Source organism: Ambystoma mexicanum, chromosome 8, assembly GCF_040938575.1.
Source record: "Ambystoma mexicanum isolate Mex_15411 chromosome 8, UKY_AmexF1_1, whole genome shotgun sequence".
Classification (NCBI taxonomy): Eukaryota; Metazoa; Chordata; class Amphibia; order Caudata; family Ambystomatidae; genus Ambystoma; species Ambystoma mexicanum.
In genome coordinates this window covers 107,298,225-107,370,313 of record NC_090929.1, presented here as the reverse complement: position 1 = coordinate 107,370,313, position 72,089 = coordinate 107,298,225, and positions in this window count along the sequence as shown.

The following is a 72,089-nucleotide window of genomic DNA, read 5'->3' as shown; positions in this document are numbered from 1 at the left end:
TGGAGTTTCAGTAAGTGGACTGCTAGAATTGTTTTACTTTGTACATTCAGCATCCTGGCAGCTGGCGATTGGGGCTAGCAGAATAAAATCTATGTATTGGAGTTGAGTAGGGGGCTTTTGATCCCAGGTTTACCACTCATCAAGAATGTTGTGAACCAGAAAGGTGGAATGTGGTTTTCAGAATTTACTTTTACATTGTGCATGCTTGGGTCCCCTCCTAAAGTCATTGAAAGGAAGTTCCAGATTCTCATGGTGGCAGTAGTCACTTATTACATATGTCAACTGCGGGTTAATTATGTAAGCGGGATGCGAGTATGATGGAAGCAAACAATGACACTTTTGGAGAAAAAAAGTATATATATATATACATAAACAAAAAAAGAAGGCAAATGATGCCACAGCTCTAACAAGAAAGATACATATGATATGATATTTTATTTATATCGCGCCCATACACAAGTGTTTCTAGGTGCGACAAGGCAAGTGAGGGGTGAACTGGATTATCTCCAAACAGCCCTTTAAGATGAGTAGCAGTACCCTTGAGATAGATGGGGATGCAGATTCATACTCCTGCATCAAAATAATTAAGACAACTCAATAGTTTGGCAAAGGGAGTCCGTTTAATGACAAGTTCATAAAACGGGGAGTACAACGAACATCAGCAACCGCTCGATCTTCTTGCTCTCTTTACTTTTAGAAAAAACACAATTTTTATGGCAAAAACACGTCATTGCTGACATACAACTTGCGCAGGTACTACCGTCATTCTATGTGGCAATCTTAAACACCTAACATGCAATGTGATTGGTTATAGGAAGGTAACTTAACATAGGTACTATATCTGTGTATGGTAACGGGGAGAGGGGATTGGGTAATAAATGTCAGGTGGGGCAACTAAGCCCTCTGTAAAAAATGGCCACTATGAACATCACTAAAAGTATGACGTCCCATTGGCTCTACTCTCTATAGGACCCTAGATTACATGGTCCACTATCATTGGGTTGGCATCAACCCCACTCATACTTTTCCACCTACGTCTAGCAGCACGCAGAATGAACATCCAGGTGCAGAGAAGCTCATCTGCACCCCAGCTTCCCACCAATTATGCTACAATCAATCATCACCTCAGTGGTCATGTGTTAATTACTGCCTTGTAGTTTGGCCTTGTGTCTGTTCTGTACTCTGAGAACTTTCAAAGAGTATGGGCATGCCAGGGATCCATGCGTAGGTGTGAAAGTTTTGCCCTTCCAGCCTGCCTTTGTCACGTGACTGGACACCGTGAAATCGGCTTTTCTCTGTGTCGTTTCGTATATTTGATTTAATTCTACCAGTCTTCTGACATCTGTGGCTTATCTTGACATTTCTGAGCAGGATCCTCTCCTTAATTGTATCTAATGTCGGCCTATACCAGTCAGACAAGACCTTGGTTTCTTGGCATAGTCATACTTTAGCTTTCTGTCTTGATTCTCAATTTTCTTGCTGCAACACACTCCATCTGAGGCCTTTAGTAACCTTTCTTCTCAAATGCGTATTGGACTTACATCTATACCTAAAGTGCTTCTTGAGGTATATACCTGTAAACGTTGGCGCTTGCCGCAATCTATTAACTATAAAACATAAGCAAGCTTCATGATATCTTTTCCTCTTGCAGTTACTTGCACCTGTACACGTTTAAACTAACTAAATATCTTCATCATAGATGTGGCATAAGTTTCTTCATCTTGACATCAACTTCTTCACCTTAGGCTTAAGATGTCACTTATCCATGGTATTTCATCTCTTGTCAGTATTCTCAGGTCATTATTTCTTCAATATGTGCGTCATTCCGATTTTTTATGATGTCACCATTCATCTTCCTTCATCGTCTTCTTTGCTTCTTCAGGTATTTTATTCAACCAACCGCCATATTGTTTAGAATTTAGGTATGGCTTTTTTAATGATACCTTACTGTCCAAGTTTTCTTAGGTGTTGGTATATTAACAGGTGCTGTCATCCTGATAGGTACTGGGCAAAGTTCATGTGCTGCTCTCTGCTGATTTAACTGTTCTTCATACGTCACATACTTTGGTGTGAACTCAACAGGTAATGGGAGGGGGCAACTGGAGTGGGGACGATACTTGACACTTCCTCTTCAGGGGGTACAAAGGAGGACAACGATCTTACTAGGCATAGTGACATTGAGAACGCACAAGTGCAGGCGAGAGGGAAGGGGAAAGTGAAAGAGGTAGAGGAGGAGTGGAAAGTGCATAAAACAGGATCAAAACAACAAAAAGTAGTGCGGCCATCGGGTGGCAAGTGCATGACTTAAGCGCAGACAATAGGTGGCAAATGAGTGCAGGTGAGGGGACTGTAGGCTTGCAGATACAGGCCCAAGTGCAAGGATTGCCAGTGCGGGTACGTCGCAGAGTGGGCAAGGGATTTGGGCCCAAAATCAGAGGGTAGCCAGATGGCCAATGCAGGAACAGACAGAGATCAGCAGGGTAGAGGAAGAGAGAAGGCGGAAGCAAAGAGGAACGTTTTGAGGTGCTTCCGAAACCGGAGATGGTTCTCAAGTTTCAGAGAGGCAGGGAGGCTGTTCCAGAGAGATGTTCTGGAAGCACCTTAGAACCTTCCTCTTTGTTTCTGCCTTCGCTCTTCCTCTCCCCTGCTGATCTGTCTGCTTCGGCACCGAGCACCTGGTTACCCTCTGATTTTCGGGCCCTGGTACCTTCCCACCCAGCCACACACCCGCACTTCCTCCTGGCAACCCTTGCACTTGGGTCGGTATCTGTAACCCTACAGTCCCCTTACCTGAACTTACCAGACACCCCTTGTCTGCGCTTTAACCTTGCACTTGCCAACTTGCTGGCTGCACTACCATTTGTTGTTTTGTTATCCCTTGCTCAGCACTTTCCACTCCTCACCTCAACCTTGCACTATCCCCCTTCCCAATCCCCTGCCCTTGCGCGTTTTCAATGTCACTGGGCCTAGCAAGATTTTTGTTTTGTCCTCCCTTGTTCCCCTCCCTTGAAACATGTCGTTCTAAAACACTTGTGTATGAGTGCGATACAAATAAAATATCATATCATATCATAGATCTGTCTTGTCTAGAAACCTTGTCAGGGGAGAACAGCAGAAAGACAGAGAAAGAGTGAGAAGGGGTGGCAACAGAGGGGGCGGATGTAAAGGAGAGAGTAGAGGGACGAGGAGGAGAGAACGAGAGGGTGGACAGGATGTCCTGAGCTTTAGAAATGAAATGAGAAGCCATGGCCGTGCAGAGGTCCTGGGAGGGGACAGAAGAGGTAGATACTGCAGCAAGATCTCCTTGCAGATTTATTTTTCCACATTGATTTTTATTGAGCATTTTCCATACAACAAAACATTGTATTACAATTTATTTTAAACACCAATTTACTCAGAAACTGTATACCCCCATACCCCCACACTTTCCCTCCCCCCGCACTATAACTACCAAGCCCAACCGACAGTTGGGGAGCTGTGGAATAATATTATTGAGTCCAAGTCTATAGGTCTTGACTGGCGCTACGGGTTATATGCACGGTGTTTGAGCATTGAGTTGGATCAGGCTAATTTCTACAGCCCAGAGCAACCCAGGCCTTACGGGGACCACCTGCTACAGTCTAAGGGCATCACAACCTTCATTTAACAAGACCACATTCCAATCCAACAAAAGCGAGTCCATCTTATCATTAACAATCACTGAGAGTATTTCATGCGTAAACATGCCTCACAATTTTATGAGCCACTCCTTTTTGGTCGGAGCAGACGTTTGTTTCCATTTCTGGGCCAAGGTTATTCTTCCGGCCCTTAGCATGGCCTCAACCACTTTCGGGAAGCTACTTAATTCAGAATTGGGAGAGGTGATTCCAAGGAGACATTCAATGGGGTGCAACTCTGGGGAGACACCCACCATGTCCCTGAGACAGCTCAAGAGTTCGGCCCAGGTTTGGATGGACAGAAACACTCCCACCACATATGGTACCACGTTCCCAGTTGGCCACACTCCCTGGGGCAAAGAGGGGAGACACCCACAAACATTTTGGACAGTCTAACCGGGGGAAGGTGCCAAGCGTGAAGAATCTTCAAATTGTGCTCCAAAGCTGCTGTGTAGAGAGAGACAGAAAGCATTACCTTATAAACTGAACCCCAGGTTTCCTCATCCATTACCACCCCCAGCTTTTCCTCCCTGAAGTGCCTGAAGTGTTGTCTCCACTCTAGGTCCCCCGTAATCAACAGTCTGTAGATTCTTGACAGAGCCCACTTCCTTGTGGTAAACTCAGCAATTATTTTTTCAAAGGGTTTGAGGGGGCGGGAGAGGCCCTTACACCAGCTAAGGTTAGTTAGGTACCCCTTAACGCGCAAGTATTCAAAGATTGACAGAGGTTTCGCACCCATGGCTTCCGCTACTGTTTCATACTCAATGAAGCTATTCTGCCTAAACAATTGGGCAGCCCTCTCAAGGCCCATATCAGACCACTGCTGTGTGTTACGCAGACCCTTGTTACCCAGGTCAATAGGGGCACCCCACAGGGAGTTCAGGGGGGAAGGCCAGGTGGATAGGGGCGCATTTGCATTGTTGCATTTCCTTGACCCCGAGAGGACTGACAATGTAGGATGGGATCTAACATGCCACGGGATTTTCTTGAGAGGTGACCATAGAAGGTCTTTTACTTTCCTAGGGTGTGTGTGGGTATCCTCTGTGTATGTCCAGTAAGTGCCCATCTCGTCCCTCAGGTGTTCCACCATTAGCCGGAGCTGGGCAGCTTTGTGATATAGCATAACGTCTGGGAGGCCAAAACCCCCAAAGTCTCTAGGGAGGGTCAAGTTTGCATGTTTAACCCTCAGCCTTTTCCCTTTCCAAATAAACTGTTGGACCATGGCCATGTAGGGTTGAAAAGAAGGAGTCTGGTATAGAGGTTGGGAGAGCTGAAAAGAGATACAAGAGACAAGGGAGGACATTCATTTTAACCAATACCATTCAGCCGATCCATGAGAGGGTAAGCGGGGTCCAGCATAGTAGGTCTGCTTTTATTTTGTCGAGGATCGGTGTGTAGTTGAGATCAAACAAGGTTCCCAAGGGAGGTGAATTCCCAGGTACTGGGTGGATTTTCGCTCGATTCTCATTCCCTCCACTGTTTTCCTTCCTGAAATTCCCTGGTCTTTTCCTCCGATGGGCATTACACATGACTTGGAGAGGTTTATTTTCAATCCTGAGAATCTGCTGAACGTTTGTATCTGGTTCAGGAGACATGGGAGAGAGTCAGGTCATGTAGCAAAGGATGTCATCGGCAAATTGTGAGAGTTTGAAGTCATGATCTTCTACCCCCACATGCGAGGCTAAGAACCTCGGGGTCATCTTTGACTCCACCCTTTCCTTCTCCGCCCACATCTCTGAGGTCTCTAAAAAGTCAAATTTCCGACTCCACCTCCTCAGAGGTACTCTGCCTTTCCTCTCCTTTCCTCTCCTTCCCCCAGAAGGTTAAGGTAGCCTAAGCTCTGGTTCTCTCAAGCTTGGACTATTGTAACAGCCTCTTTCTAAATCTACCTGCCTCTACTCTCTGCCCTCTGCAACTAATCCAGAACAGGACTGCAAGACTTGTCCTTGGCCTCAAGCCTTGGGATCATATCTCTCTAGCCCTGAAATCTCTCCATTGGCTCCCAGTGGATGCAAGGATTAAATTCAAAACCCTCTGCATTGTCCACAAGGCCTTCTGGGACCTGGGTCCAAAATACCTTCAGCTATCCCTCCGCAAATACCTCCCCTCTTGAGCTCTTCGCTCTTCAAAGAAACGAGCTGGGGGTAGATCTCAGTTTTCGGCTGGGGCCTCCCTCTGGAACAGCCTCCCTGCCACTCTAAAACTTGAGGAGAACCATCTCTGGTTCTGGAAGCACCTCAAGATCTTCCTCTTTTCTTCTGCCTTCACTCCCCTTCTCCCCTGCTGATCTGTTCTCTCTTGGCACCGTGCACCTGGCCACCCTCTGTCCTCCGGGCCCAGGTACCTGCTCACCTTGCCACCCTCCCGCTCTGCCTCTGGGCCACCCATTGCACTTGGGTCTGTATCTGTACCCATTCAGCCCCTCCTTTTTCTTCCTGCACTTAGCAGACCTACCCTGCCTGCTGCCCTAAACCTAGCACTTGCAAATTGCTGGCTGCACTAAAACTGTTTGTTGCCTTTATTATTTATTTATTGTTATTTATCTGTTTCTCCTCTGCTTTGCACTTTCCACTTCTCCCCCTTCCGTGCACTTTTCCCCTCCCCCTCTCCCATGCACTTGCGCGTTCTCAATGTCACTGGGCCTGGTAAGATCGCTGTTTTGTTCTCCCCTGTTCCCCTCCCTTGCCTTGTCGCGCTCTGAAACACTTGTGTACGAGTACAATAGAAATAAAACATCATATCATATCATATCTCCACATTGGATTCCCGTGATCTCCGGCTTTAACCTGATGGCAATGGCTAGGGTCTCCACCGCCAGGGCATACAAAAGGGAGGAGATGGGGCAGCCCTGTCTAGTCCCTTTAGAGAAGTGGAGGGGGGAGGAGATAGAGCCGTTGGCTGCTACTCTTGCAGAGGGGCCATTGTAAAGAGTTGCGATCCACCCACAAAATGTATCGCCTAGCCCCATCCTTTGCAGGACCTTGCCCATATAGCACCACTCGACCTGGTCGAAAGCCTTTTCTGAGTCTAAGGATACAATATACACCTCTAGTCCCTTGGTTGTGGATTCATGCATTAAGTCTAAGATCATTCTTATATTACCTGCCCCCTGTCTGCCCAGGATGAACCCTACCTGGTCCCCATGGACCAGAGAGGGGAGTTGTTGGGCCAATCTATTGGCCAGGAGCTTTGCCAAGATTTTCACATCAATGTTCCCTTGGGAGATGGGTCTGTAGGACTGGCACTGCGTGGGGTCTTTTCCCCCTTCGGGTATAACTACGATGAGAGCCGATAGCATGGATTGGGGCAGGATTCCCCTCTCCAGGACCCCATTGAATAACTTGGCCATGAATGGGGCTAGGGTGGAGCAGAAGGATTTGTAAAAGGATACGGTAAACCTATCATCTCCCGGTGTGGTGCTCCCTTTCATTCAACTGATGTTATCTATCACCTCCAGGGTAGAGATAGGCACTTCCAGGGGGTCAGCTTTCTCTGGTGGGAGGCGTGGGATTGGGAGGAAATCAAACAATCGGTCAGCGTGGCCCGTCCCCCTCGTATTCTGACTTGCACAGCCCCCCATAGTACTGGCGGAATTCCTCCGTTATCAGGGAATCATCAAGGAGTTTGTTGTCCTCAGGGGAGAGCAATGTGTCTACTCTTCGACTGTTCCTAAGCTCCCTCAACCTCAAAGCCAAGATCTTGTCAGCCTTTTCCCCTTTCTCCATATAGCTTTGTTTCAGGAAGGCCAGCTTCCATTCCGTTTGGCCGACCAGGAGAGCCTCCAATTTTGCTTTATATTGCTGGAGTTCTGCCCACCTACCCAGGAACATTTGGGATTTCAATTTGCCACCCCCCACCCCGGCTGGATAGCCTACATTTATTCTCTAAGGAGTTTTTATTCTTTCTCCCTTTCTCTCTTTCTCCTTGCTCCCATGACAATGAGAACTCCCACCTACCCATTGTCAATGATTGCAAAATACTCCTTTTTGGCAGGGAGGAGGATCTGGGACAGCTCTTTATCTCACAACAAGAAATCATTGCACTACCACCGTGGACTATCTGAGGGTTTTGGGGGCACCCATTTTCAGATCTTAACCACGTCGTGATCTGACCACAGAATAACCTCCACCTTAGCTATTCGTTCTCCGCAAGGAGGAATCGACCAGGATATAGTCGATTCTCAAGAACATGGCGTGAGATTTAGAAAAGGATGTAAATACAGGGTCGTGGCCCTGCTGTGTTGTGTCAGTGTCCGAGAGCCCCAATTCCTCGTTGACCCTTTGGAAGCGGATGGCCATCCGTCGCTGTGCCTGCGTATCTGAGTAGGTACCCTCAGTCTTCCTGTCACTTTTGGGATGCAAGACCATATTAAAATCCCCACCTACAATTAAAGCCCCCACCGTAAATGACAGAGTTTTAGCCTTCATCCCTTCCCAATAGTGGTCCTTGCCCTCATTCGGACAATAAATAGCGATCACCGTAACCGTGGTTCACCTAATCTCCCCTTGATCATCAAGTAGCGGCCCTCCGGGTCTTTACGTAGTGCTTTCGGTATTAAGGTGCACCCTGGGAGACACCAAGTGCGTGACTCCCCTTTTTTTAACTGAGCTCGATGCATGGAATACTTCCTTTATGGATCTGGCTCTCAGGGAAGGTTCACACCCCCTCACCCAGTGGGTCTCCTGTAGAAATAAAAAATGCAATTTTAACCTGTTGAATTTCCTCACCACTAGAGCTCTTCTATGGGGAGAATTCAGACCGCATACATTTAGCTAACCCAACGCCAGAGCTTGTTTTGCGTCATCCATCGGTGGGACGCAACATTCTCATGATCCCTCCCGGGTCACCTGTATTAGATTTGTCCCCGCCCTGGCATGGAAGGCTCAGACTCAGCGCAAATACACAGGGCCCTGTGTAGTCCAGAATACGGCCTGGTAGGGGTCCCAGGGTCACCCTTCTGAATTTTCTGTTGCCGCAGACTCTGCGTCTTTCAGTGAATCTTTCTGGGACTCAGTCAACTCTCTCCTTCGGCTCTCAGGGTTGCCTTCCGGGATGGCCTCACCCAAGAGTTCCTGGGTTACCGTCTGAATATCTTCTTCCATGACTAAAGAGTATTGGTATCCTTCATATTCAAAAGAGAAGGAAAACGGGAATCCCCATGTGTATCTCACAGCTTTGGTCTGGAGCCATTTTGTTCGGGGACTACATAGCCGTAATCTTGTCAGAGTAAATGCTGAGAGATCTTGATAAACCATGATTTATGTGTTTTCCCACTCTATCGGGCACTTCTTCCGTGCCAGTTTCAAAATTTCCTTCTTCTCTGAAAAATAATGGAATCTCATCAGTACCGACCGCAGACCCCTGGTGCTTGCTCCTGCCCTGTGAGCTCTATCAATCGTTGGCTCGTTGGTGTTGCCTTCATCAAAGAGTTTTCTAACCACTGCGTTGACTGCTCTTATGATGTCAGATTTTGTCTCGCCTTCCCGCTCCGGTTATTGCGGCGCTCTGTATTTTCTAAGTCGTCCAACTTGAGGGCACACTTCTCCTCCTCTCCAGCTCGAGAGGCGCATATCGATCTGGGTCTCCAGTAGGTCGACAGAGGTTCTGTTTGCTTCCAGGGCTCGGACACGGTTGTCCATGTATCCACTTTTTTATCCAGGCTATCCAGTCTTTTGCCAATGTCTGCCCAAAAGGCCCTAATTTCGTCTAGAAGGGCAGCCATGACTTTACTCACTGATTGGGCTTCTTCTGCTTCGGGCTCCGAGGAAGAGGGCATAATGGCATTATTCAGTGGGGGAGTTGAGGCGTGGCTAAATTTGTTCAGTGACTCAGCCCAGTCCATTAGTGGTTGTCGGAAAGGCAGACTTCCCGAGCAAACTTGTGAGCCCCGCCCGGGCGGCGACCTAGTAGCCCGCTGAGGGGAGAACAGGAGCATCTCGAAAGGCTCAGGAGGGGTTCACCAGAGCAACCAAAGTGCTGGGGGCGCCGTTAGCACCGTGAAAGTCTCCTTCAGTGACAGGCGGCTCAGCTTTTGGGGAGCCGTTGCATGCTGATGTCCCTGAGGCAATCTGCAGTTATCTCCTCCCCTTCCGGGAGGGAGGACTGTGGCGATTGTACCTGGTGGTTTATGTTAGGCCGGTCTCCATCTTGTCGTCTGCTACAGGGGCACGGATTTCCAAATGGGGGTAACCAATTGCCTTCCTGATGTGGATCTGCAGCAGTGTCTTCACTGGAACCCTCGCTGGGACCGACTATGGTTTCGGGCAGATTTTAAATGTTTGACTATCTTTTTAACCTTCTTGAATTTGAGTTGTGGGCTTTTAGTGGTTCCATGGTCTTGTGGAGATTAGCATCATCTCTCCGCACTTCCTGCGCCAATCCTGAGGTCAGAGCAATGACCCAACCCTGGGGAACCACGAGTGCTGGAGAGGAGCATATGTCTATGGCATGCACTGTGATCCACAGGCGAGTTGTGTTGAGGTCAGCTATTTGTGGCGTGCTCTATTTAGGTAAATATTTCTACTGCACTTTCGGGGGTTGGTTGGTTACTGTGCGCTGCCGTGGTCTGGATTGCCAGCACGTGTGATTTGTATGCTTGTTTTCGCTTTGTAACTGCTATATGTTGTCTGAATCTTTCTTGTTAGCACGTAGCAAGTGCAGTGGGTGGTTACCTGCGTTGGTTGTATTAATGTTGTCTCTCTCTCTCTCCCTTCTCTCAGGGGATGCAGGGCTGGGGTGGAGTGGGGGTACAGAGGGTCCTCAGTTACGGGTTGTTCCGGTGCTGCGGGGAAGAGGTGGGCTGAGCTGGTGGAAGACCCGGAGGCGAAGTTGGAGCAGTCCACTGATGAGAAGCCAGGCCCCTCAGAGGAGGGTGTCCAGTGTATGCGAGGGAATGCCAGCTATGAGTAAATTCTAATTAATCTTTGTTCTTCTTTGCAGATTGGAGATCCACTACCGGCTTTGAGTTGGGTAAAGCAGGGCCCTGCACCCCCAATGAGGGACGGCGGGGTCGGTGTTGAACTTACTGGTCGGTAATACACTTGACGGTCGATGCGGGGTAGGCCTGTTACACCCCCTGGACTCGGGTAGGGAGTCATGGGGCCCGGTAGGTGTTGAAGAGGGTCATTAAGTTAAGACTCTGGGGGGGGGGGTGGAAGCCCTGCTAACCCCAGTAGATGTCTGGTGGGGGAGGGCCTTCTGCCTCCCACTGAAATAGCGCCCTAGTGCCAGGCCTGTGGCGCACCAGTGGGGGGGTCTCCTGGGCAGAGGGAGTTCTGTCTTTGCTCCGATCCCTCTGCCTCCCTGCGGTCCCCAAGTACCTTTAAAATCTTGATGGAAGGGTGCAGGGGTGTCGGCACACCCAATCCGTAGCAGGATCAGGCCCTGCAACACCGGCGCCTCCCGCTCTCAGTTCCACGGTGAGGGGAGAATGTGTTGGTGTAAGCAGAAAGCTGCGAGGGATAGACGGGGGAGTCGGGGCACCGACCTCCCCAGAACGATGCTCCTCTGTGTCTGTCCTCTGGAATGTGCCCTCTAAGTGGTGGGGTGTAATGGTCTTTAGGCCCAGCAAGGAGGGGGCAGCAAGATGGCTACCGGGACTGGTGAAATCCTACTCCTCTTTGCGCCACTGGCCACTCGGGATTATGCACCTTCCCAGATGGCCAAATAGGTATGTGGAAGGTGGGGGAATCACTAGACCCCTCACGGATTTCAGCAATCAGGCCTCGATGCCCCCGCAGTTTGCACTGGTTTGGCATGGAGCCAAGGAGGGGCTTTGGCATCTGTGAGCTCTGCCTCTTCTGAGCAAGTGTGTATCTCCGTCTGTATGGGGCCTAGAGACTCCGGAGCTGTCCTTGTTCGCTGCTCTGGGGGTTTAGATAGCTTGTGGGGGGGGGTCAGATGGTCACTCCAGGGTGCTAAAGGGGAGGCTCAATTCCCTTTTATGGCTGCGGAGGAGGAGACCGATGGAGACGCTTCAACACATCTCTTCAGCCCCTGGTGGCTCACCTCCTTGCAGATCTTAAGAGTTTGGCTGAGTTGTTCGATGCCGCAGAGATGCAGGCTTGAATGTGTGCTCTCTTCTTGGTTTAGACAGCGAGTCGATACTGCCTTTGGATCAGGCGACAGGCCAGTTTGCCAGAGGATGCACAAGAAGCTAGCCATTTCCTCCCAGAGGTCAGAGTCGTACCAAGAGTTGCACTTGGCTTTGAGCTTCAAGCGGATCCTCATGACAGGGGCAAGAACATCAAGAGTATCAGAGATAGAAGAGTAGAGCATGGAAAGGGCTGTGTCTGGATGTGAGTGAGCCTGAGGAGGAGGAGATGGAGAGAAAGTGGTGGAGAAGGCCTCTACTGGCACACGCTTCATGGGTCAGATGACCGAGAAGGTAGGTGGCAGTGCTGGAGTGATCACTCCAGGAGAGAGGAGTGGTGAGAGGAATAGAGAGGGGGAGGTCAGAGGAAATTAGAACATCCTTGGTGTTTCCTGCAGAATGAGTTGGGCTGGAGGTAAGAATATAGAGAGAGGGAATCAGAGAGGTCGCAAAAGAGTCCAGTGGAGGGACAGGAAGCATCCAGGTGGATGTTGAGGTCACCAAGGAGGAGTTGAGTGGTTAAGTCCAGGAGGGAGGAGGAGAGGTCTGCCCAATCGGAGAGGAAAGTAGTCTGATCAGGTTGCCGATAGAGAGTTGCAATGGTGAGAGAGTGACCAGGAGAGAGGGAAAGCCTACAGACAAGGCATTTGACGGAGGAGTAAGCCTGCACAGGAATCACAGAGGTAGGAATCCCCCCAGGGAAGATCAAGGCTACGCCACCACCCAGAAGGTTAGGTCTGGGTACAGAGAGAATCTTGTAGCCATCAGGGAAGAGAGTGTCAAAGCTCGTGACAGAGCTGGCCATGAACCATGTCTTGGTGAGACCGAGAACATCGAGATCAAGTTCTTCCTGGAGGCGGCAGATGTCTGAGGAGTGTTTGATAGCCGAGCAGGAATTGAGAGTGGCAACATGGAGAAGGTTGCCACCCTTGAAAGACTTCCAGGGAGGGGTACAAATCAGAGGTACGCCCTGCACAGGTGTAGAAGGATCCTGGGGGGGCAGCAGAGGAAGGAGGAGAGGGCAAGGTAGCTGAGGAGGAGGCAGAGGTGGAGGGCAAGGAAGTCAGAGAGGAGAGAGAGGGCAAAGCAGGAGCAGGAAGGAAGTTGATGAGGCGTGGGAAGCCTCTATCAAAGAGAGGAAGTTTGGCCTGAGGGCCTTGGACCAGGAAATTGCCATTTCGGTAGACATTAATGATTACCTTAGAAGAGTGGAAGGGGTCCAGGAGGGCCTGCAACCTGGTGCAACCATTAATGGGTGAAAAAGAGAACGCAGCGAGCACAAAGACCATATGAAGAGTCCAAAAGACCGGCGAAGGAATGACAAAGAGGATGTCGGTGAGGGTCTGTCTGGAGGAAGCGCTGGTGTAAGTGTCAGCGATAGGGAGACCAGGATATCCTTTTGGAACTTCTTCCTGCCAGTGAGAAGGGTAGGATAGTCAATGGAAAAACAGTTAGAGAAGACAGGAGAAACAGAGAGCGTCATAGGTAAAGTGGAGGAGGGAGAAGAGGAGAGAGAGGAGTGGAGGGGTGGGGGGTTCAAACAGGGGCAGCAGAACAGGGTAGCACAATGTAGTCACTGTGCGCAGGCAAGATAAAAAAACAGTGCAGGCAGAGGACACAGCAGGATGCAAATTATAAGCAGATGGTGAAAACACAGCTAGATGCAAAATATTAGCAGATGGCGAAAACACAGCTAGATGCAAAATATTAGCAGATGGTGAAAACACAGCTAGATGCAAAATATTAGCAGATGGTGAAAACACAGCTAGATTCAAAATATTAGCAAATGGTGAAAAACACAGCTAGATGCAAAATATTAGCAGATGGAGAAAAAAACTACTAGATGCAAAATATTAGCAGATGGTGAAAACACAGGTCAGCCACATGCAATAAGAGTGGGAGTCCAGGAGAAGTTAAAAAGAGGTTTGGAAAGTCAGAGGGGTAGGAGTATGTCTAGGCAGAAGCCACTCAACTATGGTCAATGAAGTGAGAGTGTCACAGGAGTTTATGCTTCACTGAAGAGTGAGGGAGTGCCATAATCAATGCGCTTGTGAGGAGTGCAGGAAGGCCTCACGCAATGAACCGGCAGCTGGCAGGGAGCAGACAGGGGCCTTAGAGGCAGGCCTTGGAAGGGGTGGGCTGGCTACAGCCTGCCGGTCCACCATAGGCCAATTTGACTTCTGCGATGCCCAACAGGCATGCAGGGTGCCAGGGAGGCAGGTGCAAAGAAGTTCAGACAGCCTTTAAAAGTCAGGAAGAGGCGGCGGCCATCATGGAAATGCGGCGAGTCAGCAAGGAAAGCATCAAGAAGGATACCCAAAGGCCCCACGTTGAATGGGCACAAGGAAATGGTGCACGAAGCACGGTGAAAACACTCAGTGATTAAGGTATATTTCTTTCCTTTTAAAGCAAAAGAAAGTTTTAATTATTTTTGTTTTCTCCTTAACTTTTTTTCCTTTTTTTTTCTTTTACCCAAAAGAATGATGAATGCACTAAATCATTCTGAGGCAAGGAAGTTCCTACCTGTGTGCAGGGTATTGTGGCGCAGGCACTGTCTCCAGGAGTGAGTGTGACCAGCTGGCAGGAGCCGACATTCTCATGCTCAAACTGGTGGGAGTGCACATGGACCACGAGTGTAGGCTAGGATGTAGGCCTGGGAAGGGGTGGGCCGGCTACAGCCTGCCGGTCCACCATAGGCCAATTTGATTTCCATGATGCCCAATAGGCATGCAGGGAGGCAGGTGCAAAGAAGTTCAGGCAGCCTTTAGAAGTCAGGAAGAAGCAGCAGCCATCATGGAAATGCCACGAGTCGCCCAGGAAAGCATCAAGCAGGATATCAAAAGGCCCCACGTTGAATGGGCACAAGGAAATGGTGCACGGAAGCACAGTGAAAACACGCAGTGATTAACAAACATTTCTTTCATTTTTTAGCAAAATAAAGTTTAGATTTTTTAGTTTTCTCCTTAACTTTTTTTTTCTTTTACCAAAAAAACTGATGAATGCGTTAAATTCTTCTCAGGCAAGGAAGTTCCTACCTGTGTGCAGGGTGTTGTGGCGCAGGCACTGTCTCCAGGAGTGTGATCAGCTGGTAGGAGCCAACATTCTCATGCTCAAACTGGTGGGGAGTGCACAGGGACCATGAGTGTAGGCCAGGAAGTAGGCCTTGGAAGGGGTGAGCTGGCTACATCCTACCGGTCCACCAAAGGCCAATTTGACTTCCCTGATGACCAATGCAGGGAGGCAGGTGCAATCAGGCAGCCTTTAGAAGTCCGAAAGAGGTGGCAGCCATCATGAGTCACCCAGGAAAGCATCAAGTAGGATATCAAAAGGCCCAAGTTTGATGGGCACAAGGAAATGGTGCACGGAAGCATGGCGAAAAAGCGCAATGATTAAGAGAGATGTCTTCCCTTTTTAAGCAAAATAAATGTTTGTTTTTTTTCACCTTAACTTTTTGTTCTTTTTTTTTCTTTTTCCCAAAAAAATGATGAATGTGCTAAATTCTTCTCAGGCAAGGAAGTTCCTACCTCTGTGCACGGTGTTGTGGCGCAATAAAACACCCGAACACAACATGGTTGGAGATGCGACTGGTATTCTAGGAGTGATCTACATGTCACCTCCTAGGTTAGAAAGGGCACTGGATTGAGGGGGGCGGTATGCATCGGGTATTATAGATATGGATTGTGAAAAAAGGGGTAACTAGGGGCTACATTGAAGTTTTGAACACTTTTGTGATCAGGGGGGAAATTCTAAGAGGAAGATGAACACATCACCCATTGCTTCTAGCCCTCGCCAGCTCAACACTGCACAGGTGGGAAATGCTACTCACTAAGACACCCATACCACCCTTATCCCAGGCAGGTACAGCAGAAAATTGAGACAATCTAAGTTGAAGATGAGTAACCAAACAAACATTAGGATAAACATGTGCATGCATCCACTACCCGTGAAGCACAAATGCACTAGCCATGACATAAAACACACTAGGTTAAATATGCTTTTATACACAAAGAATATCGATTACATCCATGTATACATGAAGAACATAGCATAAGCAATATACATGCTAAATGCAACACTAATGGCACGCGAGTATAGTTCACTAACATAGAAATTAGATAGTAATGGGCAGCCATCTTTTCCAAAGTGGAAGTTGCAGTAACCTTTTTTTCTGTTGAAAATTCGTTTTTTATTAGGGTTTTTATGGTTATGACATAAATAAAGCAATAATACAACCATTAAAATATATGGAAAAATAAAAACAACTTTCCCCCCCTTCCTCCCGCTCCCACACCATGGTTTGTCGGATGATAATAACAGCAGGGTCCAACACATTATCTTACAGAGACATGTCGCGAGTCCAAGGTAGTCCTAAAAAGAAGGGGCGTTCAAAACGTAAGGTCCAACATTTAGGGACAGCCTCTCCCGTTCTAACAGATCTCTCCATGCTCGGGATGGGGGTGTCCAGACGGCAATGTTCAGATCTAGGAGTGTGTCCAAGGTGTTTTTTGTGTCTTACGCTGTTCTCCCATATTTATCAAAGAAGGGAAGCCATAGGCCCTCAATATTAGACTTAGGGCCTCATTACGACCCAGGCGGTAATCTGCCGTCATTACCGCCATGGCATAATGAGCGTTTACGCCGTGGGCCGATGGCGTAAAGAGCGCCATATTACGACCCATCGCGCACGAGCATTACGCCATGGCGGTAATGCAATTAACGCCATGGCGGAAAAGGCCCCTACCGGCATCGTAGGGCGTGCAAGGTGCACTTCCGCCACCGTAAGTAGCGGCCACCGTAAGTAGCGGCCACCGTAATTAGCGGTGGCCGCAATTAGCGGTGGCCGCAATTAGCGGTCACCGTAAAAAGCAGAACCGGAAATAGCGTCATCGCGGCGGAACGGGAAACAGCACGTCGGCCATCTTTAAAAACACAATCCATTGCCATCCTACCGAACAACACCAGATCAAACCCTGACACCTGTCCCAACCAATCACCCACCCATCCAACTACCCAAAAATGCCTAAAGCTGTTAAGAAGGCATGTGACCGCCAGCGCCAGGAAAGATTTAGCCGGGAGGAACTCTGCATGCTTGCGGAGACCCTGCAAGACAACGCAGCTGTCGTTTTCTCCCCGGAAATGACCAGGACAGCGATAGTGAAAAAGAAGGCCATCTGGGCCCTGGTGGCCGAGCGCGTCAGCACGGTGGGGACCGTACCCCGCACCCCACAGCAGTGCAGGAAGCGCTGGGATGACCTTCGCATACGGGTCAGAGCCGTCATCTCTGCGAACCGCAACCTTGCCCTGGGTACCGGTGGAGGTTCGGAATCCCCACTAAAACTCCAACCGTGGGAGGAGATTTGTGCAACCACGATTGGCATGGAAGGCATTGAAGGCGTCGGAGGGATGGAAAGGGGAGCTCCGACATCAGGCGATGAAGGTAGGTGCCTCAAACAAGACATGCCATAGTCACTGCAGTCCATTCATGTGTAGCACAAGGTTGCCATAGAGTGTAAATGCAACACATTAGCTCCACACTGCCCATAGCCACATGCGAGCTCCACCCTGTATACACTCCTGGCACCCACATACCTGCATCCACATTCCACACAAAAAGGAGACAACCTGCATGGCCCTGCCTGAAATCTGCCTCATCTACTGACCAGAATCATGTCAATCATTGTCATTCCAAAGTCCGCAGACCCATCAATAACGCCCTCCCTCCTTTGCTCCACCACAGGCACAGATTCACACCCCAAGGACCAGGACACCCCTGCGACGAAGAGAGCCAAGAAGGCCAATAATACCATCCCCGCACCCTCAACCTCAGCTGCAGTGAGGCAGACCCCACAACAAGCAGAATCCACTGCAAGCAAACCGGACGGCCCACTGGCAAGCACCCCTGTAGGCAGCAGGCCAGCAGCAGCAGCTCCACCTGTACCAACATTGCCTGCCACAGAAGGTACCGGGTCTGCGGCCAGCAGCAACATGGGTGAAACAGCTGCAATTGCTGCTTGTTCAGACTCTGACATTGAGGAGCACGAAGTCAGAAGCCCCACTGACCTTCTACATTCCCCCTGTTTGTCAAACGCCAGCCCCCATGAGGATCACACACAGGGGCACACAGAGGAAGAGGAGTGGCCTTCTACCCCATGCCCAGTCCTCAGTCCACAGGAGGGGAGCAGCCCCTCCATCACACCACCAGCACTGGGCATGGCCCAGCAGGGGCAGCAGTCCCTCGAGGACATCATAGAACGGCAGCAACAACTGTCCTCGATGCTGACTGAGCATGCCATGGAATGTGTGGGGGCTAGGGCAACCATTGAACAGGCCACGGAGACCCTAAGGGCCGAAGTAGCGCAGAGCACTGCCACCCTGAGGGATGCCATGCAGGCCATGTCTAGGGACATCTGTGGTGAACTTGCCGGGTTGCGTCGTGCGCTCACTGAGCTCACCCACACCCTACAGGACGTGCATGCACGGGGGCAGGCAGGGACATCCTCCGCTGCCAGTTCTGCACAGAGCAGCCCCGTCCGACGTTCCAGACGTAACCTGCGCTCTACAGCCAGGGGTGCCCCGGGGACCGGGAGAGGGGGCTTGTAACAGCCTGTGGCCACTGTCACAGGCATCTGTTGACACCTACATGGGGTGTGTTGGGGTGTGCAGGGGGGAGGTGGGAGGGGGTGTGTTGGGGTGTGCAGGGGGGAGGTGGGAGGGGGTGTGTTGGGGTGTGCAGGGGGGAGGGGGGAGGGGGTGTGTTGGGGTGTGCAGGGGGGAGGTGGGAGGGGGGAGTGGTTGTGTCACGACGTTTTATGATTGAAATACACTTTTTGCTTTCCCGAAATGAAATGTGTGGACATTTTCATTGCATATGTGTGCTTTATTGGTGTACAGTCCACAGTGTGCATGTCCCAGAGACACGCAGTGCCCCAAGTGCAGTCTCCATGTGATACACACCAGCCATGTGTGCTAGAAGCAGTGGTCGATGATAGTTTGGCGCATTGCACGCCCCTCCTGTGCATCGCCTCCTCCATGGGGTGCCGCCCCATCTGCACCCTCCTCATCCTCATCGTCAGGTGGTTGCAGTCCTGCGTCAGGGGGCAGGGGCACATTCCGTCTGACGCACATATTGTGTAGCATGACACATGCCATGACGATCTTTGCCACCTTCTCATGGCGGTACAGGAGTGCCCCACCAGACCTGCTGAGGCATCGGAACCGTGCCTTCAATAGGCCGAATGTCTGCTCTATGACCACACGAGTACGTGTATGTGCACGGTTGAAGTCCTCCTCGTGCTGGTTCTGCGGGTTCCGGACTGGTGTAAGGAGCCACCTCTTCAGGGGATAGCCTGCATCACCTGTATGTAGGCGAGAATGTATGTGTCAGTCATGTCGTCTGATCAAGAACATGATGTGCCACCATGGCTTGCATCCAACTGTTACTTTGGCTCACTTCTACATGCACTAATTGATTCACGCAATGCAACCAGTATATGCTCATGGCTCCCATGGCCTGTTTTGCATGCCATCACCCAATGTATGCAGAGGGGTTGAGTGCATTGTGAGTGCCCATCCACTGTGTCCGTTCATGCCGTTTGGTTAGTTGGCCTGGCACATGTCCTGTGATGGCAATGCGCACATCATTACAACATTGCTGTGGGCCTCATCATGACCCCAGTGAGCAATGCTAATGTAGACAGGGACATTGTGGGGGCCCTGCTGTCTGTGTAATGGTGTGTTGATGTTTCTGTCCGTCATGTGCCTCCTTCGTGGGCTGTTATGGGGGACAGGCCTATCGGTTGATGGTGTTTGGTGACGTGCATGTAGGTGCTTTTCATTGTTGACAATGTGGTCTGATTTGGTAGAATGCACTTGCAGATGGTTGGGACACAACCTCATTCACATGGTAGGGCTGCATACATTGGCTATTGGCTCTACTTGTGTTGGGTGGAGTATGGGTTGCTTCAGGGTATCCTCTGTCTCAGTTCTCTCTGCTACTCACAGCCAGGTGGAGTATGCATCATTCCCCCCCCTTTCAGCCAGGTGGAGTATGCATCACCCCCCCCCCCCCTTTCAGCCAGGTGGAGTATGCATCATTCCCCCCCCCCTTTAAGCCAGGTGGAGTATGCATCATTCCCCCCCCTTTCAGCCAGGTGGAGTATATATCATTCCCCCCCCCTTTCAGCCAGGTGGAGTATGCATCATTCCCCCCCCTTTCAGCCAGGTGGAGTATGCATCATTCCCCCCCCCTTTCAGCCAGGTGGAGTATGCATCGGTACGTCATTCACCTGCCCACTTCCATGACATTGGACTCACCGAGTAGCCAGGATCTTGGGCCTGCATGTCGCTCCATGTAGCGTGGTATTGTGGAGTTCCTCAGGACCATAGAATCATGGGTTGATCCAGGGAATCGGGCACAACAATGTGTGATGATCTTGTTGGAGTCACAGACCATTTGCACGTTGATTGAGTGGAACTGTTTCCGGTTGCGGTACGGTACCTCCATGGCACGTGGAACCACCAATTCCACATGGGTGCAGTCGATGGCACCAATGCAACCGGGTATGCCGGCTAGTGCATGGAAACCCACTTTGGTGTTTGCAATCTCCTGGGCAGTCCGTGGTAATGAGATGTGGTCGTCTGTGTGCTTGAGGAGGGCATCGAGCACTTGGATGAGTGTTCGTGAGAATAATGGTTGTGAAATGCCATGCAAGTGCCCCACTGTGTGCTGGTAGGTGCCTGTGGCCAGGAAGTGGAGTACAGACACTACCTTCAGTAGGGGTGTGATGGCGGTTGGAGTTTCTATCATGCTGACAATGTCGTTGTGTGTCATGTCTACCATGGCGGTGATGGTGTCCCGGTCCAAACGGTACAGGGTGTGGATCTGCTCAGCAGTGAGGTTGAATGGATTGGCTCTGATGCGTGGGATTGGGGGCTGCCTGCGTGGTGGCACTGGCTGTGCTGGTGGGGCTTGCTGGGCCTGCCTTGCCCTCCTTCTCCTCCTGCGTCTCCTCTGTGCTGCCTGTTGTTGTTGTTGCTGTTGTAGCACTTGCATTGCTATCAGGTCCTCCAGCCCCAACATTGCTAGTCGTATTGGTATCATTGTGGAGTGTGACTGGGTGTGGGAAGGGGTGGGGTGTGCTCTTTTTGTGCTTCCTGAGTCTGTATTGCCTTCACCTGTGCTGTTTCTGTGCACGTGTGGCAGCTGCATTCACTTTACATGGCCCTTTACGGTTGGTTCGCGATGGCGTAATTAGCACCATGGCGGTAAGGTACTTAACGGGCTGGGTGATGGCGTTAGGTGCATGTCCGCTTGGGTCGGCATTCGCGTACCTTTCTGCCATGGCGCTAAGTAAGGTGTGGGAGGTCGCGTGCGCGCGCCCTTGGCGCAGTTAGCGGCAGCGTTAACTACGATGCCGCTAATGGCATCGTAGTTAACGGTCATGGGTCATGATCAGACCTGGCGGAAAACGATGGTGGTAACCATGTACCGCCATCGTTTTTCACTTAGCGCCAGGGTCGTAATGAGGCCCTTAGATTCGTTGATCAGGTGGGTCAAGAATTCCATATCGTATATTGCCCGTATTTTAGAAACCCACTCTCCCTCCCCCGGGGATCGGGGTGATTTCCATTTTTGGGCCCAACAGCATCTAACCGCAACTAGCATAACATGCAACATGTGGTCGTGTTTCACCTTCGGACACCCCTCCACCTCAATGCCAAACAACATTAGCCAAGGGGATAGAGTTCTTTCAGTTCCATCTACCTATTTTATCCATGACAAGACCTCACTCCAGTAGGTTTGTACCACATGACACTTCCACCACATATGTATGTAGTCCCCTTTTTCAGTGTGACACTTCCAGCAGTGTGGATCATAGCCCTTTCTCATTCTGGCTATCCTCTGTGGGGGGTAGTGCCACCTGTGGATCAGCTTTAGGGTCTGGTGGCGATATTGGGGTGCAGCTGTGGAGCGATTGGCCTGTCTGCATATCTTGGTCCATCTTTTTTCGGTTATGGGTGTGTCTAGATCCTTTTCCCATTGTACCTGGGAGGATGGGGGTTCCCTTGGGGTGGAGAACAGCAAAAAGCCATAGAGCCATGATATCACCCCTTTGGTCCCTTTGTATGTGATGAGGAATTTCTCGAAGTCTGTGAGATCTAAGAGTATCTCCCCATTTGCTCTCAGTGAGGGCACCCTTGAGCTGTAAGTATCGAAAGGGAGAAAGTTTGGGGAGGCCCAGGGCGTCCTTCAGATCTCCCAGGGATATAAGCACCCCCTCCATCCAGAGTTGCCCAGCTCTACAAAGACCTGCCTCATACCATTGTTGGAAGGCTAATAGCTTGTTGATCCCCTCCCAGAGTGGGGGAGCCTAGATGCAGCTCAGGGGCGAGGGCCTTGTTGTGAGCCACCTGAGATAGCCCCACTCCTTCCATATGGACCATAGCACCCCCAAAACTGGATGTTTCAAAACTCTTCTCGGGATACTTGCCTTGGGGACCCATAACCACTCATCTAATGTAACGAGGGAGAAAAGCAAGTTGTCTAAGCCTACCCATTGTTTCTTCGGACCCATCACCAAGTGGTCTACCAGAATTCGCAACTGTGCTGCCTTATAGTATGTATCCAAGTCTGGGAAATTAACTCCACCCTCGTCTTTGGGCCTTATCAGAGTGTCGTAGGCAATTCTATGAGATTTTCCCGCCCAAAGGTAGTGGACAAGGGACCGCTTGATCTCTAGGAGGAACGGTTTTGGTATCTGGGTCGGCAGCATTTGAAACAGATATAAGAATTGAGGGAGAATCACGATCTTAATGGAGTTAAGGTGCGCCATTCAAGTGAGACCAGCGCTTCAGGTCTCGTTTGATCGTCGACCAGAGTGGAGGGTAATTTGCCTTAAAAAGATCAGCTAGATCTGATGGTATCTGGATCCCCAGGTGGCAAAACCCCTCAGTTTGTTTACAAAACGGGAGATTCTCTATATATGCCTCTCTATGTCATTAAGTTGGCCTGCTGGAAATGCCACTGATTTGTCTAAGTATACCTTGTAGCCTGCAATGGTCCCGTATCGTTCTAAGCTATTGAGCACCTCGGGGACTGATTGGGACGGGTTAGAGAGATATAATAGGATGTCATCGGCAAACAGGGTTATTTTATAGGCAGTTTCCTGCATTTTGATGCCATGGATTTTGTCGTTTCCCCTGATTGCTATGGCCCAGGGCTCCATCACTAATGCGTATATGAGGGGGGATAATGGACACCCCTGTCTTCTTCCCCTTTCCAGTGGAAGGGCTTCAGATTCGCCCCCGTTCACTACCACTTTAGCTGAGGGGTGAGAGTAGAGAGCTGTCATCCACCCCCGCCATTTAGGTCCCATCCCCAAAGACGATAGAACACCCTCCGTGAAGGGCCAGCTTACCCTGTTGAACGCCTTCTCTGTGTTTAGGGACAGGAGAAGTGCACCCTCCGTTCTCACTCCTTTTGAACTCAGTATATGTAGGGTTTTGCGCATACTGTCAGCCCCCTGTCTGTTCATTACAAAGCCAACTTGATCAGGGTTGATCAGTCGGGGAAGACATTTTTCTAGGCATGTTGTCAGGATCCTGGTGAAGATCTTCATGTCCGTGTTCAGAAGCGAGATGGGCCTATACGAACTGCACTCCACCGGGTCTTTGCCAGGCTTAGCAATGACTGTGATCATGGCCTGTAGGAATGTCAGTGGAATGGTTTCCGAGGTTTTAATTTGATTAAAGAGTTTGGCCAGTGGTTGTATCAGCACCGATTGGTATTGTTTGTAAAAGTTAGCTGTGTATCCATCCCCCCCGGGGTCTTACCTACTTTCAGCCTTTTAATGGCCCCCTCTACCTCTTCCTCCGTTATTTCCCTCTCCAATGCTTCCCTCTCTGAGTCTGTGAGCTTGGGTAGGGGGTGTGTCATGATCTCTGCTTCCAAAAGGTCAGGGTTTTCCCAACTCCCTTGGAAGCAGATCCATAACCCAGGTTCCGAGTGCCAACCAGTCCCAATTGGGACCTTTTGGACCCAGTCCTGGCGTCAGTGGCACCAGGCTCATAAATATGCCCAGTCCCAGCGCTGGAAGCGCCGGGCTCATAATGCTTGGGTGGACTTACCTGCAGCAGACCATGCTGCTTACTTGCCTGCCAGTTGAGCCTCTGATCCTCTTCTGTTTGGAACTACTTTTCCTGTTGGGTGGGGCTATAGCCACTCCCTAGATTCAGAACACTGGAACTCTTCTGGAAGGCAGGAACTCTTTTCTTACCAGGAACTCTTTTCTTACTTAGGCGTGGCTGTGGAAGGAGACACCTAAGCACTACAGGAGGCTATTTAAACCACACCCGGTGGATGAATCTTGCTTTGCGTTATTCTGCACCCTCTGCAGCAGAACGCTCATCGTGTCTTCTGCATCCGGTCCTGGGCCTAAGGAAAAAGGCTTACCATCCTGAATCCAGTCTTCAGCAACACCTATAAAGACAAGAGAGAACAGGTTAGCATTCCGGCATCTGAAAGGCAAAGGCTTACCTACTCTTCGTGCGCTCCGGAGGTCTTCACACTGCATTCCGGCATCTGAAAGACAAAAGCTTACCAACTCTTCGCACGCTCCGGAGGCCGTCGGCGCTGCATCCCGCATCTGAAAGACAAAACAAGGTGCGTTTAAAGACATTGGGGAACTTTAATACTCACGTGCCATTACCCCTTTCCACATCTAACCCAGTGGGTATCCCGGCACCCTGCAGCCGCTCCGAACTTGTACCTGCAAAATAAAAAGACAGTTAGAGCGCATCGTGAAGCTGGCAACAAGCGCTTACTTACGTGCTTCCAGGCGCTTCTATCCATCACACGGGCTCCATCTTCAACTCACTTCAGCCCGTCATCCGCCATCGCCAGAACCCTGCAAAACAAGAGACATCATTATTAAAGACTTTAAAGACATTTGAGTTACTCGAAACTTACCGTTCGTGCAGTAAACGACAGACAGCAGTCCTCTGAAGTCAAGAGGCCTGCGCTACCTATCCAGTGAAGAAACTGGTTACAGCACCCTGCCCCGAGGCAGATGGAGAGCTCGGCATTCACTTACCTAAGGTGAGAGCGTTAACCTGTGGGGGTCTACAGGAGAGGAGAAGGGGAAAGAGATAGGGACACCCCAATAACCCCAGTTCATTAACCCCGTATTTTCTATCTGCAGACATCTTACTCTGCACGTCAGGCATACAGGGCACAGAGGTCCAGCCCAAAGAGCCAACCGGGTGCTGCACATCACCTTTGAAGATACGGTAGTCGCCCAGTCAAGACCGGCGCCTCTGCGAGAATCAGGTGAGCGTTACAGGGTGGTCCTCGAGATACCTCTGAATATCGTCTAACAATTCGCCCTTTTGTTTAGTATAGAGTGCCTTATAGTGTGAAAACAAAATCAAAATATCGAGGCTGAGTACCCCAAAAGGAAACACACCAAACACGGGTTACAAAGGAACATACAAAGTACTTTATTTTATACTGAATCCAGTTACTACAAACAGAGCAAAAATCAGATAGCTATTGGCCCTCAGTGCAACACAATGAACTCCAGTGTGGTTCAATGTGTTCAGTGAGAGACGCTGTACATTAGAATGCATTGGCTTTTTATACTTTTGTGAGCACGATGTCCAGCCCCACTTCGGGTTAATATTCCACTAATACATCACCAATCTAGGGTTCATGCCAAGTCTCGCACATCCGCATATAACTGGTTTGCTTTTAATAGATATATCAACAAGCCTGTACGGCAACTGTGTATTCTGGGATTTCCCATGCAGGTCTTCTGAAACATTAGTACAATGTAGTTAAACAAGTGTTCTAAGCTCAGTATTTGAATACATTGTTTTCAACGTATGCTCGTGGATTAGTTTCATTGCACGAGTAATCCCTTACACACAGGTCAACGAAGGACAAGGTCTCAGTTCACGACCTCAACAAGTGGCCTGCAGGCAAGTTAAATATTAGCTACGTACAGAGGTCAAGACGGCCATGTTGTATTTTTTGGAATAACATGGTCCACCATTTTAACTCACAGGGTGACTTTTACAAAGCAAACCTAAAATGGCAGATTGACCTAAAATGGCGGCTTACATTGATTCTAAGGTCAGGACCTTGCATCACGGATTCCTTCGCAAGCGACTTGTGAGCAGCTTCCCGTAGGCCAATATACACATATTTATTGCATTAGGAGGCACAATATAATTTCTCTTTTGACAAACCCTCCTTTTGGCCTATGACAAGTGCTAAAACTACTTTGGATCTCCTTGCAAATAACTCCATGCATCATCGTCCATGCACCCTGAATCGCTGTCGGAAATATCTATTGCCATTAGGTCATTCACTAAAATTTCTTTCAACACTCTTTGGAAGTTTTATCTGGGGCATAGACTTTATGTCTTATCGAACCTATCGCTTGTGCGCAACATCCCCCTAGCATCGAACATATACTAGGTGTACACTGAATACAGCAACAAAGAAACAACAGGATTCCCAAAATAATCAGCAAGACCGAAAGTACCTTCCAACCCCAAGATCGCAAGAAGTCCCAGAACCAAGCGCTAAGATCCCAGTTTCCCTCGGGAACATGCACTTCTGAACTAAGGACATGCAGATTTTGTATTGCCTTGATGATGGTTGGGGAGGAATCTGCTACGAAAACACAGCAAACGGACCCCACTACTTTACACACTCCACCACGTTCAGCCAGAATGACATCTAATGCCATCCGGTTTTGAAGTGCTACTAGTCTTATCGCCTTCTGTTCTAACGTCATATTATAGAGTATGTCCGTGGTCCGGTTGATGGTTCTCTCCAGTACTCTCGCTAGTTTTCTGATATCTTCTGAATTCGCTATCTGCCCCCAAAATGGCACAACTGATTTTGCTATATCTCTCAAGATTTGTGCTGGGGTGTCACCATTCTCGTCCCGCCGTGGACGAGCCTTTCAAACTTCTTTTGTACTAGCTATAAACACCCCAGGTAACAGGATCCCTAAATAACAGGTTCCCTGCCAATCCCTGGGCAACCATGGGAATGCTACATTACCGCAGACAAAGTAGACAGGTTCGCCTACATACAAAGGTCTGTTTTCCCCAGTCAAATTTGCAACGTTGGCACAACCTAGAAAATCTCCCATTGGCTGAGTGTCATTCCTCTGTATGCAAAAAGAATGTGAATCGGGGCTATGATTTACAGTATAAGAAGGAGGCATAACATCCTTATTGCCTATCAGAGCCATTTTAAAGGAAATCAAAGATTGGAAATCACGAGACAGTCTGTCAGAAGGCCTAATAGAAGCAACGTTAGGTTTACTCCTGTTTGCGAAAAGCGAGCATCCCAGGGGAGTCAAAACACGTTTCTCAAAACTATTCAAATCGGTGCCATCAAAGTTCCCTGAAATGCTATCATTCCAACGGCCAAAGAACAGTGCTCTAAGAGAGGCATAGCAAGCAGTTGTCAAAGTTAAAGGATGAATATACCAACCTAGCCCTTTATCCCCGTGTTGCGGTAAATGTGAGCAGACCCAACAGTTAGACTTATTAAAAATGCATGCGTAGTAGAGTATTATTGAGGTACCTTTGTCTATGCTGAGAGTCCCTAGGGGACTGAGTATGCAAATGTACAAAGGGAGTAGGAACAGTAGGTATACTTTCAGTGGGCAACAAGGATTCTAAAATTCTAAAAGATGCATTTCCTCAAGGTACCACAATCCTAAGACAGTGACTATTATAAACCCAAATATCATTATAAAAACACAGCAATACGTTTTCGGGGCACAGGCGTTTTGTCCATTGTCCCGGTTGGTCACCCCCTCATTGACAAGTCCCATACGAGCGGTAGCAGGCAATGTAGTCTTCAGACGGATACCCCAATGTTCGTTGCTGGCGACCTCCCGGCCGCGCAACTTCTTAGTCCTTCCACAACCCTAGCCAACAGAATCACTTTTCTCAAATTTCTGGGCAAAAACAAGCCCTCGATGATCCTTTTCATCTTCGAATGCACAGCCGAACCGTGCCGTAAGTCTATCAGATGCACAGCAAAACCGTGCCGTAAGTCTATTTTCTTGGACGCAGATTGTACCTTACTTTTCCCGGTACTGATTGATCCGGAAACAATATGTCGTCACTTCCCGTTAGAAGCAAAGTGTCGGAAACAAGTGAAGATGCCGAATTTTAAACAGCAGTTTCCGGATGCAAAACTTTTGGAGAGTGTGGAGACAAAATGGCGACTTCCCCAAGCCTCACAGGCTCAGAGAGATTCTATGACACACTCTCAGTACTACTTACTGCTTTGGGATCGTTGGTTGCAGCATTAGCGAGGGGTTCTGTTTCTTCTGTAACGTGTGGCACTGGGTGAGGAAGTTTCTTGACGTGGGACGCGTGGATCCAGTTCTTTCTTCCAGAGACCCGCACCGCTGTTTGGGTGACCAACAGGACTTGGAACGGGCAACGCCAGCGAGGTGCAAGGCAGGAAGAGCGCTCAAATGCCTTGATGAGCACCCAACTCCCAGGCCGTATACTGTTGCCCGGGCCCTCGTATCGCACAGGTAAAGCTTCTCGTAACTGGTGATAAATCAAATACAGGTTTTTAGTCAACTGGCTGCGATAATCTGAAAGTAATACATTTTCAACATTTCTCAATGAATTGCATTTAGGAAGGTTCCAAATATTGGCAGGCCTCCCCATTACCACCTCAAATGGAGAGAGCCCAGTCTTAGTTTGAGGGGTTGTACGCATAGATAATAACACGATCGGTGAGGCGTCCTGCCATTTTAATTTGGTGCCGGCATACGTCTTAGCGAGCTTGTTCTTGATGATACTGTTGTGTCTTTCTACTAGTCCGGCGCTCTGAGCATGACTGGCCAAATGGAACCATTTGTCAACTTGTAATGCCGCACATATCTGCAGAATTACAGCAGCGACAAAATGTGGACCTTTGTCCGAACAGATAACTCTTGGTAGCCCGAACCGCGGGAAGTATTCCCTTAACACGGTTTTTGCAGTAGTCATGGCTGTAGCATCCTTAACGGGGAAAGCCTCAACCCCTTTACGAAAAGCACAGATGACCACCAGCACATATTTTTTATTGTCACATCGTTCCATTTCAATAAAGTCAAAGTGGATAACTTCAAAGGGGACAGAGGGTGGGCCAAAACTTCCCCTTGGAGTTACTGTCCCCTTTCCCACATTGTGTTGTAGGCAAATCATGCAATCCTGGACGTAGCGCTGGGCAATTTTCGGAATTTTGTCATTTACCCAAACTTTATCTAACATTTTTGTCATCTTCTGGGCACATACATGCGTAGGACCATAGGCCATGACGGCCATCATCATTATATACGCGTCAGGGAGTAGCCATTTCCCTTCCGCTATATCCACCCAACTCCCGTCATCATCAAGTTTGCCCAAGCCTTCAGCCCACCTTTTGGATTCTTCTAACGTGGCATCAGCTTGGATATCCCTCACAGACCCAACACCCTCATCCATTGCATAAGCATTTACAGTCTCCCTCGAAACATACATCTCCGTAAGGGGATCGGTAGCAGTTTGTCTAGCTATCTGATCAGCGAAAGCATTCCCTTTCCCTATGTCATCTGTAATTTTTCGATGTGCCGCACATTTCATAACTGCTAACTGAGTAGGGAGCGCAAGCGCTGAGAGTAGTTGTACTATTAGGGAGCCATGTTGGGTTTTGGTGCCATGTGAAGTTAGGAACCCTCTCTCTGACCAAAGTCTCCCAAAGTTGTGAACCACCCCAAAGGCATACTGTCTATCAGTATATATATTTACTGCAAGCCCTTCGGAAAGTTCACAAGCTCGGGTCAATGCTATAATCTCTGCGTCCTGCGCAGAATTATGTGTGATTCTCTAGTTTCCACAACCCTGCTTAATGTGGTGATTGCATAAGCAGCTGTGGATGTACCATCTGGAAGTTTGAAGCAGGAGCCATCACAAAACAGTTCTCCTTGCGGATTATCCAAAGGAATGTCTTTCAAATCAATTCTACCCTTTGTCTCTTGTTCGGTAGTATGCAGACAGTCATGTGACTCTTCATCGCTGCAAGTAGTATCTTGCGGGAAAGGTAGGAGTTCAGCCGGATTAAGAACACAACACCTCTTAATTTGAATGTGAGGAGCAAACAAGATCAATTCATATCTTTCAACAGTGCAGAAGTGAGGTGTTGCATTTGGGTTCGGTTCAGTAGAACATCTACAGAGTGAGGCACCATCAGGGTTAGATCATAGCCTAGGACCATTCCCTCACTCTGTTTTACAGACGCAGCAGCAGCGACAGCTCGCAAACATCTTGGCAAAGCGCATGCTACAGGATCAAGGGCGGAAGAAAAGTAACCGCGGCCTATTCTTCCCTCCATGTTCCTGCGTTAATACAGCCAAAGCACATCCATCACATTCATGCACAAACAACACAAAGGCCTTTTCATAGTTTGGTGTGCCCAAAACTGGTGCCGAGCATAATGCAGTCTTAAGGAAGTCAAACGATTGCTGGTGTTCCGCGTTCCATGGCAATGGCGAAGAAATGCCCTTCTTCGTCAAAGACAACATCAGTTTGATCACTAGTGAAAAATTTAGGATCCACAACCTACAGTAAGAAGCCATACCTATCAAGGCTCTAACTTCCTTCTGTGTACTTGGGACAGACATGCCAGAAATGTGTTTTATTCTTTCAGGTGTCAATCCTCTTCCCTCCTTTGACAGGAGATAGTCTAAATAGGCAACCTCCTGGCAACAATATTGAAATTTTTTAAGCGAAGCTTTGTGACCATACTAGATGAATAAGCAATAACACAGTGCCCTCCTTACAGGCACTCTCAGAGTCAGCAGCTAAGAGCAAGTCATCAACATACTGAAGCAATGTACAAGTAGAGGGCAATTCAAGGGTATCAAGTTGTTATTTCAAAGCCCTACTATAAATGCTAGGACTCTCTGTGTACCCTTGAGGTGCACAAGTAAATGTGAATGAGCGTCCCTCTAGGGTGAACGCGAACAAGTATGTACTATCCTTGTTCACAGGAATACTAAAGAAAGCATTCTTTAGATTCACCACACTAAAGTAAGTAGCTGTAGCTGGAATCATGGTTAGGATTGTCGTTACATCAGGCACACTTGGAAATTGTGAAGGGACGACTTTATTAATGGCACATAAATCAATTATGAAACGGAATGGAATTGCATTATCGTCTTTCTTGTACATGAGTAAAATTGGACTATTACACAAACTTCCTGAAATTTCTTCAATCACCCCGCGATGCACAAAATCGGAAACAATGCATTTCAAAGCTCGCTCGCCCTCAACTGAAATCTTATACTGGAAAATGCATGGCAGCTCAATACCGTTTTTCAAAACTATCTTAACAGGTTCAATCTGTAAAACACCGACATCATTGTCGTCAACAGCCCACAAGCTTGCTGGTACATTAGTGAATTCTGGCGGCAAAGGTCTAGTCAAGAATTGCGAGACAGAAAACTGCTGTGGTGAAATCGTCAAGCGCACTCCATCAGAAGAACATTAAATCACTGCATTTATTTCTTTTAACAGATTCAACCCCAGCAAGTTCTCTCCACAATTTAAAGTCAACAAAAATAGACAGTGGTCCGTAAAGGGACCCAAAGAAATGGGTACCGGCAAAGAAACCGGACAAACAACTGGTGTGCCAGAAAGCCCTACAGAAACATTGGTTTGCCCTGACCATGTTTGGAACCCGCGAATGATCAATGGAACACTTCTGTTCTCCAGTGTCTATCAAAAACTGATGTTTCCTATTTCCCACCATCATTTCAACGTAGGGACCTTTCTGATTGACGGGAATAGGTGTAGGTTCCAAACCCTGCTTCGGGCAATCCTAACGAAACAGAATGTCATCAAAAGGAAGCTCTTCAGATAAATATGCAGCGGAAGGATGATCAAATATGTTCCTGGTGACCACACTCGAAATCTGATTGTCCTGCGAGAAAGGTTGCTGAGGATCCTGTGTAAACTGACCTCTACCAGGGCCCCCTGCACCCGGGCGACCTCTGGATCGTCTACCCATATTCCTGAATGTGTTATTCGACCTTTGTCGAAGGACGGGGCATTGTGTACGCTAATGACCCTCTTGACGACAATAGGCGCACTGGTTAATGTTCACAGGACCCACGGGCACATTCCCTTGCGGGACATACTGACCTCTAATCTGAGAACTACCCCCTGTGGGGCCTCTAACAATTTGCTGCAATAGCACTTTAGTTTTCAAATCCCCTTTTCGTTTTTCAGCTCTATCTTTTTCATTATTGACGCGCTTCTCATAGTACTGAGCCATGTGCAGTACTTCTGATTGCGATTTTGCCTGCCAAGCGCTCTCAGAAGACATAATTTGTGACTGGATGTCAGGCAGCAATCCACGCACAAATTTGTCCACAAATAATCTTTTCCCAGACTCTGTGTCTAGATCTTGTCCACTGAAATCCGAGAATACCTGTTTGAACCAATTAAAGAACTCGGTAGCACCCTCAGACTTTCCGTGGACACAGGCCGTAAGTTTGTCCCAAATAATTATTTTCTCTGGAATTATGGTTTTCAATTTTGCAATGATTCTATCAGGCAAAGTTAATATCACCTGAGGCGGTCTTTCACCAGCTGGCCTTTCTCCATCGAGTCTAGTTATATTCACCCATGTATCTCCCAACCCCGGCACGTCGTCTGTAGTTCTAATTTGTTTCCACAAATCTACGGGCAGGAGTACATGAAATAACAAATCAATATCACCTAAGGTGAACACTGAGGATTGCAAGACGGACTCTATGTCTTTATAGAATCCTGTCAGATTTCTCCCAATATCAGGAATAGATTGTCTAATAGTATTCACTTCCTGTCTTGAAAACGGGACGTGAACGATCTGCGATACAAAATGTGCAGGAATGTCCACAGCGACTATATTTCGTGCAACATCGGCCGCAATCTCAACCTTTGGGACAAATGTCAGAGGAACCTCTCTCATTGGCAACTGAGAAGTAGGTGATTCTGAACGCTTACTAAGCAACAGAGCTAAATCGAGCGCTAAGGCAGTCGAAGAAGTGTCAAGTGAAAAAGCTCTCTTGTAAATACTCAATAACTCTGTGGGACAACTAATCTTTCTTTTTACACAATCATCCTGTAGGTACTCTATCATTATCTGTATCACTTTCCTCTGCATTTCTGGCGTATACTGACTATATGTGTCATATACTTCAACTGGAGTTATCGACATATCCGAAATCCATCTAAGCGCGTCCATCGTACAAATTCGTGCTTCCTCAGATATCGATTTACGACAAGGAAGGACCCGTTTCTGTACATACTTTCCTCTTCGTCATCCTCATTCTGCAACTTTTCTCACTCCTTTCTATACTCAAATAACCTCTCGACATGCTCATTTACTTTCTCCACAGTGTCTCTAGAAAACGCTAAAGTATTTAGATCCCTTAACCCTTGCGGGAGATCTGTATTATTTAATTTTCCCCACATTACACATAAATGAATCCCTAAACCTTCAATAAAAACATTTTTCTCAGGAAAATTATTCATATTACAAAGTGTGGCAAAAACATTAGCTTGATCATCCTTCTCCATACAATGCTTAGCCCACGCAATCAAATCACATTTCTTCTCTGGTGGTACAGTATTGCGAGTGACAACCTTTGACCCTGCACCTAGATCGAGTACAAGCGGCTCAGGACCACTTGGAAGAGAGGGAGCAGGCAAATTCAAAGGAGGTACTGTAACTGGTGCGATAAGAAGAGGTGGTGGAGCCGGAGGAAGGGGAACATTAGATGGAGCAGGAACAACGGGAACAACAGCAGGTAGAGCAGGAATAACAGGAGGAAGAGGCAAAGCAGCAGGAAGAGGAACATACGGAGGTGGCGCAGAAGCACCAGGCCTTCGTTCATTTAACAATTTATCTATAAATTCATCAGAAGCATGAAGGTCTTTGGAAGGATAAATTTTCTGAATTCCAAGTGAGAAAGCCCTATCCATATTCCTAGTCGATTCAGAATTTTTATCTTGGTCATACAATAATGCTTTTTCGGCGTTTGTCTTATGATGGCGCGCATGTTTTTCTCTACTTTTAAGTTGCTGCAACGCTTCTTTTTTCCAATTCTGCAAAACATCAAATGCTGCAGGTCTAGCCTTTTTATTTAATAGAATTGACTCTAAATACTCAATACGAGGGATTTCAAAACTACCATTGATTGGCCACTGAAGTTCGCCGGCATGTCTGGTTTGTCTGTGCCAAATGTCATTAAATACTATACTTCCAATGCCATGCTTACAGTACATAGTACATGCCAGCGACCCCTCTTGTGGTGCGGGACGGCTAAATTCCAAAGATTGTCTATCGCTGCGGAACAACGCCCTGAAGCAGGTAGACAATTTCCCAGGCATATCAAATTATTGGTGTTACCTGGTCAATAATTGTGTTTGCAGATACAATGCGCCAAATTCAAATTATCAGGATTGAATTAAGAGTCGGGTCACGACTCACCTGAACAAACCTAAGGAGGTCCGATCGGATTTCAAAGAATCTTGCCTAACTAATCTTACCTCGTGTATGGTGTTTTTGGCAAATCTGCCCGCCTCGATAAGTGGACCCTTGTCAAGATGCCGTCTCGGACCACAGGCTAATCGTCCAGGGATCGGATCGTGCAGCGCTGCTGAGGTGTTGCGTCTTGTTCAGTGGGGCCCCTTTTTGTCACACCATCCGATCCCGGTCCGATAGCCTGCGTCAACCTTCAACAATCCGGCATCGATCTTGAGGGTCCCTATTCGGGCGCCAAATGTGAAAACAAAATCAAAATACTGAGGCTGAGTACCCCAAAAGGAAACACACCGAACACGTGTTACAAAGGAAAATACAAAGTATTTTATTTTATACTGAATCCAGTTACTACAAACAGAGCAAAAATCAGATAGCTATTGGCCCTCAGTGCAACACAACGAACTCCAGCGTGGTTCAATGTGTTCAGTGAGAGACGCTGTACATTAGAATGCATTGGCTTTTTATACTTTTGTGAGCACGTATTCCACTAAAACATCACCAATCTAGGGTTCATGCCAAGTCTCGCACATCCGCATATAACTGGTTTGCTTTTAATACATATATCAACAAGCCTATACGGCAACTCTGTATTCTGGGATTTCCCATGCAGGTTGTTAGGCGGAAACCTGTGCAGTTCCCTCTGGGACCACTGCAAAAGATTTAGGACTACAGGCGTTGGCGGTGAACCCACTTGGTAGCAGTCTGCACCACACAGATTCACTTGGTAGCTGTGGCTGAGCAGTCAGACTTCTCTCAAGAAAAGTTGAGCAGTATGTGGAGTATACAAAATAGGGCAATTCTTCACAGCAAGACAAGCAAACACGCAACGAGGCTTAGTGTAAAGATGTCAAGGTATTTATTTATAACAAAACGTCTATGAAAAACACTAAGGCAAATCACGGCAAACAAATCAAACACAATTACTCTACGAAGTAGAAAACGATCAATCCCCCTAGCAAACTATCGACAACTCTAGGTTCTACTGGTATCACTTATTTTCAGACAGAGGTGTATACCTCAACCTAGATGACACTCGAATATTAGTTAGGAAGGGAGAGAAAGAAAGATAGGCAGGTTATGAAATCAACACAGTTCAATCCTACGCGGATAAAATGCAAGGCAGGAAGGCACGAATCACAATAGATCATAAAGTTCAGAGGCCAGGCCCACTCGGAGAGAGGCAAGGCGCAATGTCCCACAAAAGTCTCTAGTGGAGATGCATTCAAGTCTTTATAGCAAATTGTTATCGGCAGATTGAACCAGTTCAGAACAAAGAATGAGCAAAGCTTGGAGGCGACCCAGCGGAACGGAGAGGATTAAGACACCTCACTCGAACCGAATGAAAGGGGAGCCAGGTGGACACGGTACCTTGTTGTGGAGGGCAGCTCCGGCGGGGGCAGTTGGTCCTGGTGGTGGATGCACGTTGGGTCTTGGCCAAGAGTAGAGATGATCTCGTCGTCGAAGGAAAGTAAAGTCAGGTGCACCACCAGGGAAGAGACCAGCCGCGGAGTGCTCCGTCACAAGGCACCACCTTTTGGTCGCGGTACAGGGGTAGTGGTTATCCGGTTGCCGAGGTGCTCTGCACGGGCAATTCGTCCACTGCGTCCTGAGGCGAATAAAAAGCAAAGGGTACTGGTTGTTCCCACCAGTCAGGGGAAGAGACTCTCCGGCAGGGAGATCTCCTCTGTCGTCGGGAAGTGGTGAGTCGGCTCAGCAGGGCTCCAACGGAGGTGTCGTCGTTGCAGGTCGGCTCAGCGTTACCCTCGTTGGATTCTTAGGTCCTGTGGCGACTTCTGAAGATCCAGTCCCAAAAGCCCTGCTTTTATGCAGAAGACCCCCATTCATTCAGCCTAGCTGTCAATCAACACATGCTAAGTGGTGAGCGGGAAGGCTCACCACCTGGGCCAATCACTCCAGAGTGTGACCGGAGTTGGCAAGGCAACTCGGTCCAGGGTGCCTAAACCCCCTCCCACACTCCTGTGGTAACCCAGACAGAATGGCACCACTTTGGAGGGTCTCTGTACAGAGCCCGCCAAAAGTGGAACAAAGGGCTCAACCTTTGGTTTAGGAGTCACAGAGACGAACACAGACGCCATTTTAAAAACGGAGTTCTGGCAGAAAATACCACTCGATAAACGTATTTAAGATAAGTAGATCGTTGGTACGTCAGAGATTAATGAGAAAAAGTATCAAACTCCAACAATGGGACGAATCCCATAGGGTTATGTTCGGGGTCGAAAATAACAAGTAGTTTCCACTGCCACCAGCCAAAACTCGACGAGGGGGGACGGGACAGTGCCCCCTCGAGTAACAGATCCAGGAGTAATCGAATTACCCCTACTAGTACGTCCACAATAGGATGGTTGGTACTAGTTCTGTTAGTAAATTTAGGTCTAGTAAAGCCAATGGTGACTTTACATGCCCGAGGAGACAGTAGTCAGTCCCCGGGTATGGAGTCTATGGTGGGGGACCCGCTAGGGCGTCCCCGTGTTACGGCACGTAGGGTGCGGTGGAACACACATAGAAAAACATATGAGACCCTATGGAGTAAAAGACCCCATAGCCCATCGAACACATTGATACTTCAAAGGAATTACACACATACATGTCCAAGAGTGGGAGAAAAAGAGTCTCACTCTTGGCAGGATGGAAAAAAACAACTCCAGAAATCCAGCAAAGCTGCTGGGGGACTCACTAGGTTAGGAAATTCAGCCTAAACAGAGAATTCTCCCTAACACTCGCCCCCCCCAGACTAAGGGACAGGAGGATTTAATACACTCCTGGATGAATCTCATACCTCTAGTCGATGACATACATCCTAGAGAGACCATCAGCATTTTGGTGGTGACACCCTGACTTGTGCTCAATGGTGAAATCAAACCCTTGCAGGCAGATCGACCATCTCAGTAGTTTTGGGTTTTCCCCTTTCATTTGCATTAACCATCTCAAGGGTTGGTGGTCAGTCTGAATAACAAAAGTAGAACCATACAAGTACGGCCTAAACTTCTTCAGAGCCCACACAATAGCAAAGCACTCTCTTTCGATTGTTTCCCACCTTGTTTCAGGATCCTTCAGTTTGCGGCTGATGAAGCAAACGGGGTGCTCCCTACCTCTCCCATCCAGTTGACTGAGTACGGCACCTATCCCTACATTGGAAGCGTCTGTCTGCACAATGAAGTGTTGGCGGTAATCAGGAGCTCTGAGTACTGGGGCTTGGCAAAGAGCCTGTTTCAGGTTTTCAAAAGCCTGATTGCACTCCTCGTTCCATTTAACCTTTTTAGGAAATTTGGGCGAGGAGATGACATTCAGTGGAGAAGCTATGGTCCCATAGTTCTCTATGAAATTCCTGTAATACCCAGTGAGGCCTAGGAAGGCTCTCACCTGGGTTTGAGTAGTCGGTGTTGTCCAATTTTGCACAGCTTCAATCTTACTGAGCAAAGGCCTTGTTTCTCCACCGCCTACCTCATGCCCAAGATAGACTACCTTACTCTGTCCAATTTGGCATTTACTTGCCTTTATGGTCAGATTGGCTCGTCCAAGAGCCTGCAAAACATCTCTCAGGTGGGTTACATGTTCCTCCCAGGAATTGCTGAACACTGCGATGTCATCCAAGTATGCCATGCAGAAGTCCTCCATCCCATTCAGAACCTGGTTTACCATCCGTTGAAACGTAGCAGGTGCATTCTTCAGTCCGAAAGGCATTACCTTAAACTGGTATAAGCCAACGGGGGTAGAAAATGCAGTTTTCTCCTTGGCATGGTCTGTCAGGGCTATTTGCCAATAGCCTGACGTCAGGTCAAATGTGCTGAGGAACTTGGCGGCGCCGAGTTTATCCACCAACTCATCTGTTCTTGGCAAAGGGTGGGCATCAGTCGTGGTGACTGCATTAAGAGCTCGATAATCCACGCAGAATCTAAGTTCTTTAGATCCGGCCTTTGGTACTAACACAACTGGGCTAGACCATGGACTAGCAGAGGGCTCTATTACCCCGAGATCAAGCATCTTGCTGACCTCACCTTTGATGTGGGTTCGTACGTTTTCTGACATGCGGTATCCTCTGCTTTTTACCGGCAGACAGTCACCAGTGAGTATGTCGTGCTGGCCCCAAGGGGTCAAGCCTGGTGAAAGCGAGAACAGAGAGGCAAACTGATTCAACATAGATTTGCACTCTTCTTGTTGCTCGGGTGTCAGATTGGAGGAGAGATTCACTCCTTCAATTTTTTCATCTAAAGGCAAGCCTCTGAGGAGATCCGGAAGAGCTTCACTCTCTTCTTCTTCCTCGGATGATGCTAGAAGCAACGCTCCTACATCAGGTCGCGAGACATACGCTTTAAGTCGGTTGGTGTGAAAGACTGTCGGAGCCTCCTTGGGATTGCCCAAGTCCACCAGATAGTTAACCTCTCCGAGTTTACCCACTACTCGGTAGGGTCCCATCCACTTATCTTGCAAGGCCCTCTGCCTTGTTGGGATCATAACGAGAACGAGCTGGTCTTGAGCTAACTCAACCATGTTAGCCTTTTGATCGTGCCAGTGCTTGACCAATGCTTGTCCAGCTTTCAAGTTATTGCTTGCTTCCGTCATCATGTGCGACATTCTCCTCCGGAGACCTATCACGTAGTCAGTCACTCTGACTGGCTTGGGGGAAGGAGCACTCCCCAACCCCTCCTTAATCAGGGCCAATGGGCCTCTGACGGGATGACCATAGAGTAGTTCGAAGGGAGAGTAACCTACTCCCTCCTCAGGGACTTCTCTATAAGCAAAGAGAAGGCATGGCAATAGAAGGTCCCACTTACGCTTAAGGGGTTCCTCTAAAGCACCTATCATGCTCTTCATGGTTCGGTTGAACCGTTCTACCAACCCATTGGTTTGTGGGTGGTAAGCCGTTGAGAACTTGTAAGTTACTCCGCAGGTTTTCCACATGGCTTTCATGTAGTGGGACATAAAGTTTGACCCCCTGTCAGAGATTACTTCCTTAGGAAACCCGACCCTGGTAAAAATACCAAGGAGGGCCTTAGCCACAGCCGGAGCTGTAACAGTCCTCATAGGAATTGCCTCAGGATACCTAGTAGCATGGTCTACTAGAACAAGTATAAACCTGTTGCCTGAGGAGGTTGGAGGATCAAGGGGACCAACGATGTCAATCCCTACTCTCTCAAATGGGACTCCCACAACCGGGAGAGGTACTAACGGTGCCACGTTCTTGGATCCAACCTTACCAGAGATCTGGCAGGTGTGGCAGCTCCTGCAGTGTTTTTCTACTTCGGCCCCCATCTTTGGCCAATAGAAGTAGAGTGAGAGCCTTTCCTTAGTCTTCTTGAAACTCAAGTGGCCAGCCAAAGGAATCTCGTGGGCTAACTGCAAGAACTGTGGTCTGTTCTCTTGGGGTACTACAAGTCGTTTGTAGTCTCCAGGTGCAGACTCGGTCGGTTCACTGTAGAAGAGGCCATCTTCCCAGTGCAACCTGTATTTCCCAGGCTCTTGCCCTTCAGCCTGAGCTTCTGCCTGATGGCGAAAACCTTCCAGAGTTGGACATTCTCTCTGTCCCTTACTGAAGTCCGCCCTGCTGGGTCCACCTTCTGCCAGTAAAGACTGCAGCTCAGGATGGTCAACAGGATCCAGATCTCCAATGAGTTTCTGGCCTTCCATTAGCTCTTCCTCAGAGTCTAATTGTACCACGCAGGGTTGTACCTCCCTCTCAGCCTCGGCTGGAGGTGGAGTTACGGGTGTGACGTTGGACAACCGCGGGGAAGTCCGTGTCGGCTGCACTGGAATGCTGGCGGCTGGTTTCGGGATAGAAGTCTTAGGTTTCCCCTTCGCTTCTGATTTCTTGGAGACAGCGGCCGACAATTCCAGTGGAGCAGGAGTGATTTCTTTCTTCATCATCTCCTGGAGAGTACCGCGCATGGTCCTCTCTCGTGCGGGTCTGGTTAGCTCCTGTAACCGTTTACTAGGAGGTCTGGGAGTATGCGATACAACTCGGAGAGTTTTCAAATCGTTACCCAACAGTACGCGTCCTGGTACCTCACTCTGTATGCTGACAGGTATCTTCACAGTCATGTCGTTACACTGGATGAGAACTGGTAATTGGGGAAGCATCTGCACAGGCCCTCCAGCTAACTTGGTGAGGCGTTTGGGTGCCTTAGCAACATCCTCAGCCTGAAAAAACGATTTATCCACCACAGTTATGCTGGCCCCAGTGTCCCTAATGGCAGGAGTCTCCTGACCATTCACCTGGACACTGTCCTTATAATACTCTTTAGTATTATCGGGGATAGAATTATAGACATCTAAATTCTGTTGTTCCCACAACCCCAGAGATACTAAAGAAATGCTGGCTGAGACTCCAATGGGTTCGTCAGCTAGCAGTAGAAAGTTTCCACTTGCCATTTGGACTTCCTCCTCTGGAGCGAAGGCTAAGGAGACAAGCTGGACCCCTGAAGGTTTACCCTTACATCTGGGATCTCCTTTCACGCGATCAGTCGAGCCACAAACAAAGCATTTACCGAATGCTTTCTGGAATGGTGGCTTGTTCTGACCTCCTTCCGGTTTGGCACCAGAAGACACACTATTCTGCTGTGGTTTTCCCGGTGGCTTACCCTTCTGGTTTTGTTTGGGGCCCTCTTTGCAATGTGAGTTATTAGAATTCTCTTTTGAGTCTTTTTTAGGCTGTTTTCCCTCTTCCTTTTTCTGAGTTGCCCCAGAATCCTTATGAGTAGCCCTGTTGGCAACCCACAAGTCAGCAGCCTTAGCTAGTGCCCTGGAATCCAATTCCTTCGAATCAGCCAAGTGCTGTCTGAGCTCAGGAGAACAGGCATCATAAATAGACTCCAACATAAAAAGATTTCTCATACCCTCATAAGTGTTCACTTTGTAACCCTTAATCCATCCCTCTAAGTTTTTCAACCCTTCACTCACCCAGGTAGCCCAAGGGGTACCATCATGCTTTTTGAGGGTTCTAAACCTCTTAAGATACTGGGAAGGGGACTTCCCGAATCTAGCTATCAAAGCTAGTTTCACACTTTCGTAATCCGTCTTATCCCCCTCCCCCAACTCCATTACCACATCAGTCGCAACAGGAGGGAGCCTAGAGAACAACCAGGGAAGCAACGCATTCCCGGTGATGTCCTGGAGCCCATGATTGTATTCAAACAGTTTCAACCAATCCAACACATCCAATCTCGGTTCATACATACCCACTAATTCCTTCGGCATCCGGGGTCTTTTGGGACTGGAGCTCCTAGAGGAACCAGAGGAGAGAGAAGCATTTTCCATAGACAACTTTTTCATCTCTAACTCGTGATTAAGTTCTATTTCCCTGAGTCTTAACTCAGCTTGCTTCTGCTCAGCCTGGGCATTCATCCGTCTGAACTCGAGCTCTTGGTTTCGTTCAGATTGAGCCAAGAACCGCTTGTATTCTAGTTCGAGCTTCATTTTTTCAAGTTCAAAATAAGCAGGGTTAGTTGTGGGACCTGGTATGGGCCCCGTAGGCACAGCTGGTAAGGCAGGTAGAGGAGCGGGGGAGACAGTTTCGTTAGCCTCTCCGTCCTCATCAGCCTCTTCATCGCTATCATCAGAATGTAGATTACCCCTGCTATCTGCGCAGGGAGTATTAATTCTATTAAAGACTAAGGAGGCGAGCATTATGCTTCATCTTCCTTTATTTCTACTCTTCAGCAGTTCAACAAACATATATAAAACCATGAAAAGTACACAACAAACTTTTCGATTTTTTTTTTTTTTTTTTTTTTACTACAACACCCATGAGTCTCTGTAGTCCACGCTCTTTCTACCAGTCATGAGCCCCTTCCTGTGTTTAGACTCCTCCTCTGCTTTTACTCGCTCTGATATCCACTCCTGTTCATTAACTGATCCTCGTCAACGGTGCGAAGATCCCTCTGAACTTTAACTCAACTGCCGGTGCACTCCCGACCTCCTGATATTCTTCTCTACGACCCTGTCTTCAGTTATTCTTCTGCTCTTCCCCTATGAAGACATAATAAGAAATCGTAAGGTGGTGCGTATGTACTGTACTCTCACATATAAATGCCTCAACATTTTTATACAGTACATCAATCGGGCGGGAATTTAATGCTCGCCTCCTTAGTCTTTAATAGAATTAATACTCCCTGCGCAGATAGCAGGGGTAATCTACATTCTATGACAAGACTGGAGGCGAGCATTATGCTTGTTCAAAGCTTCCCCAAGACCGTACCAGCCAAACTCTCTGCTGGCTTAAAGTAAAACTCTTTAAATGTACGATCGCTCGCCCAATCTGCTGCCAGCATTATTTCACTCAAAGGCACTCCTGCTCTCGCGGCTGACGAAGCCATTGCCCCTCTCACTGAATGAGCTCCATACGTGTCCACATTCACCCCTGCTGCGCACATGACCTCTTTGACCCATCTGGCTATGGTAGCCGATGCTACAGCGTGATAAGGTTTCCTACGCGCTATTAACAATTGAGTAGTGCTAGCTGCTCTATTCTCTGCTGTTCTGATCTCGTATTCTTTAATACATCGAGCTACGCACCATTTCGAATTGTCCGGAAAATAAGGGTAATGGACTGTGAGGGTGCCTGTCTTAGTCCTCCTGACTATGGAGAAAGTAACTCCTTCCGGTCCGAAGACTCGTCTATTAATCTCTAGCGCCTTAACGTCTGACACTCGTTTACATGAGATCAGACACAATAGCATAGCCAATTTACCTGATAGCTGTTTGAGAGAAAGGTATCTATCTGCTGGCCAGTCTGATAGTAATCGTAACACTGTCGCCACGTCCCATGTTGTACTATACTTGGGCCCTGGTGGCACTCTGAATCTCGCTCCTCTGATGAGCCTCACTACCGCGGGATGTTCCCCTGCCGGTACCCCCTCAATTGACCTATGTCCCGCTGATATAGCTGACCTGTACACTCCTATCGTACGGAAAGCTTTTCCGTTCTGCAATAGATTCGCTAGAAAATTTAGTATTTCCACTACAGGTGCTGAAACGGGATGAACACTTCTGTTCTTGCACCAGCTTGTCCATTTTGCCCAAGCTGCGTCGTAGCTCCTCCTAGTGGAAGGAGCCCAGGATTCAGCGATAAGCTGCGCAGCCTGCTCCGAAATTCCTGGCAGAGCCCAGCGTCTCCTGATATCCTGCACGCGACTAACGGGAGTGTCCCTCTCATTCTCAGAGGATGACACGACCCAGCTGGGTCCGTGAGCAGTCGCTCTCCTTCGGGAAGGACTCTGGGAACGTCTGCGGCTAGCACCATTAACGTTGGGAACCACACTTGAGACTTCCACAAGGGTGCTACTAATACTAGTTCTGCCCTCTCCCTCCGACACTTCGCTAGAACTCTGCTCAGCATCGCAAAGGGGGGAAAAGCGTAATGCGGACCTCCTGTCCACTCTTGCAGAAAGGCATCCGTCCCTAGAGCTCCCGGATCCAGCCTCCAGCTGTAATAGAAACTCGTCTGAGCGTTGAGCCGGGAGGCGAAAAGGTCCGTATGCAATGGGCCCCACCTCCTGGCCAGCCTCAGAAACACTGCTGGGTCCAGTCTCCAATCGCTGGAGTCTGTCAGGTAACGAGAGTTCCAATCCGCTACTACATTCAGTGAGCCCGGCAGATACTCTGCAGTCACTGACGTTTCTGACTGAAGGCAAAAGTGCCAGAAGTCCTTCGCTAACTCCGCCAGCATCTTGGACCTCGTGCCGCCTAAGTGGTTTATGTACCTTACTGCCGAGATGTTGTCCATCTTCAGCAGCACACAAGACTTCACTCTCCCTCTTGTGAAGGCCTTGATCGCGAACAATCCCGCCAGGAGCTCCAGACAGTTTATGTGAAGCTGGAGCTCCTCTTCGCTCCACTTGCCTCCGGTCTGTAGGTTCCCGCATCTGGCTCCCCAGCCCTGCCGGCTGGCTTCTGATTCTATAATCAGATCCGGCTTGTCTCCGAATATGGCACGCCCATTCAAGGCGTCCATATTCTTTAACCACCACTCTAGCTCTGTAATGGAGTCTTGATCTAGGGGTACCTGTTGGTGATACTTCAGACCCTGTTGAAGATGTTTTATCTTCAGCCTCTGTAGTGCTCGGTAGTGTAGAGGCCCAGGGAATATGGCCTGAATGGATGCTGCTAATAGCCCAACTATCCTCGCCAATGTCCTGAGGGATATTAGTCTTCTCTCTAGGCATACTCTGATCTCCCTCTTTATATCTTTCACCTTTCGCGCTGGTAGCTCCAGGGTCGCTTTCTTTGTGTCTAGCACAAACCCTAGAAAGTCTAACCTCTGCGCTGGTATGGTATCTGATTTCTCTATGTTCACTAGAAATCCTAGCGATATCAGAAGGTCTTGTACCCATCTCGTTTGGTATATTAGCACCTCCCGATTTTCTGCTAGCAGCAGAAGGTCGTCTAGATAGATGATCAGTCTGACGCCCTTCTCTCTGATCGCCGCTGCTACGGGTTTCATTAGCTTTGTAAATGCCCAGGGTGCCGAAGCAAGACCGAATGGCATCGTCTTGAATTGCCAGAACTGTTTGTGCCAGCGGAAAGCTAGGTAAGGTCTGTACTCCTCGAGTACAGGAACCGTGAGATACGCATCCTTCAGATCTAAACGCGTCAGCCAGTCTCCTTCCCTTAGGGAGTCTCTGAGCTGATGTATGCCCTCCATCTTGAAGTGGCGGTATATGATCCATCCGTTCAGCTCCTTGAGATTTATAACTGGACGCACCTTTTCTTTCCTGTGCACCAGGAACATATTGCTCACAAATTTGGGCTCCGTCGCGCATCTCTCTATCGCCTGCTTGAGCGCTAGCTGCGCGATCTCGCCGTCTAGCCATGCTTGTTCTGCTTGCGCCAGTTTCTGGCCCTGTGGCCTGTACCGCTGAATTGGGGTTTCTATAAAATCTAGCTGCAGTCCTCTGACGGTCTGCAATATCCAGGAATCGCTTGAAATCATGCACCAACTTTCTAAAAACATGCGCGTCCTCCCACCTACTGGAGGATACTGAATCGCTCTCACCTGGCGTAAATCCTTGGCCTCGGCCTGATCCCCTGGATCTGCGACCTCTCGGAAATCTTCCTCTGGATGGGAAGAATGTATCCTGGCCCTTGTTCTCCCAGTATTGTGCTCTGGGATTATGGGGTCTTCTCCCTCCTTGGCTGCGACCGGCTGCACGACCCCGACCGCGGCCGGTCCCTCCAAAAACTCTACTCGGGAAAATTTTGCGGATCGATGCCTGGGCTTTCTCCAGGGAGGCGTATGTTCCGACGAACCGGCCCATCTCCTTCCCAAAGGTCTCACCGAATAGAAGACCTTGGGCCCCTTCTCCCGCTTCATACGATGATAGATCGCTGAGCTTCGAATCTATCTTGAGTAATAGACCCTTTCTCCTCTCTGAGGCGATGGCGCAATTTGCATTTCCGAGCAGACAGACCGCTCTCTGCGCCCATCCAGCGAGAGCCTCCGGGTCCACTGCTTCACCTGTGTCCTTGGACCTCTCTGCGAGGTCCATGATTTTTGCCAGTGGCCCTGACAGGTCTAAAACTTTCTCCTGGCAGCTTTTCCAGGACCTATCGATACCCTTGCGGGGATCCTTATTCGTTTTTGACACGAAGGTCAGCATTTTCGGGTCGAGTTCGGGAGCCTCTGCTACTTTGCCGGGAGATCTGGTCGCGGACACTCTGCACGCAGCCGTTGTCTCACTTCCTTGTCCAATGGCTTGCGCAGTCTAGCCGCCATATACTGAGCTACTCGGGGGGGATGGCTGCCACTCGGTGGACCTTGGATTCCTAATGCTGTCCGGGTCAAACATATCTTCTTGGGCATCAGTCATGTGTTTTTCTTTCCGAGCTCTCTTGCCCCCACTGGGCTTGACCCAGTCCTCCTCGGTCTCCTCGTCTCCTTGTGAGGTCTGATCATCTCCCTGCTCATCTTCCGAGCCTGGGTCATCTCCTGCATTGTCCTCCCCTGGAGAGGGGGTCATGAGGTCTGGCACCGCCTGTCGTCGCAGATATGCTTCTTTCAGCTTCGTGAACGCATCAGGCACCTCTGGGGCCTCATCTTCTGCCCCGTCCCAAGAGCCCCGGGGGTCGACAGAGGCTTTCCTCTTGAGGGCTAACTTACTCCCCTTGTGTCCCTCTATCAAGGGATCTGTGGGCGTGCGCTTCCGGTCTGTGGTGCTGTCATCAGGCTGCGAAAGCATAGCTTCCAGCGTCTCTAGCCTTTCTTGAAGGGGCCTAACGCCCTCTGCCACTGCATCAATAAGGGAGCTCCCCAGCACTTTCTTAAGCTGGCAGCGAGGTCATGCGTCTGCTCCTCCTCACTCCACTCAAATTCTGACATTCTGAAACAGTGCTGTGTGCCAAATTACCTGGATCAGGTGTCTTAGCACGCCCACTGCTCCCTCCTGATGGTATAGAGACAGTAGAATCACCTACTTGTATTCTCTTATCTTTTTTTTTTTTTTTTTCAGTGGCTGCACCTTGTTTGTCCACAGCTTTGTGGCTCCTGAGAGTTATTCTCGCCTTAGTTGCGTCGGTCTTCTGCTAGAAGCAGTATCGTTATTCTTGGCTGTACAAATCCCGTGAGCTGCCTCCCGTGTGTTGTACTTCCTATACACGGTGCTCCCGAGCGATCTGATCGCTAAGGCCTGGGCGCTTCCCTTGTTCAGAGAAATCGTATTAAAACATGCAGCGTCTTAAACGCTGTGTCGGCGTGTAGTCCGAAGCCGTCGCAGATTATACTGCGCGACACGTCCTCGGGAGGCTCCTCCCACCCGCGGGTGGGGGCTAATCTGGGAGCGTCGCTCCCCGCGCTCCTCTCGCGGTAGCTCCGCCCACCCGCGGGTGGGGGCTACCGCTGCGAGAGCCGTCTGGCAGTCCCGTAAGACTCGCGAGCGCCGGCTCCTCCTACCCGAGGGTGGGGGCCGGCTCGCGAGTGTCCAGCGGCCTCAGCCGCGTAGTTCGCGAGGCCTGACTGAACCCCTGCGGTGCCGGGTATGCGACACGGGGCTGCCAGCCTCGCGAACCGGCTTCTGCCGCCCGCAACTCGCCTAAAATGAATCCCTGTTCCGGCTGCCCGCGTGTACGCGAGCGCTCGTCGAAATAAACTCGCCTATGCGTGCTGTAAATATTCAATTAAATTTCTCCCCCCTTTTTTTTTTTTTTTCTTTTTCAAACAACAATCTCCTCTCACACACACCAGCCGTGTCTTAACTTATTTGATAATAATCTCTCGCTCCAACACAGGCAACTTATCCCAGTCATACAGAGAGTGGAGAAAAGGTACTTATCTGCTTGAAGAGCAGTAAAAGAAGAGGGGGAGTCTAAACACAGGAAGGGGCTCATGACTGGTGGAAAGAGCGTGGACTACAGAGACTCATGGGTGTTGTAGTAAAAAAAAAAAAAAAAAGGAAAAGTTTGTTGTGTACTTTTCATGGTTTTATATATGTTTGTTGAACTGCTGAAGAGTAGAAATAAAGGAAGATGAAGCATAATGCTCGCCTCCAGTATTGTCATAGAATTACGATTCAGATCAACACCATCACTGTTATCTACCTTCGCTGGAGAGATTGGTTCCTCTGAACCAGTACCCAGACTTTGGTTTGCCAGCAATCTCTCTATTAGTTCTAACTTCTTGCCTCTTACAGAAAGATTCTCTTGCCTACAGAGAGCTCGCAAACTCTCCGTATTTTCACCTGACAAAGACTCTTGACTGTAAGTTTCCATCGTAGACATGTTTTTTGAAAGTTGCTTTTTGTGCAAAGTTTTGTGGTTAGTTATCGTACAGTGTCGAAAAGCACTCTAAACTGTATACTCGATACAAATCCCACCGCTGTACACCAGTGTTAGGCGGAAACCTGTGCAGTTCCCTCTGGGACCACTGCAAAAGATTTAGGACTACAGGCATTGGCGGTGAACCCACGTGGTAGCAGTCTGCACCACACAGATTCACTTGGTAGCTGTGGCTGAGCAGTCAGACTTCTCTCAAGAAAAGTTAAGCAGTATGTGGAGTATACAAAATAGGGCAATTCTTCACAGCAAGACAAGCAAACACGCAACGAGGCTTAGTGTAAAGATGTCAAGGTATTTATTTATAACAAAACGTCTATGAAAAACACTAAGGCAAATCACGGCAAACAAATCAAACACAATTACTCTACGAAGTAGAAAACGATCAATCCCCCTAGCAAACTATCGACAACTCTAGGTTCTACTGGTATCACTTATTTTCAGACAGAGGTGTATATCTCAACCTAGATGGCACTCGAATATTAGTTAGGAAGGGAGAGAAAGAAAGATAGGCAGGTTATGAAATCAACACAGTTCAATCCTACGCGGATAAAATGCAAGGCAGGAAGGCACGAATCACAATAGATCATAAAGTTCAGAGGCCACGCCCACTCGGAGAGAGGCAAGGCGCGATATCCCACAAAAGTCTCTAGTGGAGATGCATTCAAGTCTTTATAGCAAATTGTTATCGGCAGATTGAACCAGTTCAGAACAAAGAATGAGCAAAGCTTGGAGGCGACCCAGCGGAACGGAGAGGATTAAGACACCTCACTCGAACCGAACGAAAGGGAAGCCAGGCGGACACGGTACCTTGTTGTGGAGGGCAGCTCCGGCGGGGGCAGTTGTTCCTGGTGGTGGATGCACGTTGGGTCTTGGCCAAGAGTAGAGATGATCTCGTCGTCGAAGGAAAGTAAAGTCCGGTGCACCACCAGGGAAGAGACCAGCCGCGGAGTGCTCCGTCACAAGGCACCACCTTTTGGTCGCGGTACAGGGGTAGTGGCTATCCGGTTGCCGAGGTGCTCTGCACGGGCAATTTGACCACTGCGTCCTGAGGCGAATAAAAAGCAAAGGGGACTGGTTGTTCCCACCAGTCAGGGGAAGAGACTCTCCGGCAGGGAGATCTCCTCTGTCGTCAGGAAGTGGTGAGTCGGCTCAGCAGGGCTCCACCGGAGGTGTCGTCGTTGCAGGTCGGCTCAGCGTTACCCTCGTTCGATTCTTAGGTCCTGTGGCGACTTCTGAAGATCCAGTCCCAAAAGCCCTGCTTTTATGCAGAAGACCCCCATTCATTCAGCCTAGCTGTCAATCAACACATGCTAAGTGGTGAGCGGGAAGGCTCACCACCTGGGCCAATCACCCCAGAGTGCGACCGGAGTTGGCAAGGCAACTCGGTCCAGGGTGCCTAAACCCCCTCCCACACTCCTGTGGTAACCCAGACAGAATGGCACCACTTTGGAGGGTCCTTTGGTTTAGGAGTCACAGAGACGAACACAGACGCCATTTTAAAAACCGAGTTCTGGCAGAATATACCACTCGATAAACTTATTTAAGATAAGTAGATCGTTGGTACGTCAGAGATTAATGAGAAAAAGTATCAATCTCCAACAATGGGACTAATCCCATAGGGTTATGTTCGGGGTCGAACATAACAAGTAGTTTCCACTGCCACCAGCCAAAACTCGACGAGGGGGGACGGGACAGTGCCCCCTCGAGTAACAGATCCAGGAGTAATCGAATTACCCCTACTAGTACGTCCACAATAAGATGGTTGGTACTAGTTCTGTTAGTAAATTTAGGTCTAGTAAAGCCAATGGTGACTTTACATGCCCGGGGAGACAGTAGTCAGTCCCCGGGTATGGAGTCTATGGTTGGGGACCCGCTAGGGCGCCCCGTGTTACGGCACGTAGGGTGCGGTGGAACACACATAGAAAAACATATGAGACCCTATGGAGTAAAAGACCCCATAGCCCATCGAACACATTGATACTTCAAAGGAATTACACACATACATGTCCAAGAGTGGGAGAAAAAGAGTCTCACTCTTGGCAGGATGGAAAAAAACAACTCCAGAAATCCAGCAAAGCTGCTGGGGGACTCACTAGGTTAGGAAATTTAGCCTAAACAGAGAATTCTCCCTAACACAGGTCTTCTCAAACATTAGTACAATGTAGTTAAACAAGTGTTCTAAGTTCAGTATTTGAACACATTGTTTTCAACGTATGCTCGTGGATTAGTTTCATTGCACGAGTAATCCTTTACACACAGGTCAACGAAGGACAAGGTCTCAGTTCACCTGCAGGCAAGTTACATATTAGCTATGTACAGAGGTCAAGACGGCCATGTTGTATTTTTTGGAATGACATCGTCCACCATTTTAACTCACAGGGTGACTTTTACAAAGCGAACCTAAAATGGCGGATTGACCTAAAATGGCGGCTTACATTGATTCTAAGGTCAGGACCTTGCAACACGGATTCCTTCGCAAGCGACTTGTGAGCAGCTTGGCATAGGCCAATATACATATATTTATTGCATTAGGAGGCACGATATAATTTCTCTTTTGACAATAGAAGCCCGCAAAGGATTCGGCTATGCGCTCGGTTGTTGTCTGGATGTTACCCGTCCCATCCCTGACCTTCTCTATCTGTCAACCCACCCTATTTCCATTCAACCTGTGTGTCAAAAGGGTTCCAACCTTGCTTCCTTTTTCTTAATATTGCTGCTTCGTGTATCTAATTTTTTTTATTTACCACCTCACCAATTAAAATTGTGTGTAGAGCTTGTCTCTTATCTCTCATTTCACTCCGGAGGTTTTCGCGGTCCACATTGCCTTTTGTGAGCTGTGCCCTCATAACCCGTAAGTCCTCGCAGAGTTTGGATTCTATTAGCGCTCTCTCCCGTTTTTTACTCAAGCCCTCTGCAATAAGGAGAGCCCTAAAGGTGGCCTTTGCCGCCTCCCAAACTGTGGCCATTGCGATTCCCCCTGTGTCATTTGTTAAAAAGAAAGCTTCTATTTCTTTTCGTAGGAATTCCCTAAACACCTGTTCCCTCATGAGGGTGTCGTAACAGCACCACCTGTATGATTTCGGGGTGTCTTGCAATCGCCAATCCATAACGAGAAGCTCATGGTCCGACCAGGTCACTGATTCAACCGTGGGGTTTCCAACCTCCCCTCCTCCGTCCTCTCATATCAATAGTAAGTCAATTCTGGTATATGTTTGATGAGGAGGGGAGAAGAACGTGTAACCCCCAGGAGTTTGCCAACATTTTCGCCATACATCCACCCAGTAATATTCTTGTAAGAGGTCCCTCATGGCTAGGTTATCCTTGGTGGGGGCTTTCGGCCCCACCCCTCTGGCGGACCACCAGTCTAGTTGGGGGTCTGTGATGAGATTACAATCTCAACCCAAGATCATAGCTCCCTCAGCTCATTCGTCCATGACTTTAAGGACTTTATGAATAAACTTGATTTGGCCAATGTTGGTGCGTACAGAGTAGCCAATGTAACACGAGTGCCCTGGGACAGGCCCTTGATCCCCAGAAATCTACCCCCAAAGCCCCTTTTCGTCTCAATGTCAGTAAGATGCAGTGATTTACTAAGGAGAATACCTACTCCCTCCTTCTTCGAGGATTTGTGCGAGTCCCAGAAGTTTCTGCCCATCTCTTTTCCTTTTATCATCGACTACGCCCACCTCCTATAGTGTGTTTCTTGTAGGAAGAGGACTAGCAGTTTTTGTTTGCAGAACATGTTGCTTGTGAGAGATCGCTTGTTTTGTGAGTTTAGGCCCTTAACATTGAGAGTACCAATCCGTCCCTCAACCATGGTCATCGCTACCCTTACCCCGTAAAGTTTCAGTGAGTTCCCCCCGTATCATCCGTATGCTTAAATCCCAGTTCCATGGTATGGGGTCCCCGCTTCCTTTGTCTCTCCCCCCTCCACTCCCTTGTTCCCCGTCTCCCTTACCCGTTTTATAAGGCGTTCGTCTCCATCGTCCGATATACATCGGGGTTAGTAAACGAACCACCAGGGCCGCTGCCCCGGCCCCGGGAGTTTAAATAATACAGAACATACCCTCCACCTTTACATTCAAGAACTTTTCCCGAATTTGGTTGGGATGTAAATCCCTGTGTGGGACCCCTTTCGACTCTCCCCTCCTTTTACCAACAACTTGTGTTGCGTCCCATACATCCCCAGTATCAGAGGCCAAACAAAAATACCCTCCGGAAAGAGCAACGCCCCTCCGACCCTCAATACGATGGGCCTCAAACTTTCTGTTGTGTCAATTAAACATAAACCTCGCCAACAGTGGCAACACCCAAAGGCAACATACGATTACCCCCAACATGGGGGAGCCCCCGAGGGTCGTGTATGCAGTTGCATTGCAGAAAATAACATCATGTTTCTTTTCTTTTCCCCCCCTTCCTTTACGATCATGTGGGTTCGCCACGGCCCGTCAGGGGATGTCTAGTTTTCTGGAATTTCCGGGTGACTTGTGTAGCATGGTACATCTTATGCTACACTGATGTGGAATCTACAGGGATTCTGGAAGGAGAATGTGGAGGTGGAGTGTGGACTGAGAAGACGGTTGGAGAGACTGAAGCAGCTCCCTTCAGAGACTCCTTCCATATTCCCCTTTTATTATATATATATATATATATCCAATTTACTTAAGTACATTAATAAATATTTAATGACATATCTTTACCCATTTCTGTCCCATCATTACTGCTACATTTGGCGACGAGGAAGTTTCGAAAACCAGTCACCTGGGGAAGGAAGATACTGAAGCCCGCAGGTGAGCTTGAGCCCTGCCCGTCTACATAATTGAGAAACCTGGGCAAGTTGTTTCGCAACCCTCTAGTCGTCTTGAATATATTTATTAAGTGGACTCACGATTCAAGTTTAAGGCACGCGCGAGTATCTCGAGCGGTGCATTGAAGATAAACACTGCCCCGAGCCGATCGCGAGCTAGTCCTTTCAAGGAAAGGACCTACGACGCCGTGACGCATGTTGCGCACAGGCAGTCATTTTGGGTAGGCTAACGGATCGGCTGCAGTTATAGTATTTACGTTTCTCTGACTACATTGAAAAACTGTTTCCATCGGATTGGCAGCAATTGTAAATAAACGGATGTTGAGAACAGCGCTTATTACAGCACGTATATTGAACTATTTATATTTATAAAAAATAAAAAAATAAAAATCTGTGTGAGGATTGGATGGTCCGCTCCTGCTCCTACTCGTCTCAGTACCAGCACAGTAAAGAGAAATTGCTGCAACAATAGTCAGGGAACAGTGTGATGTTTAAGGAGTTAAGCAACAGACATACAAAGTATTGTGTGAATAAAAGAATCATACAGATTTATTACTAGGTGATATCACAGTCATTGGTGACAGAGGAGCGGGTGACCAGGCCCTAGTTGGCAACATGACAATGCACACTGTCCCACCACCTGCTATGTTTCTACTGGAGGCTGGAGAGCCTAATTTACCATGGAAGAGATGGTTGAAGTCGTTTGAGCACTATGCTTCAGTAGTTTATGGAACAAACTACAGTGTGGAGAGAAAGAAATCATTATTGCTTCACTGTTTGGGGCCAGCATGACAGGAAAAGTATGAGGACTTGCCGTACTTGCCTGATGATGATGAGGGGGATATGAATGCATACGAAAAGTGTATTGCAAAATTGAATAAACATTATGAAAAGAAACTGAGTACAATACTGAAAAGGTTTAAGTTTGGCAAGAGGTCGCAAGAAAGTGGAGAGACTGTGGAGCAATTCATAACTGTCCTGAGGAAACTAGCAAGGAATTGCAAATTTGGACCGCAATTGGATGAAAGACTCAGGGATAAATTCATGTTGGAGTGTAATAGTACTAAAATCAGGGAGAGACTATGGGCCGAAGATGATCCTGATTTGGATACGGTACTACGCATAGCCAAAGAGGTTGAGCATATGGATAATTGTGTCAAAACACTAGAAGAAAGAGTGAAAAGCACTACTGTAAAACCTGAAAATAAGTCTGAAAGTCCTATTAATGCAATCCAAGTGGAAAAAGGTGACAAGTTAAATAATCAAAATGCTGTGGTGAGACGGAAAGAGGAACCTAGAATACAGGGCTCGTACAAATACAGTAGTGATATGAGAAGCAGAGGATTTGCACGCGGTTATGGGAGTTACAACAGAGGACGTTTCACCAGTAATAGACGCCCTCAAATGAGTCAGAGAGGTAGAGGAAGAATCAGGACGTGCTTTAGGTGTGACAGTCCCATGCACTGGGCTAACAGTCCTGAGTGTCCAGCTATCCATATCATATGCAAGAACTGTAATGGCAAGGGCCACATGGCCAAATGCTGTAGAATTGATAAGGCAATCATGAACTGGATTGGTAGTGCAGAAGAATTTGAAGAGGAGGAATGTGTATTTGCTGTCAGCGACACAGTGAATGGTATGGAACTGGAGAGTCCAAAGACTATCATAATGATAAATGATATGCCAGTGAGAATGATGAGTGATTCGGGAGCAAAATATACGTTGTTGCCTGAAAACATCTGGAGGAAAATTGGTCCCAGATGGCTTAATGAATCAGACATTAATCCAAGTGCTTGTGGAGGTGTGAAGATAGACATTGTTGGATGGTTTGAGGCGAAATTGGCCTTCAAAGATAGAGTTGCAAAAGGAAAAGTTTATGTATCAAGGAGAGGAGCAACGCCTCTACTCAGCTGGACGCATCAGGCATGGTTGAAAGTTAGATTGGATGCTAGTGCTGAGGAGTCTGTTTAAATCCAATGAGATGTCTACAGAGGCAGTGAGGAAGGAGGTGTTCAAGGATGAAATAGGCTGTGCAAAAGGGATTACGCACAAAATACAGCTCAGAAAGGATTGTACTCCAGTAGCACAGAAACTTAGAAATGTGCCTTTAGCAATGAGAGATGAGGTCAAAAGTGGATTGAAGAAACTGGAAGAACAGGGTATAATCGAAAAGATTGATACTTCGGAGTGGGTATCACCGTTAGTTGTGGTGAGGAAGAGCTCTGGAAAGGTGAGAGTATGTATCGACCTCCGAGAACTGAACAAGGGCATTATCCCAGAGAGACATCCGCTTCCCAACATTTATGAGTTGTTATCAACGATGGGGCCAGCGAAAGTGTTTTCAACTCTTGACCTCACTTCAGCATATCATCGGATTCGTTTGCACAGGGACTCAAGATATTTGACAGAACCCCGGAGGGTTTGTACCAATATAAGAGGAGGCCGTTTGGCCTTATATCAGCAGCTTCTGTGTTTCAGAAGACCATGCATCACATATTTGATGGTGAGTAGAGCATGATAGGATTCTGGATGGAGCATTAAGGAAATTGCATAAGATGGGCATGACAATGAGCAGAGAGAAATCAAAGATTTACAGGAAGCAAATTGAATATGTAGGCCATGTTATATCGGAGCAGGGAATGTCTGCAATTAATGATATGGCTAAACCTGGCAACAAAGAAGACTGAGAACATTCCTGGGAATGGCTGAGTATTACTCTAAATATATTAGAAAGTTTGCTGATCATACGGCTGCATTGAGGGATCTCACCAGAATGAATGTCAAATATGAGTGGAATGAAGAGTGTGAGAAAGAATTCAATTACATAAAGAATGCTCTTACAACTGCACCGGCACTGAAGAATTTTATAAGGGGACAGCGAATAGTAATCACAACGGATGCCAGTAGTGTGGGCCTATGTGCGGTATTGGCGCAACTACATAATGGAGAGGAGAAGATAATTGCGCTTACCTCGAGGCTGTTAAAAGGAGCAGAAAAGTTGTATGCGACTATTGAAAAGGAGGCTCTAGCCATTATGTGGGCGGTGGACAAGTTCAGGAGTTTTGTCTGGGGAACGCAATTTGAAGTAAACACAGACCACAAACCACTTGTAGAACTATTCATGAACAAAGGACTGGACAAAGTATCGGCAAGGATACGGAGATGGGTACATAGAATGCAGGAGTTCAATGCAGTGGTCAAGTATATTCCACGAGTGAGGAATTATGCTGCAGACTGTTTATCTAGACTTACGAATAACCAAGAGGACAATGGAAGTAATGGTGAAGAGAATCAACAGGAAATTATATGTGTTACAGGACACAGCTGTTGCCAAGGAAGAATGGTTTGAAGGAATGAGTAAAGGCGCAAAGTTGCAGTTCGATGGAAAATATAAACAGGAAACATGTTCCTCTCAATAAGATCAAGGAGGCAGATGTGCAAAGACTATGGAGTGTCAGTGATGAGTTGAGTGTACACAACGGATATTTGCTCAGAGGAGATAGATTAATTCCACCTGAAGAGCTAAGGAAGAAAATAATTGATCTAGGTCATGAAGGCCACCAAGCTATTTCCAAGACCAAATCCAGGATAAGAAATATGTACTGGTGGCCAGGATGTGATCCAGAAATCTAGAGGGCCATAAGAAACTGTATCCTTTGTAATAAGTCTGATAAGGGTTGTGTGAGTAGTGAGTACCCGATGGTTATGACTGATGTGCCGAGCAGACTGTGGTTGAAAGTTGGAATTGATATTATAGGTCCCATATGGAGTGAAGGCAGTCAAACGTTTTGTGTGGTTATGATTGACATTTTAACAAGATGGGAAGAAGTAAAGATGATGCCTAGTGTCACAACTAAAAACATTATCAATTTCATGGAAGAGGTATGTGGTAGGGAAGGATATCCAGGAGTTATCCTATCTGATAATGGCCCTCAATTCGTCTCGAGAGAGATGGAAGATTATTGAGAAAAGAGATTGATTAAGCATGTGACCAGTGCGGTCTATCACCCACAAACCAATGGAGTAGTTGAAATGTACAACAGAATTCTCAAAGATGCCATTAGGTGGGAATGGGCCAATGGTATGGGCTGGAAAGAAGCAGTCAGGAATGTCATTATGGCACACAGATTTACGCCGCACAGTTCTACAGGTATATTACCATTTGAATTGAGCAGGGGAAGAAAGGCAATCACCAAGCTTTGTCCTGGATGGATGGGTGAAGTGATAAATATGGGAGTTGTAACTAGTAATGCTGTAGATATGATTAAGCAGAGACAATTCAGGAATAAAGCAGGACATGACAAGAAAAGATTTAGGTGTAATGAAACACTTAAAGTAGGGTGTTTTGTGAGAGTGAAGCTTCCAGAAGCTTTGAGAGTGAGAGGCATTAAGTGGTCTGATCCCATTCAAGTTATTGAGGTGTTTAAGCATGCTATAAGAAAAAGTGATGGAACGGTATGGAATAATGGAAGAGTTATGGGTGCGAATGGTAAGGTTGATGGTGGAAGTGCAGACAAAAGTGATGTTGGTGACAGTAGAGGGAACCAGGAATTTTCCTTACCAATGAACTCCATACATGCACCGAATGTAACACAGCTGCCAGTGTCAAGGTTCGGTAGAAGATACCAAAGACCGAAACGCTTAATGTACTATAGAAAGTGAAGATTTGTTTAGAAAGAAAGGGGATGTGTAGCATGGTACATCTTATGCTACACTGATGTGGAATCTACAGGGATACTGGAAGGAGAATGTGGAGGTGGAGTGTGGACTGAGAAGACGGTTGGAGAGACTGAAGCAGCTCCCTTCAGAGACTCCTTCCATATCCCCCTTTTATTATATATATATATATCCAATTTACTTAAGTACATTAATAAATATTTAATGATATATCTTTACCCATTTCTGTCCCATCATTACTGCTACAACTTTCACTTTATGCTTCCCTTGGCTTAGATCAGGGCCTCGCGGGGTGCGGCCTGGTTCCCTGTCAGTCCCATTCTGTTCCCCTGAAGTTCCTGGGGAGTCCCCAACCAGCTCATTGATGGCTCTCTGGATGTCTTCTTCCGTCACCAGCTGGTGGTTTTCGCCTTGCCATTCGAACGCTAAATAAAATGGGTGTCCCCAGCGGTACCTGACTCCCTTCTCCTCACATTCTTTTCTCATTTGCAGCGTGAGGGCGGATAGGTCTTGGTAGATTGCCACCCTGGAATTGTCATATTGTATGTCTCTTAGAGTCCTCGCCCTTTCCAGTATCCTTGCTTTGTCTCTGTAATAATGGAATCTTGCCAGAACTGATCGTGGGCCCCTACCGCCTCCACCTACACGATGGACCCTGTCGATCAGGACGGTTTCCCCTGAATCTGTTCCCAGGACAATCCTGATGATCTCCTGGACCTTGCCCTCCAGGCCTGCCTGGGTCTGCCGCTCCACCTCCGTTAGTCCAAAGATCCGCAGATTGCTTCTCCGTTCGCAATTTTCCATGTCATCCACCTTGAGACGAAGCTCCCCCTCCCGTCTCTGCATCTTCTTGAACCTTGCCTCCATCTGTGTTTCCAGGAGGTCAGTAGACGCCTGATTGTTCCCCACCCCTTCCATGCGTTCCTCCAATGTGGAGACTTTGGCGGTGAGGTCAGCTAGCTTGGCACCCATATCCGTTCTCATCCCCCCAATTTCATCTAGGATCGTCTGCATGTTATTCTGCATGCTGTTCATATCGGGGGGCGGTGTGGATGAGGCGCCAAACTCCATCGTTGGATCTCCGGGTGTGAATTGGTACTTTGCTAGAGTTTCTTTCCAACTCATGAGGTGCCTCTGCCCCTCGGTCTCTGTGATTTCTTGGTATCCCCAGTGGTGTCTCCCGGGGGTGAAAGCTTGTTCCTTTTCCTCCGCCTTGACTTATGTGTGGTGATGGGCAATAGGCAAGTCCTCTTGGTTTGTTTCACTTGTGGAGTGCTCCCAGGTGCCTCAGGGCCCTGCTTTAGGATCACCGGTGTACCTTGCTCCTACTATCTTTGAGATCACCTCTAGACCCGAGGGGTACTCTGGTGCCTTAAATGTTATTCTATTTGGAGCTTCGGGGAGTTCTCTGTTTGTGTCTCTAAGTGCGATGTCGGGGGTCTGTTCCAGTTTTTGGCACTCCCTTGTTAGTGGCCCCCAAGTATGATGAAAGGGGGGCAGGAGCCCAGAGGGGGAGGGGGAGGGCTGGGTCTCCACTCCCGCTGGGTATTGGTACTCACGGTTCAGCCCCCAAGGGCCTGGGGGGTCCATTGTGGGGTCACCAGGGTAGTAGCCCAAGAGCATTCACTTGAGTCTGGCAGGCCGTGCCGTGGACAGAGGCTGAATTCCAGGAGGGGAGGGGGAACCGTGCCGCGAGGAATTTCCTTGTAGGAGTGTGATGTGTTCCCCTTCACTGAAGAGGGCTGGTTCCGGCAAATCTTGTTCCACTAGGTGATGTCCTCTGGATATTTCGCCCTGTGGGGGGCTATCAGTAGGTCAAGGGGGGCCCAGGCTTGCTCCCGCATCAGCCCGGGCCTGTGGTGAGGCCGCCCCAGGCAGCCGCACCTTTATGGTGGCTCAGAGGGCTCTGATGTGCTCTGGGTGATTTGCCCTCTGAGGGGCCTTCAGCCGGTCAGGGGGGGGCCCAGGCACGCTCCCGTGTCGGCCCGGGTCTTTGAAGAGGCAGTCCCAGGCAGCTGCGCCTTTATGGTGGCTCGAGGTACTCTGTTAGGGTGCTCAGTGTTGTTGGGCCCCAGGCTGGGGAGGGGAAGCTGAGGGGGGGCTCAGGCGTGCTCCCGCGATGGCCCAAGCCAGTGGGAGGAATTGCTGGTGGGGGCCCGGGTGGCGAAGCAACGCCAGCGGGGCACCCGGCTGTCGGAGCCCAGGCGCGCCACCGGCTGCACTGCCTCTTGGTCCTCCCTCCTCCTCTGTGCTGCACCGGGTGTGGAAGGTAGGTGGGCTGTGCAGGCCTGGGAAATTGCGGTCCGGGTCCCCGAGGGGTTTCCGCCTCCTCCGCTGGAACCGCCGGCAGGGCTGCAGAGCGCGGGGCAGCCGGCTGGCTGTGGCGCTGGACTAGCCTGCTGTGGGATGGAGCGTAGCTCCGCGTCTCCGGCCTGCATGCAACGCCGGCCTGGAGAGGGGGAGGGGGAGCGCGAGCACTCCAAGTCAAGTATCTCTGGTTCTGGACCTCCTACAAGGCTCGGAAGGGTGTCGCTGGGGTCTGTGGTAGTTCCTACGGCAGTTTATTCTTGTTTGGTGAAGGTGGTGTTCCTTTATCTTGTGTTTCTCTGTAGTTATCCCGGGGCCACGTGGGGAGCAGATAGATCAGGCAGCCATCTTGCCTGCACCCCATGGTGGCCTCTCACAGTAACCTTTTTTAATACATAAAAGCTCAAGACTCTAAGAGAAGCACAGAATGCTGAAATTACAGAAATAACAGATCTGTGTAGAGCTCAGACACTAACTCAAAGCCTAAGCCAAGGTTGCTAAGAAATTAGGGAGGGGTTAACCCAGAAAGCCAAGCGCACAGGCTCTGAGAGTAAAATGTAATGCAAAATAGAATTAAAGAGCAGAAAGTACAAATCTTAAAGAAGCAACTTGCAGACTTCTTTTGTACTTGAATTGGTACAAGGAAGGGGACAGATAGGGAAGGACAAGTGAACTAATCAGAGTGCAGGGGGGTGATTTTCATGTTCATTCGGCCTTCAGTGCTGTGCATTGCCTCACCTAATCTTCAAGCAAAACTAAATCCAGTTAAGACATGTATTTGCAGCTATTCTGCTGATCAGCACATGGTGAGGTCACTAAGGGGAGGGAGATTTCAGGGGGTGATGTCAGAAATGGGCGGTGTGGGTTTTTGTGCCAGAAAATATGTCAGCCAGTAAAATTATACCAATGTATGGACACTATGGATATTTGCACCAATCAGTTCATTTGACCTGCCCAAAATGTAATTAATGTCCTGTTGTACAAAATGTGTGAAGCAGTGGGCAGAGCTGAGAACTTTTTCAGTCAGTCCAGTTCATAGGGACGTTTGTGAATTACTTCTCCCAGCTGAGGGTAGGGGCAGGGATACATAAATGTCTTTGTTTCCTGTGTGGTGTGTGCTTTTCCATGGAGTATTTTTCATTAGGTTGTATCTGAAAATGAGACCTCCTTAAAACTGTACAGATTTAAAAGTGTACTATTGCTTCAAAGGTTAGCATAGGAGAGGGTGAGAAGTTGTTGGTGTGAGCAGTGAAGGTAACAAGGAAATTAAAATGATTTCAGGGAGGGCAATGTCCCCTGACCTTAGGTGGAAATGTTTTCTGCCTCAAGGGAGGTGGCACCCCCTGTCTACAGGAGGGATTGATGGGTTCCAGGTGCTCTTTGGCTGATGAAAAGTGGTTATATGAGTCAGGGGGGAAAATGGTAGTGCACAAAGATAAAATGCTGTCTTATAGTAATACAATTGCGAAATCACCTGTCATTCATGTGCAGCGTACCTGAGGTGACACCTGTAAGGAAGGCATGGTATCAAACAGTGAAGACAGACACAAGTGATCATGGTTCGAAGGTGTTTATTGAACTTCAACGGGTTGGTAGAACGCGCATCTAAACCTAAATCTAAAGCTGGGAGCAAGCTACGACCATCAAATAATAATAACACAGTCCTAGGGGAGTCTGTCAAGATAAAAGGGCCTATACTAATAAACCTATCGTCAATCCTCACTCCTAAATACAAAATAGTGTGGTATAACAAAGAATGCAAAAGAAAAGTGTTCAAGAAATGATATGTAAGGATAGTTAAGCAATTGACTTCTCTTCCCCACATTTTCAGCACGGGGCAAGGTGGCACATGCAGGCTCTGCAGACACTCTGGCTTCTTGGCCACGAGAACAGTTCAACACATAGGCATCAGGGCCTTCCGCCAAAGTCTCTCTCGCAATGACAGTCTCTTATTACAGAGGGCCTGATGTAACAAACCAAACACAAAGAAACACAAAGGTTTATTTCCTTTGTCAGGGTTTTCACTTACACAAGTTCAAGACCGCTCTCCCTCCTCTAGGCTCGGAACATGGGTCCCTCTCGTCTGGGCTAAGACCCCTTTTCTAAAATGTTCACAACTTGGTCTCCCTCGTTCGAGCTCGGACCATGGATCCCCCTCGTTCGGGCTCAGATCCCTTTAAATACCAGAATCGAAGACTTTCGAATGTGCAATGGGTTTTGCCTAAACCATTTCAGGACCACTTCGATTCACTTCACACAATTTACACTTCACATCAATCTTCTACTTTCGTTTTTCTTGTCAGGATACCGTACAGAGACCTTCTACTAAGCACATTCACTGTGCCGGACCACTCTGTCAACGGTATTGTATCTTTCCTTTTAATGTTCAAATATTCACCAGCAATTTAGCTTAACTCGCCTCTTTCATTACACACGTTAAACAATGTTCATTTTCACAATGTTGCCGCTTGAAACCTTGACTTCAACACAGACCGGTCTGGCATCGGTCTCCCTTTCTCACCGACTGCGTTGTTCTCTGTTGCTTCTTTTTTTTGTAGCCAAGGACGATACCACATCTGCTTCTCCTCCCTGCCTTGGTCAGTTACACAGGAGGACCCTCGATATCTCAGACACACAATGCAGGATACTTCAGCCTGGTTTCCTGGTCTTAAGTTTTCTGACTTGAAGGTTTCTTGAGCGTAATGGCTTCCTACCAAAAAGGTCAAGGGTGTTGCCCCTCTCACGAACCTCTCGTGCCTGGCCGTCTTTCTCCCTTCATTCAACTGCCAAATCTAAACTGCTGTCCCTTTGTGTGCTTTGCCTGGCTCAGGGTGTGCCTGGGTGTCTGATCTTTTAACCTCTTTGAAAGAGTTGATTGGAGTCAGGTCTGAGTAGTTGCCCCTCCCTGTCTGACTCTGCCTGACCTAATTATCAGGACAACATGCAGACTACCGATAGGAATCCATTGCCCATAGATTCCAATGCATACTCCTCATGACTCCCATCTGCCTCTTCTTCATCCCAGTAGTTGGACTTGTGGAAGTAGGGATTGTGGGAGTTGACGTTTTTCTGAGGAATCATGGAAGAACCATGTAGAATTTTGTCATGATTAATGGGGTAAATGTATTTTGTGTAGGTGAATGGATTTTCTATTGGGATTGTATAGATGGTTTTATTTCTCTGGTAATTTTCTCTTTTGTCTTATATAAAGGTACTGGGATATGATGGGACTCTGCTGACAACTTGAGGGGATTGCGGGTTGGGGTGTATCAGAATGGGAGTAATACCATGTCTCGCCCAAGGCTGCGCCTCCCAAGGACCCCCTGCCCAGGTGGTTCTCCCTTGCTTGTCTGCCCACAGGGATGGGATCCAAGAGCGATGGCCCTCCCCTGGCCACCTGAACAAAGGAAACCCAGGAATAGCCTGGGAGAAATATCTCAGGTTTTTCACACACCTCATGTGTGAGCTTCCACCCTGATGGCATAGAGCATTATGGTTGGAAGTTGGCGAGATTACTGCGGGCCTCACAGTAGACAGGGTTAATTAAGGCGCTGCTTGTGATTGTTGAGTTTCCTTCCTGGGGCTGTTCCTGTCTGCACTTCTCATGAGTTTTGCCATTTTATAAGTGACTTGTGGGAGGAATATCTCCCGAAGGTAGATCGTCAGGTCTGAGATAAGAATAATTTTAGACAGTTTTCCAGTCACACTTTTCCTTTGCGCCTCGTACATCAGATTGTAGGAGGATGGACTCTGCGTTTTCTATCCCCTCATCGTAACGCAGACATAACGTGGTGTTCCAGACATTTCACCTCCTCCTCAATTGGTTGGATTTCCTTAGGTTTAGCCAAACTCGTGGCATGGCTCTTCTTGCTTCAAGCTTGCTTACTTGCTAGGTAACTAAATATGCTTTAATTTCTCTCAGTTGCAGAGCTCTCAAGTGCCCCATGTCAAATGCGAGATGTTCAGCCAGTCATAGCGTTTTAGGTCAAATCAATATATTCTAGTATACTCCAGTGCAGCTAATTAATTGCTAAAATGGCAGCCAAACATATTCTTCCCAGATGGACAGGAGCGAGTGAGAATGTCTGATGGGACTTAGAAAGGTTTTGGGTGTAGAGTTCTCACCCCAACAATATTTTTCTTTAAATGTGTCAAAGTGTTGTATTGCGGAAATTAATTTACTGGTGAAATGAAATTTCAAAAGCCACAGGGTTCATAGGCACAGGCATAGTCCATAAGGGTAACAAAGGAAATATTCCAATTGAGATGTCAGGTTACCAACAGCAGAACAGAAAACAGTTCAGTGAAACAAACTGCACACTACCCAGGAAATGCTGTGCCTGATACAAACACTGGACACATATCAGACAGATATATTTTTGCAATGGCAACGACACAGTGCCCGATGCAGTGTGCCACTCCCACACTTGGGAAAAACTGCAAGCATAAATCACATGCCAGTAAAAACAACATTTGTTCCAGGTGATTGATTAATTGATCATCATTGTTCTTGTGCTAGTTCATAAAATACAAGAAGTGCAAGAATAGAAATGCAATCAGAATGAGCTACAAGTGTTTTTCTGCCAATTTCCAGGTTAATAGATAGGCCAAAGTTCAGCTCAATATGCCAGCCAGTCGGTGTAATTATCACCATGCCAGTTCCACATTTTCAAGCTGAGGAGAGGGCCCCGAAGATGCCCCTCCTCACCCCCAGATTCATGTCGCGACGAAGAGCCAGGAATGTTCGCAGCCACCCACCTTATGTCGAACGAATCCCGAGTGCACCCATGATTGACAAATATACTGAAAGGTATCCTCTCAGTCGGTCGTACAGACTGCATACAATGCAAGTCTTTACATGATTAGAAGAAGAACCAGAGGTCGTGGACAGAGAAACCTATATGGACAGCCTCGACTAAGCACCAAGAAGCCACGGTGCTGATGTCATTAGTGACACTATGACGTAGTACCTTTAGACATGAAGCACACTCGCAGTCCAACACTGCATCACACAAACACATTCGTATATACAAAGAATATGCTTTTTTTTTGTTGTAATAATTTTTATTGGTTTTTTCAACAAACAAAATAAACCATCACACACAACATTTTCGGACACAAACATTTTAGCATACATTTGCGTATTATTTATTATTGTCTTACTCCCTCACCCCCCTTTAACTCAAGCTTCCATCTCTGTCCTTCGGACTTCCCTTCTCTTGGGGTTAGTCCCCTTCTTCATTTTTGGATATATCACATTCACTGGTATCGGCATGGGAGGGTCCCGACAATGTGGCTACCATTTGTCTCCATGCTGTCAGAGGTCCCACTTCATTATCCTCCCCTCTATTGGCTGCCTCATACCATGCTACTGTCTCAGAGTCTGCCTATTTCAGGAGATCATTCCACCATACCTCTAGTATGGATCTATGGGCTGCTTTCCAGCTCATGGCTACCCTCCTTTCTTCATGTTATCCATGTAAACGAAGGAGGGAGGTGAATGGGGCTCAATCAAGATTATGATGTTATAATAATCTTGGGGACCCGAAGTGACGGTCCCTAAAGGTGGTTCGATGCAGGACCAGTGTTTTTATCTGGGTCCGCACGGACGCCGTCAATGTGGAAAGGGTGGAGGGTGGGGGGGCTGGGCAGACAAGAAATGTACAGAGGATGACGCATTATCGGCAATACAAAGGATCACTCAAGACGACGTGAGTCCTTATGACCAACATATTTACTTGACACGGGTCTCGAATCCACAACCGAAATACTCTGATGATGGCACCAATTGAAGAGCAGAAGGGTAGGGAGTCCCTAAGGATAGTAATACTTAACGTGAAAGGCCTCAACTCGCCGACCAAGAGATCATTAGTGGCAAGGGAATTCCGTAGATCTCAAATAGACATTCTCCTTCTACAAGAGACAAAGTTTGCCAAGGCGGAGGAGAGAGGACTACTAGGAAAAAGAGGGGGAAAGGAAGTCTGGGGCTCGGGCCCACTCAGGAAGGGAGGAGTCGGAATCCTGATCAAGAAAGGAATCAACTTCGAAATAGATAAGACCTGGTCTGATGTAAGCGGGCATGCCCTCCTGATATCTGGGACAATCGCAAAGGTTAAAGTAACAGTCGCAGTAATATACTCTCCCAATACAGGACAAGCCAAGTTCCTAGAAAAGACAATACCCAAAATAATGTTGGAAGCATCCGGCCAAGTTGTTCTTGGTGGAGACTTTAATCAATGGGCAGACCCGACTAAAGACTGGGAACCAGGCAACCCCGAGATAAGAAGCCAAACGAGAAGTGATCGCACTGGGCTTTCCGACATAATGGAGATATATGACCTGCAAGATGTGTGGAGAATTAAACATCCTAATGAAAGAGGCTACACATTTTACTCCAATCCGCATAAGACATTCACCAGGATTGATTACTTGTACCTCACCAAAGATCTCCTTGACACCACAACGCTATCAGAAATAATTCCGATAACATGGTCAGACCATGACATGGTCCTGTCAGATATGAGATGGGCAGACTTACCTGTTTCAGGAGGGAAGTGGCGCTGTAATGAAAGCCTGTTCAAAGATACAGTATTTAAAATTGAAATGGCAACTGAAATTGAGGAATACTTCAAATTAAACAACAATGGGGAAGTCTCCAAGCAGACAATATGGGAGGCGGGTAAAGCCACCTGGAGAGGTATCATGATACGAGAAGGATCTACCAAAAAAAGAGAGAGAAAGATCATTGAGCACAGACTTAGGTCCAAAATATGCCAACTGGAAAGCGAGAACAGGGAACACGTGGGCACGGACCGCGACAACATCAACATAGCACAACGTAAAAGGGAAGAACTAAGACTTTTGGAGCACAAACAGATTGTGCGCAAACTCCGATTCCTCAAACAGAAATTCTATGAGAAGGGGGACAAGGCCGACGCACTATTGGCAGCCAGACTCAGAGAACAAAGGGCGGAGCGGAAAGTGAATGAGATAATTGAAGAAAACCCCACGACCCCCCCAGCCCTCCACACTATCCGAGAGAGTTTTGCCAACTTTTACGAGGCGTTGTACACCTCGGAAGTGACTCCACGACAATCAGATACAGATCACTATATCTCCCAGATAGATATGCCCAAAATCTCGTACCCCGAGACTGAGCTCTTAGAATCTCCGATATCCGAACCTGAGGTCCAAGAGGCAATTAAAAGATTAACTGTAGGCAAATCCCCTGGAGAGGACGGTTATACCGCTGGGTTTTATAAAACCTTCAGCGACCAACTAACGCCATTCCTGACAGAGCTCTTTAATGAGATATTAGAAACAGGGACAGCCCCCGACTCCTTTACGAAGGTGCTCATAACAGTAATCCCAAAGGAGGGAAGGAACCCCAAACTTTGTGGTTCATACAGTCCGGTTTCATTGCTCAACCTAGATGCAAAAATTTACACCAGGGTACTAGCCGCCCGATTAGAAGTACTGATCCCTCACCTCATACACAATGACCAAGTCGGATTTATTTTGGGTAGGCAAGGGGCTAACACCATGCGCAAAACTCTCCATCTCATCCACCCATCACCAGAACTACTAAGTGACCCTGCCCTACTGTCAATAGACGCAGAAAAAGCCTTTGATAGAGTGGAGTGGGAATTCTTGAGGGCAGTCCTTCACAAGGTGGGGATAGGGCCGAGATTTAGGAAAGTCATACAAGCAGTATACACATCCCCAACGGCATCTATCTCTGTTAATGGGGAGTATTACAGATGGTTTGAAATGGGACGGTACCCCCTCTCTGCAATACTTTTTGCGCTCTCCTTAGAACCCCTGGCCCAAAAGATACGATCCGACTCCAGAATAGAAGGCATGCAATTGGGAACAAAAGAATATAAGATGGCACTCTATGCTGATGACATACTTTTACACATTACAAACCCCTCTGCATCTGTCCCTCATGCTCTCCAACTATTAGAAGAATATGGCAAACTCTCTGGGTTTAAGGTGAACAAGACGAAATCAATATTGTTCCCTTTGCAAGGAACGAAAGAGGATAACGAAACCAAGTTCTTGCCCTTAGGCCTCAAACTTGAACACTCTGCCTTCAAATACTTAGGCATCCAGATCACAAAAAACATAACGGACCTATACGAAACTAACTTCCCTCCCCTCGTCCGGAGCTTCTCGGCCGATCTGAATAGGTGGGACAAACTCACGATTTCGTGGTTAGGACGGATTAACGCCATTAAAATGGTATGCCCCCCCCGATTCCTGTACCCTTTCCAGATGTTACCTATCGAGATACCAAATGCGTTTTTTGAAGAGGCCAAAAAACTTATGTTTAGGTTCCCCTGGCAGGGAAAGAAGGCGAGGATTGCATTTGACACTCTGACGCTTCCCAAAGATAAAGGAGGAGTAGGTCTCCCTGACCTGCGAGCATACTACAAAGCCTCACAGCTACGTATCCTTATCCCACACCTACGTGACCACAACCACCTTCAATGGGTCCACATGGACATTCACTACTTCTCGCTGGCCACTGTGTCAGAATGGCTATGGATCCCTCACAAAAGAATACAAAGGAAAATTAAGGGCCACCCGATACTGAGTACCATCTGGAACATCTGACAGCCAAACAAAGCAATGAACAAGATCACCACCTGGCCGTCCCCACTTAGCCATTTATGGTCCCCTGGCATAAACGACCACATACCCGAAGTAGGAAGATTCCAATCCTGGTACGAGGCGGGACTCGAAAGAGTAGGGCAACTCCAGAAGAAGGACACATTCATAACTCTTCCAGACCTAACTGAAGCCCTAGGGATAGGCCCCCTATCCACCTTCCAATACATCCAGATAAAAGGAGTCCTCACAAAATCTGCATGGAAGGAAAAGCTGCAGAGAGAACTCACCCCATTCGAACAACTCTTGGATTCTAAGTCTGAAATGAAGGGTTTGATATCAGCTATGTACAAGGAACTTATCGAAGCAGGCACCGGCTCCACGGAACATCTCAGAAGCAGATGGGGGAGAGACTTAGGAGAGGAGATAGATCCAGACCAATGGGAAATGATGTGCAAAAACGCATCCAAAACATCCTTATCCAGCCAATATAAATCACACGCCATCAAACTCCTACACAGATGGCAATACGACCCACTCAAAGTGTCCAAGATGTTTCAGACTCTGAGCCCGAGATGCTGGCGAGAATGTGGAGAAACAGCCGACTATTGGCACATGTGGTGGAGCTGCCCACGCATTAAGGTATTCTGGGAGGAAGTCCTGGCATGGATAAAAGACATAGACGGCATACAGAGAGACGTTGATCCACGTTTGGTTCTCTTCGGAATGGAAAAGGACGAGGACGAATGGACTAGACTCAGGGGTCTTGCCCCACACCTATTACTAGCAGCACGTGCACTGCTAGTAACAAAATGGAAATCCAAAAAGGTTCCAAGTAAGAAGGAATGGATCAACTTGTCCACCAACATCTATACCATGGAATTGATCACGGCATCCCTACATAACAAAGCATCGCAATGTGAGATCTTATGGTCAGAATTTCGAGGCAAACACTCTCAGAGACGACGGACTCCCAACCCGAAGACACTACAGGATCTTAATTAAACTAAAAATCTCAAAACTCTCAATACAGGACAGTTATGACCCAAGAATTGAGGAAACCTCACAATAGAGAACCGAACATTACCAGCTATGAACATGTCAACAGAGAAAAGATGCCGCAATGATGTCTGCCCAACCATGGGGAGGGAGGTGGGTGGGTATGGGGGATGTTATATTAATTGTTATTACTAGAGATCGGAAACGAACACAAGGACGATCAATTGTATGAGACTCTAGTTTTGTTCTTTTGATGTAACCATAAGCCAACAGAGTTGTAACAAGTGAAACGCTCAAATCTTTTGTTAATCTTTTGTTTTTCCTTTTATTTTTTGTCTCAAAATCAATAAAACCAATTTTATAAAAAAAAGTGTTAGAATTATATTATGCTTTCCTCCTTAAGCTTTTTCACTTGTGTATAAGCGCTTTACAATTAAAGAATTACAATTAAAACCACAGATTGTCTAAACCCTCGATTTGAGGTCAGGTAAAGCAAGCACAAATTACAATGTATCAAGGGAAGTGTAGAGGTGACACACCCCTACAGCATCCGTGTAAAACCCTCCCACCTTAGAGAGACAAGATTTGCAAATACAGTATGGAATGGACTAAAAGCGGACTAAAAGTACTGAGGGAAAGTTAACTAAACCATGGCCGCCAGGCAGCGGTTTCGCCAAAGATGTGCAGCAATCATTATTGACACACATACAGGGTGCCTACAAGGGGAAGTAAACTGCATGGAGATATTTTAATTGTGGAGAATGTTTCAGGAGGACGAGGGGGATGCAGCGAGGTGTCAGTAGAGGCTGAGCCAATAGGAGGTGCAGGGCCCCGTGGCCGCTCCCTCCACTCTGCCGCATGTCCCTCCAAGCATGGTCTCTGATGACACAGACGATGAACAGGGGATGTATCCACTGCGAGAACTAAGAGCAGCAGAGGGGTATTCAAACCCGACGTTCAAACTACCACCATACACTAGAGAAGAGGGACTAAAAGGCACAGGGCAGCTGACCAGAGAAAGAGGAACGAGCGACGAGGAGCATAAGGGCATGAAGCAGGGGCTAGGGAGCATAACCAGGAATGAGTGGATAGGGGGACAGATACTCCTGAAGCTGAAAGGGGAGCCAGATGAGGAGACAGAGGGGCAATCAAAGCAATAGAAAGCCTTAAGGAGAGCAGCAAAGCAGCGGATTGGGCTGAGATAATGGAGGAAGCGGATAGGAAGGAGAAGGAAAGAGAACAGTGGATGGAGAGAGAGCAGGGAATGGAGACGAGAGGAAGAGAAAGATCAGGTGAAGAGAGAAAGAGAAGAAAGTTTAGAGAGGGAACACAAAGAGAGGAATAGAGAGGAGTGGGGACAGCGGGATAGGAGGATAAGAGAACAAGAGGAGATCGAGAGACGTAGGGAGGCAAAAATGCAAGTTGATGGAGAGGGAACAAAGAAAGTTTCAGGTAGAGAGACTGGCAAGAGAATGCACACTCAAGGAGGAGGATGAGCGCGCAATCAGGGACATAAAGACACGAAGGACATTGTATCAAAGAAATGACAGAGTTGGAGGGGACAGATGAGCAGAACCAGATAGCACCACCACACAGAGCAGGAGTGCCATGGAACAGGACAGAACAGGCCTAGGTGACTGGGGGGGGAGGAAGCAGATATGACTTGCGTGACATCGACATTACCATGAAACCCAACACAGACACAACCACTAAGAGACTGAGCTTTGTGGACGACTTTTGTAGTAATATGGGCTCGACGTCAGACAATGAAGGACGAAACAGTGGGGACTAGAGGAGGGAGCCACAGAGGCTTCAATCCACATGGACAGGTACGGATAAGCCAGTGACATGAGCGAGAGGGACTGGTCCAGGGGGAGTAGGAGGTGGCAAAGATGAGCGAACACCAAGGTCAGTGGACGAGTTATGTAACATCGATGACCTAGTACCATATGGAGAGAGTCTTAGAGATCTCCATGGACAAAGGAAGAGGTAGACAGCTATAGTATGCTCTAGAGAAAGGCTATTGGAGGAGCCAGATGACAATGTTCGAATACCCATAACAGAACCAATAAACGTGTACACCGACATCAGGAAAGTGGACAGACAGGTAAGACTGACTCGAAGTGCGAATGGGAAGGTAGGGTTAACATAGATGCCCCTGCTAGAAAAGGGAGGGGGGTGACCTCAGTATGTACCATGGAAGCATATTGACAAGGAAAAGGTGAGATGTAGGTTGTCATCGTTGCCAGTGGGTGCTGTGAAATGGATATATGTGAAGGAAAGGATGACTGCGGGTCAGAGGTTAGCAGTGGGGGACGTAAAAGGACTGTTAGTAGCGATCCTTGGGGAAGCTGCTGATGATTTATGGAAAAGGGCTGGGTTTCCTGGAGTGACCACCCAGAACACAGCGCATGATGTTTCGCCATTTGCAAATTGAGCCTTAAGGACACACTACCCCGACACGTCAGATATTGGTGCAATTATGTCTCGCAAAACGGAGATTGACGAAGACCCCTTACATTAAATAAAGGCAATCCAAGAGCTTTGGTGCCTTGA